The 70,230-nt window shown below is 44.0% G+C and overlaps 3 protein-coding genes across 3 annotated transcripts; all 3 read left to right on the top strand.

Moving 5' to 3' along the window:
* Positions 1–17,067: 17,067 nt before the first annotated feature.
* On the top strand, positions 17,068–21,095 carry LOC125552358 (transcription factor MYB77-like). Its single transcript, XM_048715872.1, has 3 exons — positions 17,068–17,765; positions 17,843–18,024; positions 19,764–21,095. The coding sequence occupies exon 3, from the start codon at positions 20,081–20,083 to the stop codon at positions 20,789–20,791; it is 711 nt and encodes a 236-aa protein (XP_048571829.1). The 5' UTR covers positions 17,068–17,765; positions 17,843–18,024; positions 19,764–20,080; the 3' UTR covers positions 20,792–21,095.
* An 11,003-nt stretch (positions 21,096–32,098) lies between these two features.
* On the top strand, positions 32,099–33,203 carry LOC125554024 (transcription factor MYB44-like). The gene has a single exon (XM_048717652.1). It carries the CDS (start codon positions 32,184–32,186, stop codon positions 32,919–32,921), a length of 738 nt encoding a protein of 245 aa, XP_048573609.1. The 5' UTR covers positions 32,099–32,183; the 3' UTR covers positions 32,922–33,203.
* A 10,566-nt stretch (positions 33,204–43,769) lies between these two features.
* LOC125554023 lies at positions 43,770–44,615 on the top strand. The gene has a single exon (XM_048717651.1). The coding sequence runs from the start codon at positions 43,855–43,857 to the stop codon at positions 44,431–44,433; it is 579 nt and encodes a 192-aa protein (XP_048573608.1). The 5' UTR covers positions 43,770–43,854; the 3' UTR covers positions 44,434–44,615.
* The last annotated feature ends 25,615 nt before the right edge of the window (positions 44,616–70,230 follow it).

Here is a 70,230-nt window from a genome sequence, read left to right as displayed (position 1 = left end):
CCACGCCAAGGAAAGTCCCTTCCGGACCCGGGACAAAGTCTTCAATCTTGTATCTTCATAGTCCAGGAGTCCGGCTGAAGGTATAGTCCGGCCATCCGGACACCCCCTAATCCAGGACTCCCTCACTCACCTTTTCCTTTCTTCATTCCAAAGTACAGACATCAGCCCAAGTAGCCCCCAAGGGCCGGTTTATGATGTTAATCATAAACCGGGACTTTTGTAATATCTTAATCCTTGCATGCTGATCCTTAATATGTCAAGTTCTCAGCAAAAACCTGTACATTATCATTGTATTCTTGTAGTTTTCATCGGTGTAGCCCCCAAGGGCCGGTTTAGCTTTGCGAGGTAAACCGGGTCTTGAATCAATGCGTCAGTTTTGAACAGATGTACATTAGCCCCCAAGTGTTAAGGATAATGTGTGCATTGTACTTGAGACTTGTGAAAGATTTTTTGATAATAGAGCAAATAGGCATTAGCCCCCAAGTACAAAGTGCATAACTTGTTATACGCTTGGTACTTAGAAAATACATATCCCATTGTTTGACATATCTTCGCCTTTACAGGCTGAGTTGAGTAAGAGGGATGCTCAAACCGCTGACCTTCAAGAGAACGTAAAGTCCCAACAAGCAGAAGCTTCCAAAGCCAAAGAGGAGCTGACCAATGCCCTGGTAGCTATGGAGAAGTTGAAAGAGACTTTCAACAAGGAGCGTGCTGACTGGGAAACAGAAAAGGCCGGTTTGACCAGGAAAACTGAGGACGCAGAAGCAACCCTGAAGCCAGTGGTAGACGAACTGACCGGCTTGAAGCAGCAGATTGATGCCATGACATCTGTTGTGTTTGGTAAGTACCTTCTCATGCTGTTTGTCCAATTCATAAGATGTTATCATTGACCGGTTTACTGATATTAAGCTGTGACAGGCACCCGTATTGCTCATCTGGGTTCTGACATGCGGATGAAGCTTAAAGTGGCGTATACCTTAATAGAACAGCTATATTCTGGATCCCAGCATGCCATCTGTACTGCTGCCTATAACAAGCCGGCGCCCTCGTTGATAAAGGAAACCCTTGAGAAGTTGGCCATGCTACCTGCCCGTATTACAGAACTGAAGGAAGCAGCCGCAAGAGCAGGAGCGCTGACCGCACTAATCCGGGCCAAGGCATGGATTCCTGATCTTGAAGCGGCAGATATCATTAAAGGATATCCAAGTGTAAAGGAGGATGGTTCAGACTTCAACAATGATGACCTCCGAAAACTCTCAAAGGAGATGCGGCTAATAGCCAGCAAACTAGCGGAGGACACAAACCTATCTCATTTCCAACCGGTTTACGATGCTGAGGGAAAGAGACAGCCTGCCGTGATCCATGAAGTTGAAGAACTTGTGCCTCCAATCCGTAAGCATACTTACGCTCCTGACATTGACCCCTCCAGCCTTATCCATGAAGAGGTCGTGTTTCAAGCTTTAACCGGAATCGATTGGTCAACGGTTGATTTCCAGCGTCTGGGGAGGGATGAAGAGGATGCGACTACTCAGGATGACCCTCAATCGTCAAGTCATCCCGATGAAGCATCTTAGACCGGCGACCGGTTTACGAACTACAGTCTGCCGCTGCTTGAAAACAATTACTCAATTTGGGCCGTTTTGAAGCTCCTTGTAATAGGATAGCAGAAACACCTTTATCTGTCATGCCATCGAGCATGCTTGTGTTGCTTGATATTTTGAAAACTTATTCCACTTGTGGGATCTATTGATACATAGTCCATGATGATTTGTGTTCCTGCATACAAGAGCTTGAAAGCGCCCTAATGGTTTACCACTGGACGGGTCATGATAACCAAAAATATACATAACTTGGATGAATAACCAAGATTTGCATTAACCAGATAAAATAAATAATATTTGTGACATACATCGTTGGCTGACCAACTGCTTGTATGGTAGAGGTGAAAAAAAACACCAATCCGGAGTGTGGATAACTCCTGGCCCTCTTGCCGGTTCATTATAGAAACCATATTGGGCTAGAAAAGCCGTTGATTTGTTCGTATAATGCTGGTGACATCTAGTCAAAACCAGACCGGAGCAGTATGCTACCGGTTTAAAAAATGATCATGTACTGACACTAAGCGCTGAAAGTCATGCTGGGTTGTAATGAACACCGGTTTATCAGAAAAAATATTTATAAATCCCTTATCATACAAACAGCAAAAACAAAAGAAATATGCAAGGCTTTTCATGGGCTGCCAGGCCCTAAATCGAGGCTTTTCATGGGCTGCCAGGCCGCTGAGTTAAACCATTTTACAAAGACTTTTAAGATGGACCTCAATCTTTAACCAATCACCAGTTTAACTTTGACAAGTTCAGGGTCCATGGGATTGACTTGTCAAATGTTTGATGGGTCATACCAGGTTTACCTGGACGGAGTGGCTTACTTAAAGAGGCAGGATAACCCGGGGTTTTAGGTGAATACACCTGGCTTCCAAGCCTGGCTTGATAGCCTATTACAAGGGTTCAAGCTCATTGTTCGTTGCGAAGCAAGGAGCCCCCAGGTAATATGTGAGCTGTGCTCAGTGGTTACCTATGTTTGAGATGTGCTTAATGCAACAGACTCTCTTTGGCTCCACATAATTTCCTTTTGGCCTAAATCCTATCAAGAGGTGTAGCTATGGTGTGAAGACAACCAAGCCCCCTAGTGATATCCCTTTTTGGTTTTAAACCGATCAAGAGGTGTAGCTATAGTTCGGATACGACCAAGCCCCCTAGTGATTCTCTTTATCTCCGTGTGGCCGTCTAGGCCGGTTTAACAAAACGCCGCTTTGTCAGTAGAAGCTCTTGTAGGCTCACACATGATGTAAAAAGAACGGAGACCCCGGTTTATTCGAGGCTCCAGTTTATTATATAATATATACATTGTCATAAATATGTACATAAGAAGAGCCTGTGGCTCAAGTATAGTAAGGCCGAAGAAGAGCTATATTCCATGGCCGATTGGTCTCCTCCTCTGATTTATGTGAGTCTTTGTGCTCTCGAACATCAATGAGGTAGTATGACCCGTTGTGCAGATTCTTGCTGACCACAAAAGGTCCTTCCCAAGGTGGGGATAACTTGTGCATATCAGTCTGATCCTGGATGAGCTGAAGCACCAGATCGCCTTCTTGAAAAGTTCTGGTCTTAACTCGGCGGTTGTGATAACGTCGGAGATCTTGCTGATAAATCGCCGAACGTGCTGCTGCAAGATCACGCTCTTCATCTAACAGGTCCAGTGAATCTTGACGTGCCTGCTCATTATCAGCTTCAACATAATCTGCCACACAGAGTGAGTCGTGACGGATGTCACTAGGAAGAACCGCTTCTGCTCCATAAACCATGAAGAAAGGCGTGTAACCCGTAGACCTATTAGGTGTGGTATTGATGCTCCAAAACATAGAAGGTAGCTCCTCCACCCAACAACCCGGCGTCCGCTTTAAAGGAACCATAAGCCGGGGTTTAATACCTCTCAAAATTTCTTGATTTGCCCTCTCAGCTTGTCCATTAGACTGGGGGTGAGCCACTGATGCTACATCAAGCCGGATGTGCTCACGTTGGCAAAATTTCTCCATCTCACCCTTTGACAGATTAGTACCGTTGTCAGTGATAATACTATGTGGGAAACCAAACCGGAATATCACCTTTTTGATGAATTGAACCGCCGTGGATGCATCACACTTACTGACCAGCTCTGCTTCCACCCACTTGGTGAACTTGTCAACTGCCACTAATAGGTGGGTCTTTTTGTCCTTGGATCTCTTAAAGGGTCCAACCATATCAAGCCCCCAAGTTGCAAACGGCCAAGTTATTGGAATCATCCTCAACTCCTGAGCCGGAACATGAGCGTGACGTGCAAATTTTTGACAACCATCGCACCTTTTGACTAAATCCTCAGCATCAGCATGAGCTGTTAACCAATAGAAACCGTGACGAAAAGCTTTGGCCACCAAAGATTTTGAATCGACGTGGTGACCACAATTCCCTTCATGGATTTCTCACAAAATCTCACAACCCTCTTGAGGAGAGACACAACGCTGAATTGCCCCTGTGACGCTGTAATGATGTAACTCCCCATTGATTATGGTCATTGACTTGGAACGCCGGATTATCTGCCGGGCCGAGGTTTCATCCTCCGGTAACTCGCCCCGGTTCATGTAAGCCAAGTACAGGATCGTCCAATCCGGCATGACATGCAAAGCTGCCACCAATTGGGCCTCTGGATCAGGAATAGACAACTCCTCCTCTGTTGGTATCTTGACCGACGGATTATGCAGGACGTTGAGGAAGACATTTGGTGGGACCAGTTTACGCTGAGAGCCAAGGCGGCTTAAAGCGTCCGCCGCTTCATTCTTTTGGCGGTCTATATGATCAACTTGGTAGCCCTTGAAATGACCAGCCACTATGTCCACCTCTCGTCGATATGCAGCCATGAGTGGGTCTTTAGAATCCCAAGTGCCAGATACCTGTTGAGCCACCAGATCCGAGTCATCGAAGCACTTAACCCAGCTTAAGTTCATCTCCTTAGCCATCCGAAGACCGTGGAGTAAGGCCTCGTACTTAGCTGCATTGTTAGTACAAGGGAACATTAGGCGGAGGACATAACAAAAAATTTCACCTCGTGGGGAAGTTAAGATGACTCCAGCCCCCGAGCCCTCTAACTGTCTGGATCCATCAAAGTGAATAGTCCAATACGTGTTGTCTGGCTTTTCCTCAGGTGCCTGCAACTCTGTCCAATCATTGATGAAGTCCACGAGTGCTTGGGATTTGATCGCCGTGCGAGGTGTATATTTGAGCCCGTGAGGTCCAAGCTCAATAGCCCACTTGGCAACCCGGCCAGTTGCTTCTCTGTTTTGGATGATATCTCCCAGAGGGGCTGAACTAACCATTGTGATAGGATGACCCTGAAAATGATGTTTGAGCTTCTGGCTTGCCATAAACACCCCATACACCAGCTTCTGCCAATGCGGATACCTCTGCTTTGATTCGATAAGCACCTCACTGATATAATAAACCGATCGTTGAACCGGATACTCCTTTCCAGCCTCCTTGCGCTCCACCATAATAGCCACACTAACAGCCCGGGCATTAGCAGCCACATATAGCAGTAAAGGCTCTTTATCGATTGGAGCCGCAAGGACAGGTGGTTCAGCTAACTGCCTCTTCAAATCCTCAAACGCCTTATCAGCCGCATCACTCCAGACAAAATCATCTGTCTTTTTTAACATCTGATATAAAGGGATAGCCTTCTCCCCAAGACGACTAATGAACCGGCTCAAGGCCGCAATCCGGCCTGCCAAGCGCTGAACATCATTGATACATGTCGGTTTAGCCAAAGAGGTGCTAGTTGTGATCTTCTCTGGATTAGCCTCAATGCCCCTGTTAGACACCAAAAAACCCAAGAGTTTGCCTGCCGGAACACCAAAGACACATTTGTCTGGATTAAGCATCATCTTATAAACCTAGAGATTATCAAAGGTTTCTTTTAAGTCAGCTATCAATGTTTCCTCCTTCCTGGACTTTACCACAATATCATCCACATATGCGTGAACATTGCGCCCAATCTGCTTATGAAGACAATTCTGAACACAACGTTGATAAGTCGCCTGGGCACTCTTGAGCCCAAAGGGCGTGGAGACATAGCAGAAGGCTCCAAAGGGAGTTATAAAAGTTGTTTTCTCCTAGTCCTTAACTGCCATTTTGATCTGATTATAACCAGAATAAGCATCCAGAAAACACAAACGGTCGCAACCCACCGTAGCATCAATAATCTGATCAATACGAGGGAGGGCAAAAGGATCTGTTGGGCAAGCTTTGTTCAAATCTATGTAGTCCACACACATACGCCAAGTGTCGTTTTTCTTAAGAACCAACACCGGATTAGCCAACCACTCAGGGTGGAAAACCTCCACGATAAACCCTGCGGCCAATAGCCAAGCTACCTCCTCACCGATAGCCTTGCGCCTTTTTTCGTTGAAGCGGCGGAGAAACTGTCTGACCGGTTTAAACTTAGGATCTATATTAAGTGTGTGATCAGCGAGTTCCCTCGGGACACCTGGCATGTCAGAAGGCTTCCATGCAAAAATTTCCCGGTTCTCACGGATGAACTCGATGAGCGCGCTTTCCTATTTGGGATCCAAGTTAGCGTTGATGCTGAACTGCTTGGATGAATCGCCAGGAACAAAATCAACCATATTAGTATCTGTGGCCGATTTAAACTTCAACGTCGGGTCGTGCTCTGTAGTTGGCTTTTTCAAGGAAGTCATGTCTGTCGGATCAACCTTGTCCTTATAAAACTTCAACTCCTCTGTGGCACAAACCGATTCAGCGTAAGCCGCATCACCTTCCTCACATTCCAGAGCAATCTTCCTGCTCCCATGCACTGTGATTGTCCCCTTATGACCTGGCATCTTAAGCTGCAGGTAAACATAACACGGCCGTGCCATGAACTTGGCATAAGCCGGTCGCCCAAACAGGGCGTGATATGGACTCTTCATCTTCACCACCTCAAAAGTCAATGTTTCTGACCTTGAATCATGGTCACCTCCAAATGCCACTTCTAGAGATATCTTGCCCACCGGATATGTAGACTTACCGGGCACCACACCATCAAAAAACTGTGTTTGACGGTTTAAGATTCTTATCGGTCAAACCCATACGGTGGAAGGTATCATAGTAGAGAATATTGATACTACTTCCCCCATCCATGAGCACCTTGGTGAACTTATACCCCCAACCTGGGGTGCCACCACTAAGGCCAGATGACCTGGATTATCAACCCGGGGTGGGTGATCCTCTCTACTCCATAAAATGGGTTGCTCAGACCAGCGTAGATACTGAGGTACTGTCGGTTCAACAGAGTTCACGGCCCTCTTGTGAAGCTTTTGATCACGCTTGCACAAGCTAGTGGTGAATACATGATACTGCCCACTATTCAACTGCTTCGGATTGCTCTGATAACCCGACTGCTGCTGTTGATTCCCCTGATGGTTATAACCTCACTGGTTGCCCTGGTTCCCTTGACTGTTATGGCCGGTTTGGTTGCCTTGAAATCCTGAACTAGAGCTACCGGCTCTGTAACCCGGCCCATGAAAACCACCTCCTGAACCGCCGGGCGGGCCATTGTCGTATTGGAACATATTGGAGTTCTTGAAATCTCGCATGATATAGCAATCCTTCCAAAGGTGTGATGCTGGTTTCTCCTTTGATCCATGCTTTGGACAAGGTTGATTTAACAGGCGCTCCAGATTGGGGCCTGATCCTCCGCCCCTCTGGGGCTGTTTGCCCTTATGACGCTGACCGTTATCCTGAGCATTGGTGTTAGCCACAAAATCTAGACTATTGTCAGCTTTGTGCTTACCATTGTTCCCATGACCTGCCGGGTTATGCTTCTGTCCCTTGGTGTTGTCGTTCTTCTTTCCTTTCCCCGGTTTATTCTCCTCTGAGTTAGGGTCTTTGGTATTATCTGAATCAGCATACTTAACCAAAGCGGCCATAAGCGTTGACATATCATTGCAGTGAAGTTTGAGCCTTCCTAACTTCTGTTTGAGCGGCAGAAACCGGCAATTGCCTTCCAATGTTAACACTGCAGTATCTGCATTGATGCGGTCTGACGAGTGCAGAATAGTTGAGAGCCACTTCACCCAATGGGTTGTAGACTCTCCATCCTCTTGAACACAAGCGGCCAGGTCCACAATTGACATAGGCTGCTTACAAGTATCCTTGAAATTCTGGATAAACCGGTGCTTTAATTCGGCCCATGATCTGATAGAGTTGGCCGGCAAGCTCTTTAACCAAGTACGAGCTGTCCCCTCCAACATCATGGTGAAGTATTTAGCACACACCGCTTCGTCCACGTCTAACATATCCATTGCCATCTCATAACTTTCAACCCATGCGTCTGGTTGTAAATCAGCGGTGTAATTGGGCACTTTATGAGGTCCCTTGAAATCCTTGGGCAGTCGTATATTACATAAAGCGAGGGTAAGACACGGTACCCCTAAAGAGTTGAAGACCATGCCGGGCTCCGCTGAAGTGGTAGGGCGAACCGGAGTATGCTGGAGGGCAGCATGCAAAGCTGCTAACTCGGCTTCCCGACGTGCACGACCATGATCCACCACATCCTGCGCATTAGCACCGCCACCCGCCGGATTGTGCCTTCGCGGCGAGTTACGATGACGTACACTGCTTGACACGGCCGGTTCATCCTCCACGTGCCTACTATAGCTTCGACTCGGACGGGGGGTGGAATGAATCCTCTCGCGGCTATGCGAATAAGCTTGCTGCTGGTTTAAAGCTGTTTGAAGGAGCTCTCTGGCCCGTCGTGTCTCAATCGCCGCAGGTGACTCATCATTCGCCTGGAGGGCTGCCAATCGTGAAGCGACGGCTACAATGTTATCCAACGGGTTGGAGTAGTGTCCTGGGGGTGTCGGAACATACTGCGGCTCAACGTTGTTCTGACGTGGCGGGTCCATTGCTCGTGGCTGAACCGGCGCTCTAGTCCCCAGTGCCTCCGTCCGGTTTACCACTGGCTGGTAACTGGTTCCATCTCCTGGTGTGTTGAAGAGATTTCTTGGCTCATAACCCGGTGGGAGGTGCGACCGGTATCTCCTTCTCATGACCTCATCTGAGGCGTTCTGGTCCATCCTAAGCCGGTAGGCCTGAGCTTCCAACTCGGCCCGTTCTGTAGCCATCCTGGCGTTCTCTGCTGACAGGCCCGCTTTAGCCTGAACTATCTGATCCTTCACCTTTGCAATCTCCGCATTGTGCTGATCTCGGGCTGCGGCGTCTACTTCTGCTGCCATCAATGTTGCCAAAGAGTCAAACAAGTCAGACAGTGCTTGAGACGGAGGCGGCGCTGAGCCACCTGCTCCCGCTAGTGTTGCTGTTGCTAAACCGGAAAGCATTGCCGCGGCGGTGGACGAATGATGCGCTAGTTGTGTACCGGCCATGAAGATAGCGACCCGGTTTGGCAGATCGAGGGGGTCCAGAATACTATTGCCATCGGAACCTCCGCTAATCCGGTCGTCCTGCAACTGATACAGCGACTCAGTTTCTCCGGTTGAAGACTCGTCATCAGAATAGACAACGGTTTCTCCATCAGACGCCGATCCGTCCTCATATTCCGCCCCATGGATGGCACCTACGAAGACATGCCTTGCTGTGGGCTGAACCAGGGAAGGGCTTGCACGTTGATCCGTCTCGATGATGTCGGTGCAGGTGTCCGGCTCAGGACCCGGTTTGCCGTTTTTTCCGATGAAGACGTGGATCCCACCAAAGGGGACCCGGTACCCGTATTCGATTGAACCGGCATCGGGACCCCATCCTGTGTCGTCGATGTAGAGCTTGCCGCGACGACTCTTCGTCATCCGGCCCACGGCGTATCCCTTGAGTCCATCAAAGCTGCCCTTCAAGAACTCGAAACCATCGTGCGATAGCCCCACGGTGGGCGCCAACTGTCGTGGGTTTGTCACGGCAGATGTCCTCGTGAAAGGACTTAGTCGTGGAGCCATCGCTACGGGTTAGCTTAAAGGGGTTAAACCGGACAAGGGACACGAGGGACTTTATACTAGTTCGGCCCCTTCGATGAAGGTAAAAGCCTACGTCTAGTTGTGATTGGTATTGCTGGGGTTTCGATGACCAGGGAGCAAATCCGCTTTGCCTAGCTCTCGAGTTGTTGTGTGTTGTCCTCAAACCACGGCCGGGTCGTCCCTTTATATACACAGGCTGACGCCCGCCGGTTTACAGAGTCCCGAGGCCGGATCATAGATGTGTCCGGCTCGGTCTCTATTCCTCTAACCTACAATACAGTTTACATGATAGAGTCGGTTTACATCTACAGGCTTTAACTCGCCTTTGGGACTTGGGCCTTCATAAAGCGCCACCATCTTTATGTCTTCATGGGCTTCTATCTTTATGGAGCTAACCCGGCCATTCTGAGCCGGTTTACCTCCAGTACTCATATCCCCAACAGATATGATCATCATCGTACACTCCCTACACTTTCGGGATTAGTGTTGAACCTAAATAAGTGTTATTTGGTGTTTGCGTTGAGCATGAATATGATTTGATCATGTTTATTGCAATATGGTTATTCATTTAAGTTGGAGAATAATTGTTATTCTGTTTACATGAATAAAACCTTCTATGGTTATGCACCCAATGAAAATGGTTTGTTGAATCTCGATCGTAGTGATACACATATTCATAATATTGAAGCCAAAAGATGCAAAGTTAATAATGATAGTGCAACTTATTTGTGGCATTGTCGTTTAGGTCATATTGGTGAAAAGCGCATGAAGAAAATCCATGCTGATGGGCTTTTGGAATCACTTGATTATGAATCAGTTGATGCTTGCGAACCATGCCTCATGGGCAAAGATGACTAAGACTCCTTTCTCAAGAACAATGGAGCAAGCAACAGATTTGTTGGAAATCATACATACTGATGTATGTGGTCCGATGAATATTGAGGCTCGCGGCAGGTATCATTATTTTTTGATCTTCACAGATGATTTGAGCAGATATGAGTATATCTACTTGATGAAACACAAGTCTGAAACATTGGAAAAGTTCAAAGAATTTCAGAGTGAAGAATCATCGTAACAAAAATAAAAGTTTCTATGATATGATCACAGAAGTAAAATATTTGAGTTACGAGTTTGGCCTTTAGTTAAAACAATGTGAAATAGTTTCACTACTCACGCCACCTGGAACACCACAGTATAATGGTGTGTCCGAACGTCGTAACCATACTTTATTAGATATGGTGCGATCTATGATGTCTCTTACCGATTTACCACTATCGTTTTGGGGTTATGCATTAGAGACAGCTACATTCACGTTAAATAGGGCACCATCTAAATCCGTTGAGATGACACCGTATGAACTATGGTTTGGCAAGAAACCTAATCTGTCGTTTCTTAAAGTTTCAGGTTGCAATGCTTATGTGAAAAAAGTTCCAACCTGATAAGCTCAAACCCAAATCGGAGAAGTGCGTCTTCATAGGATACCCAAAAGAAAATGTTGGGTACACCTTCTATCACAGATCCGAAGACAAGTTATTCATTGCTGAGAATGGATCCTTTCTAAAGAAGGAGTTTCTCTCAAAAGAAGTGAGTGGGAGGAAAGTAGAACTTGATGAAGTAACTGTACCTGCTCCCTTATTGGAAAGTAGTTCATCACAGAAATCTGTTCATGTGACTACTACACCAATTAGTGAGGAAGCTAATGATGATGATCATGTAACTTCAGATCAAGTTACTACCGAACCTCGTAGGTAAACCAAAGTGAGATCCGCACCAGAGTGGTACGGTAATCCTGTTCTGGAGGTCATGTTACTTGACCATGATGAACCTACGAACTATGAGGAAGCGATGATGAGCCCAGATTCCTGCGAAATGGCTTGAGGCCATGAAATCTAAGATGAGATCCATGTATGAGAACAAAGTATGGACTTTGATTGACTTGCCCATTGATCGGCAAGACATTGAGATTAAATGGATCTTCAAGAAGAAGACGGACGCTGATAGTAGTGTTACTATCTACAAAGCTAGAATTGTCGCAAAAGGTTTTCGACAAGTTCAAGGTGTTGACTACGATGAGAGTTTCTCACTCGTATCTATGCTTAAGTCTGTCCGAATCATGTTAGCAATTGCCGCATTTTATGAAATTTGGTAAATGGATAAACAAAATTGCATTATTTTTAAAGAAGAGTTGTATATGATGCAACCAGAAGGTTTTGTCAATCCTAAAGGTGCTAACAAAATATGCAAGCTCCAGCGATCCATCTATGGACTGGTGCAAGCATCTCGGAGTTGGAATATATGCTTTGATAAGTTGATCAAAGCATATAGTTTTATACAGACTTACGATGAAGCCTGTATTTACAAGAAAGTGAGTGAGAGCACTACAACACTTCTGATAAGTACATGTGAACGACATATTGTTGATCGGAGATAATGTAGAATTATTCTGCAAAGCATAAAGGAGTGTTTGAAAGGAGTTTTTCAAAGAAAGACCTCAGTGAAACTGCTTACATATTAAGCATCAAGATCTATAGAGATAGATCAAGACGCTTGATAAGTTTTTCAATGAGTACATACCTTGACAAGATTTTGAAGAAGTTCAAAATGGAACAGTCAAAGAAAGAGTTCTTGCCTGTGTCACAAAGGTGTGAAATTGAGTAAGACTCAAAGCCCGACCACGGCAGAAGATAGAAAGAGAATGAAAGTCATTCCCTATGTCTCAGCCATAGTTTCTATAAAGTATGCCATACTATGTACCAGATCTATTGTATACCCTACACTGAGTTTAGCAAGGGAGTACAATAGTGATCTAGGAGTAGATCACTGGACAGCGGTCAAAATTATCCTTAGTGGAATAAGGATATGTTTCTCGATTATGGAGGTGACAAAAGGTTCGTCGTAAAAGGTTACGTCGATGCAAATTTTGACACTGATCCAGATGACTCTAAAGTCTTAATCTGGATACATTTTGAAAGTGGGAGCAATTAGCTAGAGTAGCTCCGTGCAGAGCATTGTTGACATAGAAATTTGCAAAATACATACGGATCTGAATGTGGCAGACCCGTAGACTAAACTTCTCTCACAAGCAAAACATGATCACACCTTAGTACTCTTTGGGTGTTAATCACATAGCGACGAGAACTAGATTATTGACTCTAGTAAACCCTATGGGTGTTAGTCATATGGAGATGTGAACTAATCACATAAAGATGTGAACTATTGGTGTTAAATCACATGACGATGTGAACTAGATTATTGACTCTAGTGCAAGTGGGAGACTGAAGGAAATATGCTCTAGAGGCAATAATAAAGTTGTTATTTATATTTCCTTATATCATGATAAATGTTTATTATTCATGCTAGAATTGTATTAACCAGAAACATGATACATGTGTGAATACATAGACAAACATAGTGTCACTAGTATGCCTCTACTTGACTAGCTCATTGATCAAAGATGGTTATGTTTCCTAACCATAGACATGAGTTATCATTTGATTAACGGGATCACATCATTAGGAGAATGATGTGATTGACTTGACCCATTCCGTTAGCTTAGCACTTGATCGTTTAGTTTGTTGCTATTGCTTTCTTCATGACTTATACATGTTCTTATGACTATGAGATTATGCAACTCCCGTTTACCGGAGAAACACTTTGTGTGCCACCAAACGTCACAACGTAACTGGGCGATTATAAAGGTGCTCTACAGGTGTCTCCGAAGGTACTTGTTGGATTGGCGTATTTCGAGATTAGGATTTGTCACTCCGATTGTCGGAGAGGTATCTTTGGGCCCACTCGGTAATACACATCACTTAAGCCTTGCAAGCATTGCAACTAATGAGTTAGTTGCGGGATGATGTGTTACGGAACGAGTAAAGAGACTTGCCGGTAACGAGATTGAACTAGGTATTGAGATACCGACGATCGAATCTCGGGCAAGTAACATACCGATGACAAAGGGAACAACGTATGTTGTTATGCGGTCTGACCGATAAAGATCTTCGTAGAATATGTAGGAGCCAATATGGGCATCCAGGTCTCGCTATTGGTTATTGACCATAGAGATGTCTCGGTCATGTCTACATAGTTCTCGAACCTGTAGGGTCCGCAAGCTTAACGTTCGTTGACGATATAGTATTTATGAGTTATGTATGTTGGTAACCGAATGTTGTTCAGAGTCCCGGATGAGATCACGGACATGACGAGGATCTCCGGAATGGTCCGGAGGTAAAGATTCATATATTGGATGATATGGTTAGGCCAAGGGGTCAGGCCCAAGGGGCAATAAGTCGGTGCAAAAGGAGTTTTGCGGAGGCCAGGGGGCCAAACGTCGAAGACCCTGGCGTCTGGCCCTGGGCCAGATGCCGAGGCCCATGGCGTCTGGGCCAGACGCCAAGGATTGTGGCGTTTTGTCCTGGAGTCCGAGTGGGGCTCTTGCCTTTCGGGCAAAATCGACTTTGAGGAGGCTTTTGCTCCAAGTTTCGACACCAGGGCTCAACATATAAATAGAGGGGCAGGGCTAGCACCAAAGACACATCAAGAAACACCAAGCCGTGTGTTGGCTACCCCGTCCCCTCTAGTTTATCCTCGGTCATAGTTTTCGTAGTGCTTAGGTAAGCCCTGCGGAGATTGTTATTCACCAACACCGTCACCACGCCGTCGTGCTGCCGGAACTCATCTACTACTTCGCCCCTCTTGCTGGATCGAGAAGGCGAGAACGTCACCGAGCCGAACGTGTGCAGAACTCGAAAGTGTCGTGCTTTCGGTACTTGGATCGGTCGGATCGTGAAGACGTACAACTACATCAACCGCGTTGATATAACGCTTCCGCTTTCGGTCTACGAGGGTAGGTAGACATACTCTCCCCTCTCGTTGCTATGCATCACCATGATCCTGTGTGTGCGTAGGAACTTTTTTGAAATTACTACGTTACCCAACACTTTTTCTGTCACAGTAAAAATTGGCACAATCTAGGCTTTTTTTCACAACAAAAAGGCCTCTAGGCCCCTGAGGTAGGGTGTTCGGGCTTGGTGATTCTCGTCCCGAACGCATGAGTTCGATCGATGCCTCCCACGGGACCGAACGAATCGTTCGATCTGGGGCTCTCCCATACCGAACGTTCGGTAGTTATCGAGGCCCTTCTAGCCGTTGATTTCGAGCATGGATCTTAAAGCGGTGGAGAGAGCCACGTCAACCAGAGGGACTCGTTCGGTTTAAGAGCATTACTAGTAGAGCCCTCAAACCCTCAAACCCCTAAAAATAACCACTTTTTACAGTTTTCACCGAAAAAACGCCGTAGACTAGAACCTCTAAACCCTCAAACCCGTAAAAAAATTTAGAGGTCCAACCCTCAAACCACTTTGCAATCTGTAGAAGTAGGGGTTGAGGGGAAAATCGCCCCCCAACCCGCACTCCTCCTCCTCGCTCGCTCCTCGCTCGCGCGGGAGCAAACCGCCTCCTCCTCCCGGCCTTCTCCTCCCGCCGCCTCCTGCCGTGCCGGCCATGGAGGGCCGCACCGCCGCCGCGCCCGCCCCGCCCGTCCCGCCCGCCCCCGCCCCCGGCCCCGCCCACCCGACCGTGGCCGACGTGGTGGCGGCGACCCACGTCAGGGCCAAGCGGCGGTGGGCGGGCCTCGCACCTCCTCCTGCCGCCCCGACCACCGTCACCGCCCCGGCCACCGTCACCGCCCCGGCACCTGCCCTCGCCGCCTCCCCGCCGCCCGCCCCGGCCACCAAGAAGAGCCGGCCGAAGGTGGCCTCTCATGGGCCGCGAGGGGCGGCCTCCAAGGTCGCCGGCTCGTCCCCGGCCGTGTCCAAGCCGCGGAAGAAGCTCACGGCGCGGAAGAAGCCCGCGGCGGCCGCCGTCGCCGAACCTCCTCCCGCCGCGCACGAGGTGTTCGAGGAAATGGCAACCCCATCCTCGTTCATGGACCTCCTCCAAAACGCGGAGGTGGACCTCGGAGCTCCGCCTCTAGACCCCTTTAGGGTTGGTGGCGACTTGGAGGAAAAGGAGGAAGATGAGGAGGATGAAGGGGATGACGAGGAGGAGGTGGCCGAGATAGGGGAGGAGGCATTCACCGCCGCTTCCCGCCCACACGTGCGGTCGACAAACTACACCGAGGCGGAAGATGTCCTCTTGGTTCGTGCTTGGGCAGCTGTGGGAATGGATGCAACCACCGGCACCGATCAAATCGGTAAACGGTATTGGCAAAGGATCGAGGACGTCTATTGTAGGATCAAGCCAAAGAATAGTGGGTTCATCCATCGCACTTTCCGGTCGCTTCAAGGCCGGTGGGAGTTGATCAAGCCCGCTTGTTCTCGTTGGAGTGCGGCCATGGACCAAGTGATAGATGCACCACCTAGTGGAACCGTGGAGAGTGACTATGTGAGTACATATTTCTTCACTATTTTGATTATGTGTGTGCACTATGCTATTGGTGGGTTCTTATGTGATTTATGTGTGGTTGATAGGAGACAATTGCCGGCATGAAGTACAAGGAGATGGCCGCTTCCAAGGGCAAGCCATTCCCATTTATGCATGTTTGGTCAATTCTTCAAACCTTTGACAAGTGGAAGTTGAGGGATCAAGAGACCGCATCCAAGAAGTCGGCAATGCTAAGGATGGATGATAGTGAAGATGAGGAGGAGAGGAACTTGGGCAAGCCCGAGGGAACCAAGAAGGGCAAGCTAAGGGTGAAGATGGAAAAAGAGGCGTCAAGCCTAAGGGGGAAGATGGACCACATGATGAAGACAAGAGAGGAATTGACAACGAAGACATTGGAGACGAAACTTCTTATCACCGAGAAGAAGAAAGAGGTCAAGCTTGCACAAGTTGAAGCAAAGCGTGAAGAAGCAAAGCGCAAGGCCGAGTTGGAGGAGAGGATGATCAAGCTCAAAGAGGCAAAGGTATGTAAAGAACTCATGGTGGAAGAGAAAGAGCACATGATGATGTCCAAGAAGGACATGGATGAAGACCAATTGCAATGGTGGAAGGACTACAAGGAGGACATCGCGGAGAGGAAGAGGATGTTCCGTGTTGCGTCCTCTACTTTTCGAGGTGACACTCCGATGAGTAGTTGTGGTGATGGCGGTGTGTACGACTCCACCGGTGCCGATGGAGATGCTTGATGGAGCCCGCTTGTGGTCTAGGAGATGGCGCCGAGGTGCAACTTTTTGGTGATGGTGCCGATGAAAGGAGGAAGATGATGATTTTGTGATGTAAACTATTAAACCATGCATCAACAATTGTCATTTGTAGTTTGTTTGGAAGTTGATTATGTTTTTGTTGTCATAATTTGTGAGATGTCAAATGATAGATTTAAAGGTCGGGGTCGAGGCAAAGACTAGAACCCTCAAATCTAATCCTTAAAACAGTTTAAGGGTTGGGTTTGAAGGTTCTAGTATTTACCCTGTTTTTCAACCTTTAAAAGTGTCAAAAATGGCATTTCTTAACCCTTAAAACTGCTTTAAGGATTTGAGGGTTCGAGGGTTAATAGTAATGCTCTAAAAGGGGCTCGACCCGAACGACACATCCTCACTTATCCGTTCTTCTCTCCCCACTCGCTAATCTCTCCCATCTCACAGATCCTCCTTCTCTCGATCGGAGGAGAGCTGCCACGCCCGCGCACCTCCGGCGAGAATCCGGTGAGCTGAGCCCGCAGCGCCTCCCCCTTGCTTCATCCCGACGCCACGCATCTCCGACCGGATCGAGGTCGACAGCTACCCATGGGCGTCCGAACCCAGGCCCGACGGCGACCAGATCCCCGGTGAGTAGCGCATCACACGCCCAAGCCCCGTGCAGCTCGTCTCCCCGAGCTCGCACCCGAGGAACCTCCATCACCTGCCCCCTTCCGCGCGCTTGCCATCGGCAGTCTCCTCCCTGGCGACCACCATCTCGACGGCGAGAGAGGGAAGGGGGTGGCGCTGCTTGAGGAGGTCTGGAACGGAAGGGGAGGAGCGGAGCCATCGCTGTCGTAGCGCTGCTCAAGGTTGCGTTGCGCGGAAGGGCGAGGAGCGGAGTCATCGCCGAAGCGTCGCAGCTCGATGAGGCGGGGCGCGGAGGTGGAGATCTGTGACAGAGCCTACGCCGACATGTTGATGCTTGGGGGTGCCGGCGCCCCATCTGGCGCCAGTGGGAGATGCTCATGCGCACCAGCAAGTGATCCCGACATCACATGCCGCCGCCGTCGAGGATTCAGTGTCTGCTGCTCCGTGAGGTACAATTCGTCGCACACCTCTCCTTCATTTCTAGCGTGGTTGGAGATTGATATAGCAGACCCATTCTTATCTGCAGTAGTGGAGCAACTACACCGTGCAGGATATACACGACGGCCGGACGTCAAGGCGTGTCTGTTGCTAGAGTAGCTCCGGTCATGTCTCAGAGGGATTGTTGGCAGGCGGTGCTGATACTGAAGATAATTTTTGGGCAAGTTGGACTGATTCATGTGTTATGCTGCTGCAGAAGCTCATAATTCAGTATGTGCCTTGACCCAGCCATATAGCCAGTTCTCATGTGAGTTAATCAGCTAGTGTACTCAGTTACAGGACTACCTCGAATGCAATTCATAAGGGAGTTAAGAACAGGGGGGGGGGGGGGGGGTGTTTTCCATTATGTTTTGTGAATTCTGAGTAGTCCAAACAAAGGTAGGCACAATTAATAATTCTAAGTTGTTATAAAAAAGTTGCCATGTCAAAATGTAGAGAGAAAATAATCTAAGTTAGTTATCAGAAAAGTTACCATGTCAAAAAATTGTAGATAGAGACAATAATTCTAAGTTGTTATAAAAAATTTGCCATGGCAAATTGTTGAGAGAAAAATAATTCTAAGTTGTTACCAGAAAAGTTGTCATGGCAAATTGTAGAGAGACAAATAATTCTAAGTTTTTATCAAAAAGTTGCCATGGCAAATTTGTAGAGTGAAAAAAAATTCTAAGTTAGTTATTAGAAAAGTTGTGATGGCAACTTAAGATGTTAAAAAATATGGTAAAGTTATAGATGTTAAAAACATGGCAAAGTTGCCATGGCAACTTAAGATGTTAAAAACATGGCAAAGTTATAGATGTTCAAAAACATGGCAAACTTGACATGGCAATTTAAGATGTTAAAAAACATGGCAAACTTTGTTCAAGAACATGGCAAACTTCTATAATTAACATGTTCAAAAACATGCAAACTTGCCATGGCAAAGTTATAGATGTTCAAAAATATGGCATATTTGCCATGGCAACTTATGATGTTCAAAAACATGTCAAACTTTTCAGATGTTCAAAAACATGGCAAACTTGCCATGATATTTTAAATTGCTCAAAACCTTATGCAAACTTGCCACGGCAAACTAAAGATGTGGAAATACATGGCAAACTTTTTAAATTAAGTTTGTACAATAACATGGCAAGCATGGCACAAAAATTTAATTAATATGTTCGAAAACATGGCAAACTTGCCATGGCAACTAAAGATGTTTAAAAACATGGCAACCTAATATGCTCAAAATCATGGCAAACTTGCCATGGCAACTAAAATCAGTATTTTGTTTATAGCTATGTTTTTTTTCCAATGGCAACTAAATGCATTTTTTGCCATGGTTCGTTGTGTCTTCTTGCCATGTCCATCCGAAGAATGTTTGTCATGGCCATTACAAATTAGTTTGAGAGCACGACAAGTTTGCTCTTTCAATTTTGTTTTGCCATGGCAGTTTTACCTAAATCGTCGCGGCAAATTTCAACTTTTATTGCCATGGCAATTTACAACAGCGGCAAATTGTTGTGACCAACGGCAATTTATTTAAAACCATGGCAAATTTATTTTCTAGCATGGCAAGTTTATTTTTTTGTTGGACCATGGCAATTTTAATATATTTTTCATCAGCTATTTTTTCTATGAATTTCTAGATTTTTGTCGTATTTTTCATCAGCTATTTTTTCTATGAATTTCTAGATTTCTATTTTTTCTCAGTTTTTTCTGTTTTAGTATTGGGCCTGTTTTCCTTTTGATGCCCGTGCAACAGGCCCATGTTGGCGTTTCTGGACGTGTTCGCGCTGGGAGGTCTCCCACGCCGAACGAGATCGTTCGGTCGTTCCCCCTTGCCATGCCGAACGATTCGTTCGGAATCAGGTCGATAGAAATCTGACGTTCGCTCCTTATCGGGGTTCTACCTACCTACAATTTCCGTGTGCTAAGATACCTCTTAAGAGACAGACTCCTTCCTTTTTTAGGGGGGTGGTTTCCATAAATGTGACGGATTTTCGATCCGACGGAATCAATTCCACTTTCCATATCCTGATCCTGGCCGCTCCCGTCGTAGCTTCCTCGGCTAGGCCAGGACTGCCTTTACTTGCAGCGGACGCGTTTGGACTCCTGCTCGGATCCACTTCGCCCACCGTCCGTCTATATAAGGCGGCACCAAGCGGCGGCCTCCGCACCGCGTTCACCTTCTCCCTTCCGGCCTCTCGCCACCGCCACGCGCCATCAGTTCCATCCCGCAAGAAGCCATCCATCGGAGGCGAGGCGATCCATCCAAGCTTGGGGGGTGATGATGCCGACGTCGTTCTTCCAGGGCAACGACGCCGGCGCCTGCGACGGCGATGGCTCGCCGCACGGGGTCAAGAAGATGTGGACCAAGGAGGAGGACGACCTGCTGCGGGAGCAGGTGCGGCGCTGTGGCGGCCCGCACAACTGGGACTCCATCTGCCGAGGCCTGCCCGGCCGCAACTCCAAGTCGTGCCGCCTCCGCTGGTGCCAGCACCTCGACCCCAGGGTGGAGGCCGTCAAGCCCTTCACCGTCGAGGAGGACATGCTCATCGTCAAGTACCAGGCCGCCTACGGCAACCGCTGGTCCACCATCGCCGAGTTCCTCTCCGGCCGCACCGACAACGCCGTCAAGAACCGCTGGAACTCCGTCCTCCGCAAGCGCCAGGAGCACGCCCCCTCCCAGCAGGGCCAGACGCGCCCGTGGGCTCCTTCCGCCGCCCGGCAGGCCGCGGGCCCCGAGGTCACGCCGCGGTGCCTGCCGCTGTTCCCTGATTCGGCCGAGGAGGTGCCGGAGGCTGACACATCTGCGGCGGCGAGGAAGTGCCTCGACCTGTTCCCTCTGGCGCCTGGGGATATCAGGGCCAACACGGCTGCTGCGGCGCCGCCCGGTGACATGACTTGCGGAGCAGGCGACCCGCTCACCGAGCTGAGGCTCTGGCCGGCGCCGAGGGTGGTGTTCGACGTAATGCCGCTCCAGGCCTACCGGATGTAGATTTGCTTAGACTTGTTGTTCTCTCGTCTTACTTTTTGCTGATCGTGGGGAATTTTCCTAGTGGGATTTGACTTGTAATGGAAGCTCTGTCTGATCGAGAATGTTGTTAGGACTCCATTGGATCTTGGTATCAACAGAGCGCTGGATTTTCTGTAATCGTCTTGCTTGCTGGTTAGGTAATCAAGAAAGTTCTGGACTTAGTGTAATGCTTTGTGCTTCTTGATGATCAAGAAAATTCTGAACGTCTTGTAATTTGCATGACCATTGTAATCAACAAATCAATCTTTAGCAATTTTCTTGTTCACTGGAGATTACTGAACTACCTTGCTTGTTGGTTGTACCTTTTTCTTGCTTGTCGATGCACTTCAGTTACTCCTGATCTGCTTGGATTCAGTACTTGAGTTACTCATGATCTTCCAACAAAAAATCGAAAAGTTGCTCATGATCTTCCAGGGCCAAACGCTGTCAAAACAAAGCAGCATTTTCCAGTTGTTTGCACTGAATCTGAATTCTGAAACAGCTGGGATTCGAACGCTTGTTTCAGTACTCATGGCTATTTATTTATTTTTGCAAAAGAAAATAAATACTAGTGGGTGTTTCTGAATTTGCTTTGCTTGTTGGAAGCATTCACACAGATTATACATTCTTCGTGTACCTTTTTTTTTTTTTGCGTTTTCCGGCACATGGATCAAGAATGTTGTTAGAACTCCATCTCCATTGTTACAGAAGATCTGTGGATCTTGGTATCATCAGAACTCCGGATTTTCTGTAGTCGTATTGCTTGCTGGTTAGGTAATCAAGAAAGTTCTGAACGTAGTCTAATTCTTTGTGCTTCTTGATGATCAAGAAAATTCTGAACGTCTTGTAATTTCCATGACCATTGTAATCAACAATCAATCTTTAGCAATTTCCTTGTTCACTGGAGATTACTGAACTTTCTTGCTTGTTGATTGTTGGAAGTAATCCATAAAGATTTTACGTTCTTTCTAGTACCTTTTCTCGTGCTTGTTACTCCTGATCTCCTTGGAATGGGATTTGACTTGTAATGGAAGCTCTGGCTGATCGAGAATGTTGTTAGGACTCCATTGGATCTTGGTATCAACAGAGCGCTGGATTTTCTGTAATCGTCTTACTTGCTGGTTAGGTAATCAAGAAAGTTCTGAAATTAGTGTAATTCTTTGTGCTTCTTGATGATCAAGAAAATTCTGAACGTCTTGTAATTTGCATGACCATTGTAATCAACAAATCAATGTTTAGCAATTTTCTTGTTCACTGGAGATTACCGAACTTCCTTGCTTGTTGGTTGTTGGAAGTAACCCAGAAAGATTTCTTGCTTGTCGATGTGCTTCAGTTACTCCTGATCTGCTTGGATTCAGTACTTGAGTTACTCATGATCTTCCAACAAAAAATCGAAAAGTTGCTCATGATCTTCCAGGGCCAAACGCTGTCAAAACAAAGCAGCCTTTTCCAGTTGTTTGCACTGAATCTGAATTCTGAAACAGCTGGGATTCGAACGCTTGTTTCAGTACTCATGGCTATTTATTTATTTTTGCAAAAGAAAATAAATACTAGTGGGTGTTTCTGAATTTGCTTTGCTTGTTGGAAGCATTCACACAGATTATACATTCTTCGTGTACCTTTTTTTTTGCGTTTTCCGGCACATGGATCAAGAATGTTGTTAGAACTCCATCTCCATTGTTACAGAAGATCTGTGGATCTTGGTATCATCAGAACTCCGGATTTTCTGTAGTCATATTGCTTGCTGGTTAGGTAATCAAGAAAGTTCTGAACGTAGTCTAATTCTTTGTGCTTCTTGATGATCAAGAAAATTCTGAACGTCTTGTAATTTCCATGACCATTGTAATCAACAATCAATCTTTAGCAATTTTCTTGTTCACTGGAGATTACTGAATTTTCTTGCTTGTTGATTGTTGGAAGTAATCCAGAAAGATTTTACGTTCTTTCTAGTACCTTTTCTCTTGCTTGTTACTCCTGATCTGCTTGGATTCAGTACTTCAGTTACTCATGATCTTCCAACAAGAAATCAAAAAGTTGCTCATGATCTTCTAGGGCCAAACGCTGTCAAAACGAAGCAGCCTTTTTCAGTTGTTTGCACTGAATCTGAATTCTGAAACAGCTGGGATTGGAACGCTTGTTTCACTACTCATGGCTATTTTTTATTTTTGCAAAAGAAAATAAATACTCGTGGGTATTTCCGATTTTGCTTGCTTGTTGGAAGCATTCACTCAGATTATACGTTTTCCGTGTGTACCTTTTTTCTGTTTTTCGGCAGCGGCACATGGATCAACGGGAATCAAATTTGTTTAGAGAAAAAAATGGGAATATACGTCCCTCCTTGAGAAGTTCATTTACTCCCTCTGTTCACTTTTATAAGACGTTGTAGCCATTTCAGACGGCAGTCAAAACAATTCAATGTGTGTTGTCTGGAACGTATTATAAAAATGAACGGAGGGAGTACTTAATTTGAAAATTCGAAACGGATATCCTTGTTTGCATTAAACTCTGAATTCTGAAACACTTCGCCTATGAATCCAATGTTCTTGAGCTCACAATCACTACGAGCTCCACAAAAAGCTTGCATATACTTCCGTGGACGAGGGTTGGCCTGCTTTCTCCTCCATGAACATGATTTCATTTATGTTACCCACCAATAGGCATGGGTAGTCAGAGTGTTACTATAGGTAGCGCATGCGCTCCCATTTCTAGTGTTTCTCCTCCCAACGGAATTCACCATAAGCTCCGGTGAGTCTCCATTCCCTTCCACCCCTTCATCACCTTAACATAAATGTAATAAGGTGTTTTTTTTAAAGATCCAGCTTGGCTGGCTTTGATAGATTTAGAAGAGAGCATATGGGAGACAAAGTTTGATCAAGTGATCAGGGTGAGAGCAAAAAAAGAGGTACAACAGAGGAGGTCCTTCGGCCTCCAGCCCCAAGCTAAACTTTAGGAAGCTATCTCACACCTAAATCCCCAAACGGGGGCTCAATAGTTCTTGCTCCGGCTAGCCGCCAGTGTAATAAGGTGTTGCAAATAATTTCTACACACTAACCTCTCTGCTCCAAAATAGCACTAACCATCCTTCCTCATCACTATCCGAGACAATTTTATATCTCGTACGCAAGTTTCTAGACAAACACTCAGCTGGATAGCCATCAAGGTGTGTCTCCAATAGGAGCAAAACCTTAGGGTTACAACAGTGATGGGCAACCAGGAATGATCGAACTGCCGCAGTGTTACCAAACCATGGCAGCTCAAGAATAGGAGTTTCATCTTTGTCGGCGCACTGCATCCGAGAGAGGCCGCTGATCCTCTCGAAGCTAAACTTGCACGACCCTTCTGTCTTTTCTTATCATTTCGTTTTTTTCTAGTTACTTAGGTCCTAACTAATCTTCATAGCTACCCCGGTTTTGTCACCTTATCCACTGGGACAACATTCAATTGATCCACAGTGTTTTCTTCCTCCTTTCATCTTCTGAACATAATCTTTTCCTCACCCCCTTTTTACCCTCAGACATATATACACTTTTTTACCCTACATAGATGTCGTGTCTGCAAGCTCATTCTCTTCCCTGAGGTCTTATTCTAGGCACAACTGGAATGTAGGCACCAATCCACAAAGTCCCCTCTACCTCTGCGTGGACCAAAGTCAGTACGGCCACGTCCAAAGTCAGCTATGTCACCCCCTCATATATACATGTTGCCCTACCTCTTCCACATGAAAATTGGCCTCTCCATGTGTGTGCATCGGCTTTAAGCCATGCGCCCCACTTCAAGTCTTTGTCCTTGTATTCACACTCCTCATGCATATGCCCCAAAAGGCCAAAAGCGGCACAAAACTTGGGGGTCTTCTCATATTGCACTTGATAATGTTCTCATTTTCCAGAACTAGACACAATAACAAATGTTGGTAAATGGCAGATTGACATCACGCTTAATATTTACCCTAATGAAAGTGCCGAATGCCCCAAAATCCAGATGAACTTGAAGAAAAGTAATTCTAGCATGCACAGGATATCCCATACACGGATCCATCGTTCGTGGTTGCTTTGAGTTTCGTGCTACTTTTTATCTTCTTAGAATTATCATGTTTCGAAGTGTTCATTGAGTTTTCCTTCCTCTTTCAAAGCGTATCTTATATTTCATCGTGTATCAGCAAACTCGATCCATAACAAGTGTATCGTCGTGTTTACTGATGTTCAGAAAACAAGTGCATTTTTCACTGGTAAACAAAGAAAACACGACGATACACATTGAAACAAGAGAAAAACCGAACAAACCATTTTAAAACGTGTTAAATTTTGACAACGACCCAAAAAATAGCACGGATCTTAAATTAACCACGGACGGTGGATCCATGAAAGGGTACGGGGAGATAAACCCCTCTCGGTGAGCTTGTTCCACTTCACCTATCTTCTTTCCTTGCAGCCAACGGCAAAAGAAAACGGAATCAATAAATGCCGAACGTACCGTTTTTTAGATTCTCAGTCCGAACGCCTCCTCTGCCGTTTGATTTTTGGCACGAATCCTAGAGCACCAAAAATCGCCACGTCAGCGAAGAAGCTCGTTCGGCATGAACGACAGCCGTCCCGAACGCCGCCCCACTCCTCTGTCTCTATCCTTTTCTCCTCCTACACTCCTTTCTTCTCCCAGATGCCTGCAACCACGCCCATATGGGGTGGCGAGCTGCTCGTCGTGCACCGCCGCCTGACCGGGCGTCCCTGCTGCCTGCAACCACGCCCGAGCTCCCGTCGATTCGCCTCCAACCCAGGCAGCAGCCGACGCCTTCCTCTCGCCGAGAGCTGGTCGTCCCCGCGCCGCCGTACGCCGGAGCGCTGCGACCGCTCGCCGGTGAATCCATTGCGCTCTTCTCTTTGCTACTTCTCCTCCTTCCTCATCTACATGCCCTGCGGCCAGGGATGTCTCACGCCAATGCTCGGCGCCGGACTCTCCACGCCCGGCGGCTAGGACGACTCTGCTCCGTGCGCGGCGCGCGGCGGGCAGCATCTGCACTAGGGCGCGTTGACCGTCGGCGTTGTGTTGCCAGCGGCCACAGCCGCAGACCATGCCCTCGGTCACGTTCCTACTCTACAGCAGTACCAGCAAGACGAGCAAGCCGGATGCGTCGCCGCCGTGACCACAGCTTGTTCCTCGCAGCGACCGCCGTGACCCGTGACTTCCGCCAGATCAATTAGGAAAGCGTTTTCAAGGTGAGCAATGCTTCATTCCCTATGTCATTCGTTGTCAATGCTTCACAATTCATCCCGTGCCTGAATGCCTGAATTTTACCAACAACTGAAGCATGGACGCCTGAAATTATCAACATATTATTTGTTGTCTCTAAAAATCATGTCAATGATTCACAACACTTACGGTTTCTGTATTCTACAGATTTAATGCAAGCGTTGGCATTGATTCTAGATTCCCTTTTTTGTTTTGTTTTTTCTGAATGTTAAGAACATTCACAGCTTGTGACATGCCCTTTTGTTTGGTTTTTTCCATGTTGTTAACACTGTGGGACCCCTTTTTCAAAGTTACTGCAATTTTTGCCATGATGTTTATATATACTTGCTATGGCAAAAAATTCTGTCCAATTTAGATGTGGGCAGTAGGCCAGTTTTCTTTCTTTTTTGCCGTAGATGATATGTGATAGTAAATGGGGGCAATGGCAAATTTCAGTAAAGTTTTGTTCAAGCCCATGGCAATTTTCTCAAAAAATGTGTTCTTTCATCATGGTAATTTTGCAGACTCTTGTTTCTTTTTGTAGCTGTCACATGGCAAGTGCTTGGAGTTTCCCCCTATGTCTCATGGCAAAGTATTACCATGCTTTTACCCAACACAATGGCAAATTTTAATTGCCATGATCACATGACAATTGAAAAAAATGGCATGTCTCCACCTTTTGCCAAGGCAAATGTAGCTTTCAATGAAGGATGGCAATTTAAGTCCATGGCCGAAAATTGAGGCAGAGATGAGATGGATTTTTTAGTTTGGTCACACTTTGTTGGTGGAGTAGATGCATCGCAGATTCACAATGTATATGGGAAGTAGTTGTTTTGTTCATGGTGTTTTTGATGGGGGTTTTCCTCTGATCTAAACATTTATATGGGAAGTAGTTGTTTTGTTCCCTGGAATGGCTGTCCATTGTTTTTAATTTGTCTATAATGTGATATTGCCATGGCAATTCTTTAACATGTCGTCCTATGGGTAGCTCAAGATCGAGTTTGCCATGCAAAACTTTAATATGTGTTGTTTTTCTGCCATTATTTGCAAACTTAAGATGTATTGACATGGGAAACTTAATTTGAGTCTTTTTTTCCATGGCCACTATACATGCATATTTATAAGCATTCTTCTAGGAAAGTCACACTTTTCTCTAGATAGCATGGCAAGTTTTTTAGGACAAGATAAATTATTTTGTGTCCTAAATTGGCCATGGCAAATTTAGTTCGTAGATCAGGGCAAGTTTTAGCATGGCAATGTTTAAAATGATTTTTCCACGGGAAATTTAGTAGATGTCTGACGGTAAATTCAGTTTAATGCCCATGGCAAGTTTCTTTTTTCAAGACGATGACACTTTTTCAGCATGGCAATTTTTAAAGTGATTTTGCCATGGAAAATTCACTAGATGTCCCACGGCAAATTCAGTTTAATACACATGGCAAGTTTCTTTTTTTTAGACCATGTCAACTTTTCTTTTACCATGGCAATTTTCTAAAGTGATTTTGCCATGGCAAATTCACTAGATGTCCCACGGAAAATTCAATTTAATGCCCATGGCAAGTTTCTTTTTTTTCAAGATGATGCCAACTTTTTTTACCATGGCAATTTTTAAAGTGATTTTTTCATGGCAAATTCACCAGATGTCCCATGACATATTCAGTTTAATTCCCATGGCAAGTTTCTTTTTCAAGATGATGCTATTATGTTTTACCACAGCAAATTCACTAGATGTCCCACGGCAAATTAAGTTTAATGCCCATGGCAAGTTTTTTTTTCAAGACAATGTCAATTTTTATTTTTGGGTTTTTATCATTTATGCCACTAGTTGTGTCCCACTACTCAGTTTTGCCATTAGAAGTTACAACTGCTCAAAAAATGCCATCAATCCGTGAGATGCTTGCTCAAAAATGCCATTAGATATCTCAAAAATGCCGTCGTTCTGTTAGATGTTTGCTCAAAAATGCCATTAGACATTGTTATTTTTACGTCAAACCCGTTGACCATGTTCTATGACAAAAATAAGCCTAGACCCACATGTCAGTTCTCTCTATCTCACAATGATATGTGTGGCCCCACTTGTCAGGAGTAACCAAGCGAATAATTTTACAGGAAAATAAGAACGCTGTTGGGATCAAGTGGGCCCCATACTTTATTGTAGTGAGATAGAGGGAGAGCTGGCATGTTGGTTCATAGGTATTTATGTCATTATAACATGGCAACAGAGATTTGAGATCACAATAATGGTGTTTAGTGCCATTTTTGAGCATGTGTCTAATGAAGCGATGGCATTTTTGAGCAGTTGAAATTTCTAGTGGCAAAACTGAGTAGTGGGACACAACCGGTGGCATAACTGATAAAAACTTTTTTTAAAGTGATTTTGCCATGGCAAATTCCCTAGATGTCCCACGGAAAATTCAGTTTAATGCCCATGGCGAGTTTCTTTTTTCAAGACAATGTCAACATTTTTTCATGGCAATTTTAAACTGATTTTTCCATGGCAAATTCCCTAGATGTCCCACGGAAAATTCAGTTTAATGCCCATGGCGAGTTTCTTTTTTCAACACAATGTCAACATTTTTTCATGGCAATTTTAAACTGATTTTTCCATGGCAAATTCCCTAGATGTCCCATGATAAATTTAGTTTAATGCCCATGGCAAGTTTCTTTTTTCAAGACAATGTCAACTATTTTTCTTACCATGGCAAATTCACTAGATGTCCCACGACAAATTTAGTTTAATGCCTGCGGCAAGATAAGATTCTTTTTTTAGGACGATGCGAGAAAGAATACAATTTTTAAGTAAGGAATCGCATTGTTGCATTCTTATTCATGTATGATTTTTTGGTATTATATTAGATGGGAAATTAGTCCTGTATATTACATGGAAAAATACTTACTGCATATGGTCTTTTGTTAATTTTATATTTTTGTACACATAGTAGGTTTTAGGCATTATCATTTTTGTCCATAGCATTCATTTTTTGCTTGGTTAAAGACAGATGGCAATTTCTGGTTTGCATCACTGGGATTTTTTAGTTCTCAATTTTCTTCTTTTAATGGCAGTTTTTCTCATAATATGGCAACTCTGAGCTTTCTTTTTTCATAGATAATTTTTTTATGGACTGTGCTAACGACCGGACGGTGGGATTTTAGCTATAGGTACGGACGATCGTGCAAAGACACATGCATGCAGGACGAGCGATGATGATTTTGCATGCGCGTGAGCTTGCAGCTGCATTGTTAAATATGCATACATATAAAAACAAAATTATTGATGTCATCAAAGATTTCTTTGAAATTCAAACTTTAAAATGTTTTGTAGCACAAACCATAGCTCGAATTGAAAAGCTGTTTTCACATAAAAGATTTGTCGCGACGAGATCTTCATATCTAGATCCCATGTTGATATATTTCGACGACTTTTTTTCGGGGTCAAAAGTTATCACGTCAATGATACATAAGTTACCATCTTATTTATATAGAAATTACCGGGGCATAAAAGTTGTCCTCGAATTCTCCCCATATGCAAATGAATTAGAATACCAAAAAGTTGATGTCATCCTTGATTCCCCTTTATTTCGAAACTTCAAAAAATTTGTAGCTTAAACCGTTGGTCCGATGAAAAAGGTTCTCGAAGAAAGCATCAAAACTAGATACTATATTGATTTGTTCAGACAACTTTTATTTCGGATCAAAAGTTACCACTTCTGGGCTAAGTAAGGTATCATGCCTGAGCTACATATGTTACCACGTTGTTTACAGATATTACCGGGTATAAATTATCATGGTCTACGATATGTGAGATACCATGCTATTCACATACAAAGTTACCGAGATGATATTTTGTGAACCCCTCCCCCCATGCCAAAGTTATCAAGACCGAGGTACATAAGTAATCAGGTCCGCATATGTGAGTTGCCATGCGCTATTCACACAAAACTTACCGAGGGGATATTTCATCACCCCCCCCTCCATGTCAAAGTTTTCAGGACCGAGGTACATAAGTTATCAGGTCAGCGATATGTGAGTTACCATGCTATTCACACAAAAGTTACCGAGGGGATATTTCATCAACCCCCTCCCCCCCCCCCGTCCCCCATGCCAAAGTTATTAGGACCGAGGTACATAGGTTATCGGGTCTGCGATATGTGAGTTACCATGCTATTCACACAAAAGTTACTGAGGGGATATTTCATCAACCCCCTCTCCCCCTCCCCCCATGCGAAAGTTATTAGGACCGAGGTACATAAGTTATCAGGTATGCGATATGTGAGTTACCATGCTATTCACATAAGGGTAGTGCTAACTTCCGACATAGTTCATATCGTTTCCTTTTTATGTGTGTGTTCACTGTCCACTAATAGTTAGTTTAATTAGCAGCTAACCGCATGCATGCATAAAAAAATGATGATGTCAGCCTAGATTCTTTTCAAAACTGAAAATTTAAAATGTTTTGTAGCTCAAACTATCCATGGGATTAAGAAACTGTCTTCACATAAAGATTCAACGCGACGAGACCTTTGAAACTAGATCACATGCTGATATGTTTTGATGATTTTTTTTCAGGTCAATACCAGGTATGTACTATGTAAATTATCACGTCTATGACACATAAGTTATCAAGCCGTTCCTCGGGCGTAGAACGTGCGACGCTGCATGGGTGACGTGGGGACCCAGAGACCCTGATTTTCTCGCATGCGGGACGTGCAGAAGGAGTAGTTTACTCGCTCGATCGTGACCATGAGATGCCGATCGGCCGGATACCGAATCGTTCAGATCTATTAGCAAATTTCCAGTCGACTGTAAAATAGCTTTCTCGAGGTGATGAGGGGCATAAATTACCATGCTATTTACATAGTAGTTATCATAAGATGTTTTCAACAATTTTTCCTTGGGTCAATGGTATCATGGTGATGCACATAAGTTATCAGGTCAACGGGGCTTATGTTATCATGTTATTTACACAGAAGTTATTGAGGGGTATTTTTTTAATCTTTTTAACAACTTTTTTGCTCGATCAAAGTTACTGCGGTGTTTTTGTGTAAAATATCAGGTGCATGGTGTATATGCTATTTACATAGAATTTACCAGGGTTTTGTTTTTAAGAATTTTTTTGCCGGATCCATAATTTTTTCAATCTGAAGACAAAATGAGCTTAGTTCACACAAACAATCTACTTAGTTTGAGATGGTTAATGGACATCAACTTAGTTAGGTAGGGACCCCAGGTACGAATCATATGCACCATGCTATTTACCCGACGTTCCTTTCTTTGTTATTTTTTGGCTGGATATGTGAAGGTACAAAAGAAAAGAAAACTAGATTTGTCGTCAAAGCCGAGCCAGCCCAAGTGGTTTTTAAGTTCATAACTAACCTATAGGGGTATGAGGTTCGACTCCAAGCTCTCCATCTTTCTTGCGAGAAATTGAACCAGATCGAGGGACCCAAAAAAGGAAACTTGTGCGAGGGATTGATGGCCGGAAAAAAAGAAAACTACCTCGCGGGGAATGATGGCCAAAAAAAGGAAACTCCCGCGCCGAAAAATAAGGAAACTCCCTCGCGGGAATGGTGGCCGGAAAAAAGGAAACTGCCTCCTAGACATGCGTGGGTAGCCAAAAAAAAGGTGCGAGATGAAACTTGCGCGGGACGTTGATGCAGATCCAACGGTGAATGAACCGTTCGGATCTGTTGCAAACTGCCAGTCGGCAGGAATTTAGCATTCTCGTTTTTTTATTCGTAGTACAAACTGGGCCGTACTAGGCTTTATTTTCTTTGTTTTAGTCATAATAAGGACGACCCAGTACGGAAGCTATGCTGGGTGGGGGAGGGCGTTCGGGCTGGGAGTCCTCTCATCCCGAACGAATTTGTTCGTTCGCTGCCCACCCCGTCATCACCGAACAAATTGTTCGATCTGGCGAGCCACGAGGCCGTACGTTCGGCCGTTATCGACGTCCAAAGAATAAGAAAAAACGCAGTTTGGACTCCTGCTCGGACTCGGTTTAACCACGTCCATCTACAGTATATAAGTAGTCACGCGGCCGCGGCCTCCACACAACCGCGTCCACCTTCTCTTCCGGCCTCTCGCCACCGCACGCACGCAACATCTCCATCTCGCAACAAACCATCAACCGGAGGCGATTCAAGCTAGCGGGATGGTGATGCCGCCGTCGTCCTTCCCGGCCACGTCAGGCTCCGACGCCGGCGCCTGCGACGACGGCTTGCCGCACGCGGCCAAGAAGATGTGGACCAAGAGAGAGGACGACCTGCTGCGGGAGCAGGTCCGTCGGTGCGGCGGCCCGCACAACTGGGACTCCATCTGCCGAGCTCTGCCCGGCCGCAACTCCAAGTCGTGCCGCCTCCGCTGGTGCCAGCACCTCGACCCCAGGGTGGAGGCCGTCAAGCCCTTCACCGTCGAGGAGGACATGCTCATTGTCAAGTACCAGGCCGCCTACGGCAACCGCTGGTCCACCATCGCCGAGTTCCTCTCCGGCCGCACCGACAACGCCATCAAGAACCGCTGGAACTCCGTCCTCCACAAGCGCGCGCCCACCCTGCAGGGACCCCCGCGCCCGTTGGCTCCTTCTGCCGACCGAAAGGCCGCCAGCCCCGAGGTCACGCCGGGGTGCCTGCCGTTGTTTCCTCTGGCGAGCGGGGATGTCAGGATGTCCTCTCGTTCGACGGAGGTCGTGCCGGAGGCTGAGACATGTGCGGCGGCGAGGGAGTGCCTCGAGCTGTTCCCTCTGGTGCCCGGGGATATCAGGGGCGATGCCGGCACTGCGGCGCCGAGTGACATGTCCTGCGGAGCAGGCGACCCGCTGACCGAGCTGAGGATCTGGCCGGCGGCGAGGGTGGTGTTCGACGTAATGCCGCTGCAGGCCTACCGGATGTAGATTCATTCTGGTCTTCTTGCCTTGACTTGGTTGTTCTTTCATCTTAGTTTTTGTTGATCGTGGGGAATTTCGTAGTGGGATTTGACTTGTGATGGTAGAGTTGTGCATGATGGGGTGATCAAGAAAGTTTGCACGCCATTGTAACGGGAGAGCTGTGGATCTTGGTATCAAGAGAACTCCGAATTTTCTGTAATCGTCTTGCTTGTTAGTTCGGCAAGCAAGAAAGTCTGAAGTTAGTGTAATTCTGAACTTGTAATTTCCTTGCCCATTGGTAATCAACAACTCAACCTTTAGTATTTTTCTTGTTCAGATCGAGTTTTCTTGTTTGTTGGCAGCAATCAAGGAAGATTTTACGTTCTTGGAAACTTTATTGCGTTTTTTGGTGCCTTGTTCGATCGGAATCAAGATTTGACCTCCGTGAGAAGTTCATTACGTTTTTTCATGTTCAGTACTTCACTTAAACACTTCTATATAATTACCTTGCCCTCAATTCATCACTGCACAGTCCTAATTACCTTGCTTCTGTTTGATATACTTTCGGTCTGTTGAAGAAACCTTGTTTTGTTTGCATTGAAATTCTAAATTCTGAAACAGTTGGGTTGGAACTCTTCTTTCATATATAAACCCGGTAGAAGATTCTTACTAGACTACTTCAGAGCATCTACAACCACGATGTCCTAATTTAACCCTCTGTATATGAAGCCAAGAAAATAAGTCAAAGATAGAAGAACCCAGACTTCAAATAAAAAAAATTGGAAACTCGAAAAGGATTCTTCTGATTCTCAATGATTGAGGGGTAAGTGGATTGATACCAAGAAAGATTTCTTCTTATTATAAGACGTGATTTGATCTGCATATGTTTGGTAAATAAGCAATCTTCTCCTTTAATCATATCATAAATGGAAAGTGTTCAATTAAAATATGAAAACGTCCGCGGACGCACCCCTAACAGTGCTTGGTCACCCCTCATTTGGCGCATCAGAGCCGCCCCCTAAATATCCGAAACCCCAAATCCATGCAACCTTGCAACGTGATTAAAATAGCACATAGATAAATTGAACATAACATAGATCAGATATTGCATGTTTGCCATAGCATGCGAAGCTCACAAAAGATTAGCAAGTTCAACAGGACACAACATAGCAAATTCAAAAAGTTCATCATATGATATACTCCCTCGGTCTTAAAATAACTGTCTCAATTTTGTACTAACTTTAGTACAAAGTTGTACTAATGTTGAGGCACTTATTTTGGGACAGAGGGAGTATAAGATAGAGAGAGGGGGCGCCGGGCTTCACCACTTCCTCGCCAATCCCTTCCCCTTGCGGTCTCCGGAGCGGCGGTAGTACTCCGCGGTATAGGCGTCGGTGGTTGGAGGGGTGTCGTCCTCGTCGGTAGTGGTGCTGATGTTGTTGGAGGAGGATAAAGATGAGCAGAGGAGCCTGGCCAGACGCCCGGCGGTGCGGCCTCCTCCTTGGCGAGGCGCCGAGCCTTCGCCTGGTTGACCGCCCTCTGTCGGGCTAGCCGCTTGGACTTTTCGATGCCGAGCTGCAATACCTTGGCAGCAGATGATGTCATAGAGGAGGTCGTCTTCGGAGTCGGCAGGCGGAAGCGGCTCGGTCGCGGATCTGCACGACCCGTGGTCGAACATGCTAGATCCGGCATGCGTACCTTCTACCTCGCGTGGCGAGCAACCCGCGCCTCCGAATGATGAAGTCATGGCCATTGACTCGGCTATGCAGGAACGTGAACTAGCGTTGTCGGGAGGAGCAGGGCTGGAGGTGCTAGGTGTCGTTGGTCATCACGCCGCCTGACCGAGGATGACGTGAACGACGATGGCGGGCGCGGGCAGACACATAGTTGCAAGTGCCCCGATGGGCCACTAGGGAGGCTGTGAGGAATGTCAAGGGCGAGCTAGTCGATGGGGTCGGTCTCATTGTCGGATCCGCTGCCGTAGTTGGCCTTGGTGACACTGGTAGGGAAAGGGACGGGGAGGGGAGGAGACAGGCAGTGGAGCAGAGCAGTCAAGAGTGTGGACTATGGACTGGGTTTGGTCTGGGGTGGTGTATATGTGTGGTCGGACTGGGCCAGTCTGGGCCATGTGGTGGGCGCGTCCAGTCCGGCCCCTCCATATCCACCCCACCTATGGGCTGTGTTTGGTGGGTGTCGAACAACCCAGACGTTTGGGCAGGCTATGAGGGGTTCGGTTGGGTGACTTTTTTCGGTTCGGGTAGTGTCCGAGTTGTCCGCACAGATGTTTAGGGACGAATTGAGAGGTCCGGTTATAGATGCTTTAAATGTCCGGGTCGTCCGGCACCCCCAAACCCAATCCATATATGGGGCGAATATGGTGCAGTCCGGACGCTGCCTCCACGTCGAACCGTCCTAGGCCGGCCCAGTTCAACCCGACATATACCCCACCCAAACCAAACCCTAGTCCACAATCCGCACTCTTGATCGCTCCGCTACCCGTCCCGCCCCCTCTCCAAAACATTCCCCTCCCAGCGCAACCATGGCCAACTCGAGCAGCGGATCGAAAAACAAGTTAGAACCGTTGACTAGGAGGCATTCCTTAAGGAGGAATCCAACTCCGCTCCCGATGACAAGTAGTTCGCCCTCCGCCGGTAGCGGATGGATAGGGGCGGGAGCTCGAGCTTCGCGGCCTCCCCGATGGCCATCAACACCATCGAGTAATGCTTCGCCTTGAGTCGTTATCACCGTTGTAGGAGCTTGGCCGCATGAGTCACAGCTCGCCTTCGTCTGTGCGCGCTACCGCTCATCGTTGGGCGCATTGCGCGTAGCCTTCCATATGTAGCATCCTGGTGCACTCATCACAATACAACTCATCGATGTTGGTAGCATCGATCATATCACCGGCGAGGCCGCTCGCAGCACTCACCGTTGCCGGTTGCACTTTTGGTCGAAGGCGCCCATAGCATCTCACGATGCCGTTTCGAACATCTCACGAAGTCGGTCCCATCATCTCACGACGCTGTTCTTGCAAAAAAGCATGGCACAACATCTCACGAAGAAAGCACCTCGCGAGGTCGATACCAACATCTAGGCCACCGCTTCCAACATCACGTAGATCACAACCGACACAGCACTAGGCTCCTGCCGGTTTCAGCACCCCTGCCGGGTGTGGTCACCGTCGGAAGCTCGTGTGTTCGTAGGTTCCAGCAGCCCGTCGTCATTGTTCCAGCATCTGGCCACCACTGTTGCAAAACACCGCCGGGCGTGGTCACTGCCGGAAACTCATGTGTTCACGGGTAACAACCATTGGCGAAGACAGTGTGTAGGAACGGTGGCTGTGGCCCACCCAGAATATTGAGAATTGTTTTTTTATTGTATACTAATTTATTTTCCAAGGCCAACTGGCCAGTTGAGTAGGTCTTTTTATTTCCCAGTCTCGGGGCACCCCTATATCTCGCCTTCAGTGAGTTCAGCTTCCGACTCGGTGAAGGGGGAGCAAGATGGCCCGGTCCATGTGTGCGGTAGGCCACGATCTCTTTTTTGTTGTTTTTCGTTCTCGTTTTTTGCTTTATTTTTATAGTTTTCTCTATATTTTAAAATACTCTCTCTCTCTCTCTCTCTCTCTCTCTCTCTATATATATATATATATATAGAAAAATGGTTGTGTACTCCTGGGAGTATGTACTCTCGCTCCTCATATACCACATAGATGAATTTTTTATAACTTATTATTATTTTTAATATATTTCATTAATAATTACTAGATACCCTAAAATAAATTTCATGAAAAAAAATCATGTGTGCCTCATATTTTCAAAGGTTTACGTATATACTGATTTGTTTGTACGTGAAAAAGGTATATTGCAAAAAGTAGGTCGTAAATGATATTTTTTTTCAACAAAACTTGTATTGAGGTATCTTAGAATATTTAATGAAGTATATTGAAAATGATAATGGGTATAATCAATGCATATACGAGGTATATTGAAGATGGGAGTACATACTCCCAAGAGTATAGAAAATATATATAACAAAATACACTCTACAAATACATTTGAAAAATGTTCAACAAGTATTTAGAAAATGTTGAACAAGCGTCCGGAAAAATGTTGAATGTGTATAGAAAAATTGTTGATAATGTATTAAAAATGGATGAATTTTTTTATCATGTATATAAAAATGTTAATCAAGCATTTGAAAAAAAATATTGACCATGTATTAAAAATGATGAAAAAATTTGATCATGTCGATAAAAATGTTAATAAAGCATTTGAAAAAATGTTGAACAATTATTAAAAATGTTAATAAGTTGGAAAATGTCAAATGTGTATAGAATTTTTTTGACAATGTATTAATAAAATGATGAATTTTTTTGATCATGTATATAAAAATGTTAATCAAGCATATAAAAAAATGTTGAACAAGTGTTTGAAAAATATTAAATGTGTAAAGAAAAATTGTTGACCTTGTATTAAAAAATATTAATATTTTTATTTGAAAAATCTTAATCAAGCATTTAAAAATGATAGAAAAATGTTGACCATGTATTAAAAAAATTATTAATCTTGTATATGAAAAATGTAATAAAATGTGTATAGAAAAAGGTTGACCATGTATTACAGAAATGTTTAATTTGTGTTGGAAAAATGTTAGACGTGTATTAGAAAAATATTGTTGGCATGTACAAAAAATGTAAAATAATAACCAAAAGAACAAAGAAACCCGAAAAAAGAAGTAAAATAAACAAAAGAAACATGAAAATGAACCCCAAAAAAGAAACAAAGTGCAATAAAGAATGAAAAAAATGAAGAAGAAAAAAAAGGAAAAAAAGAGAGGCTCCAACAACCTCAAGCAAGATGCATCCCTATAACTTACCACGCGAGGGACCTAGGCGGAGTGGCTTGCAACACCCGTGATCTTCCTGGAGATCCAGGGATCGATCCCTGCTTCTCCCATTGAGAGAGAGATGGAGGGAGGGAGGGAGGGAGGGAGAAAGAGAGGCTCTTGCATGGTCGGACACTACATGTTGCCTCCCAGTTCTGGCATCGTTGTTTGCCATTGAGCCCTAGCTAGCCCCTAGCATCGCCACTCACATCCTACCTCCACTCCCCCACTAACCTCGCCATCATGAAGACACGAGAGAGCCTTGATTCTTGGAAGCCATTGTCTCAGCGATCCCGATCCCGCCCAGTCACCATCACCGGCGGTAGGCAAGCTACCCTTCTGGCTGGACACCTCTCTAGGATCCAGCTGCATCTCCCTCACGGTCTCACCCACCTTGGACTTGGCGCCAGCTTCCCCAAACTCTGGTTTAGCAAATCTACAAGGTGAGCTTCTAACCTTCCTACAAAATTGACCCATCTTGTTCCCGCTTCCCCGAAAATTAGGTATACATGCCCAGTACAGTGTATATGCTAAATTACTGGCTTATGCTATGCTCAACAATTGATTCTTATTTATTTACTTTAGTTGTCCTTGGTTTTTTGTAATTGTAGAACGGATTAGAGAGAGACTATTTGTGTTGAACTGATTCTATATGTTGCTGAAAATGATGATGAAATTACTGAACATAACATGAAGAGGAATGGTGAAATTATGGACCTTTTTCCAAAACATGGAGACAAAGCGGGAAGGTTGCAACTGAACACCACACCGAAGATATTGGAAATGCACACTGCCCTAATTCCCCACCTCCAATCTATTATGGTATAGACATGGATACAGATATTGAGATCGATGCTGAAATTGAAGAGATAATGCCTTCCATCACCACACCAGCCAAGTGCATATGTCCTTTCTGGCGATCCAGGGAAAAGAAATCCTACTTTAGGTGTGATTTTAATGATCAAGATAATGTTTGAGGAAGATATATTGCAAAAACTACATGTCAACCATATGAACATGCTTTTGAAGTCAGGAAAATCTATGGTAGAATTCGACACTTCAGTTTTGTTTGGTTTGCAAGGTACAGATAGCTAGAATATAGTGTCTCAAAGGAAGCACCTTATTGCTTTATGTGTTATGTGTTCAAATGGAAAACTAATGTGGGGCCTAGTGGTGATGCCTTTGTCAAAAATGGTTGAGAATTTGGAACAAACTTGATGCACTAGAAAAACATGTGGGCGGCATTGGTAGCATTCATACCAAGCTCAAGAGAAGTACAATTTATTTGTGACACCTCAAACGTCAGTTAATAATATCATTGTGAAGGTGTCTAAACAGGATCTACCTATTTACAAGGCGAGGCTAACTTATTCACCTAGATGCTTGAGGTTTCTTTTGAACCAAGGATTGGCATTTCCTGGACATGATGGGAGTGAAGAATCCTGCAACAGGGGAAAATTTCTTGAACTTCTAAAATGGCTTTCATAAAATGATGCACAAGTTAATAAGATTGTTTTACACAATGCTCTTGGAAATTGCATCTTAACTAGTCCAACAATACAAAAAGAAATTATTGAATGTTGTGAAGTGCAAACTAGAAAATATATTATTGAAGATCTTGGTGATGACCACTATGCAATCCTAGCCGATGAGTGTAGTGATGTATCTTACAAAGAGCAACTTGCTATTTTCATATGTTATGTTAATAAAGTTCGAAAGGGATGTTAGAGGTTTCTTGGAGTTGTTCGTCTTGCCAACACAACTTCATTGTCACTTAAATCTACAATTGAATACTGCTCATAATTTGAATCTTAATCAAATTTGTGGGCGAGGATATGATGGGGCTAGCAACATGGAAGGGAAGATTAAAGGGTTAAACATTGATCATGAAAGAGTCACCCTCTGCTTATTACATTCATTGCTTTGCACCTCAACTTGAATTGGTTCTTATTGTCGTGGCAAAGGGAAATGTACCATGTGGGGGTGGTTTTTCTATCATGTTTCTTACATGCTCAATATTATTGGAGTTTCTTCAAGCGTCATGACATGCTTTGAGATGTCAGAGCTCAAAAGGTTTTGGAAGTACTTGAAATGTGTGAAAGTGAAAGTGGAAGTGGGTTAAATCAAGAGATGTGATTAGCTAGACCCCGTGATACTCCATGAAGTTCTCATTTTAGAACCATTTTGCACATTATTAGCATGTACCCCACAATTCTTGGAGTACTTGATACCATTGGAAAAGATCCTTCACAAAGGGGTGAGTGGACAACAATACGTGGAGTGACTTTTGCCTTGGAGTCATTTGACTTTGTTTTCAATCTTCACTTAATGCTTTTTTATTCTTGGCTACACCAATGAGTTGTCTCAATCATTGCAAAAGAGAGACAAAGATATTGTTAATGCAATGACACTTGTTAGTTTGGCAAATAGTAGAATGAGACATATGAGGTCTCATGGATGGGAATAATTTCTTACAAAGGTGACATTGTTTTGCAACAAACATGGCACTAAAGTTCCTCTACCCGAGAATATTTATGTTTGTCAAAGAAGATCGTGTCGATGTTATGAAGTGCAACAAATAATGATCGTTATAGGAGAGAAGTATATCTTGGTATCTTTTATCAAATCATTCAAGAGCTGGACAATTGGTTTGATGAGGTTAATATGTATTTGCTTATTTGCATGTCTGCTTTGAATCATGTCAATTCTTTGCTTCTTATGATGCACTCAAGGTAATAAAACTTGTTGAATTCTACCCCAAGGACATATAAAACATGAATTTAGTAAGGCTTGAATTCCAACTTGTTACTTTTATTGATGATATGAGACAAGATGATAGGTTCAGATCTGCTCATAATATTGGTGAGCTTTGTATTGTGCATGTTGAAAAAATGTTCTTTATGATTTGGTTTGCTTGCTTATCGAATTGGTATTGATCTTACCGGTGGCAACGACAAGTGTTGAAACAGTATTTTCGGCAATGAATCTAGTGAAAAATAACTTGAGAAATAGTATGGGTGATGATCTCATCAACTATTGCTGAGTGACATTAATTGAGCGAGATGTGTTCTTGAAAGTAAGTGAGGATGACATAGTTGAAGCTCTCATGACAAAGGAGCGTCTTAGAGTTACTTAGTGTTGTAGTTTTCTACTTATGTGTATCTTTCATGTAAGACTATTTGTATTTGCAATGTTGAAAATTTGGAATATTTTGTGAACTATAATGTTGTCTGACTTGATTGAGTTATTTGTATTATTATTTTGGCCAACTATTGTATGACACTTGGATTAGGTAGAAAAAATAGGTGTGCACACCCTCCATTTATTTCCTGGCTCTGTCACTGGTTACAACATCCTGTCGTCGCAGTTCCAGCATCGACTGCCCTAGTTGCAGTACTGCAGGGCATGGGACCTGCCATCGCAGTACCCCGGTGTCGGTGTCAAAACCGCCAGACCTCGGGGCATGGGTCCCGAGCTGTGGATCTCAGATGGATATTAACAGGAACAAAGAGATGGTGTTTTACCCAGGTTCGGGCCCTCTTGATGGAGGTAAAACCCTACGTCCTGCTCTTGTTTGGATTAATGGAGATGTATCAAGTACAGAGTTGATCTACCTCGAGATCGTAAGATGTGGTCTAACTTTAGAGCTAGGTGAATGATATTGCGTTGATGTCCCCTCTATGGGCTAAACCCTACGGCTTATATACACGCCAGGCAGGGTATCCAGGGTCACAAGGTCGGTATCGAGTAGCAAGGCGACATGAGAAATCTTGGAGTATACGTCAACTCTTCGGTGGAGGTAGTCTTGATCATGCCTCCTGCATACGGCCTCCGGAGTCCATCTTGATCACGAATGAGGACCCATCGGCCCAACCCGAGGAGCATGGGCCGACTAGGTTAGCACCGCCTAATCCAGGACACCATCACCCGGCAACAGTCGTGGCGCTCCAGTGGCGTCGGTTGAAGCACCCATCGGGCACGGTCGCAGCAACGGGAGGAGGGGGCTTGGGTCGAGCGCGTTGTGGACCGAAGATGTGTTGGCGGTAGTCTCCGGCGAGGTGTGGTGCGAGGTGAGGAATGGGAGGACATCGGGAGGTGGTGGGCGGACAACAGGTGACCACAGGGGTGAGCGCAACTACCTCCCCGCAGCGGAGTGCGAGGGAGATTTTGCTGCGGGGTAGACGACTGCCGTCTCCGGTGAGGTCTGGTGCGAGGTAGGGAGCGGGAGGAGGTGGAAGATGGGAGGTGAGCACACGCCGCGTGAATGGATAAGCATGAGAAGAATGACGGGCGGTGGGTGAGTGGGTGGACACGTGTGCATGCTATGTGGTGCGTCCAATCTCGCCCGATCTCACGACACCCACGTGACTGGCGCGAGATTAGAACGGTGTGCCGTTCTAGGATGTTTCCCTTCTAACAAACGGTGAATGTTAACTCTATATTCTATTCTACTACCTAACATATATTGTACGTGTCAAGCGTAGAAAAACAATAAAATAACTTCAAATGCCAGTTTTTAACATATCAAAATTTAACGGCAAAGATAATACATTGTTAAAACTTTCTCTTTTACTTTTGGGGTTTTAATGGTGTTATAATGTATTTCCTTGCTTGTAGAATTGTAAATATATACTAGCTAGCCCTGTAGAATCGTTCATAGCAACTTGCCCTATGTATGAAAGTTACACACTATGCTTACAACCAGGATTATATTATATAGAGAGGACTACCTTCATAATCTCCATTACTGCAAACACGCCAACATTCTCAAGCATGAGAATGGTTATCGTAGCTTCCATCATGTACATTTGCCTCGTCGTCCACGTCGTTCTCTTAGCCACCACAGCGGTCGCGAGGAACACCACGCCCTTTCCCACGTCCGGTGTCACCAACGCCACGGCGGTGGCCAACAGCAACACCGTAAACGGCGTCGAGTCCCCTGCAGCGACGGCGGCGCTCAACAGCTCGGATCAGTACTCGGATCAGTACATCTGCTACCTCTGCCATCAGCGTAACACCCTGATGATCAAGTGGTGTCCCCTCTACAAGGACGACTGCCACCTCGCATGCCTGTCGTCCACGTCCCCTACCCGCCACCCCCAGCTGTACCCTGCCGCCGACGTCGAAGGTAGGAAGGGCACGCTGGGAACCGGCCCTGTCGGCTCGAACGCCGACGACTGCTACGTCATGAAGCTGTACCCGGATGGCAGGTGGGTCATAACCGTGGCGGTCAGCTGCAAGGCGGTGGCGGGCTGCTACCTCGTGTGCAGCCATGGAGACGCGGCGCTTGGGAGCAGAGCCGACGACACCACCCCGGCCTTGGCCAGGGGGTCGCCGTTGCCCGGCGCCTCCGAATTCCATCGGTGCGGCGATCAGTTCCCGGCGGCAGGCAACGGCGTCTAAGGCTCTAAGCCACGGCCATATGATTCGGTTTAGATGGTTTCTACCGGCTTAAGCAAGATTTAACCATCCCAGTTTCTCGCGGGACAGACAAGAAAAATTCTTCCATCTCAGTCTAATTAATCACGAGTCCGTGGTTTGTTTTCGATCGCCTCTCCTCGTTTTGTGGCAGAAAGCAACTCGGCGATTCGGTGATTTGTTTTTCCGGATATGGCTGTGGCACGCACTGTTCAAGTTCAACAGCATCCATTGCCTTCTGAGCTAAGATGAGTAGGCGACCATGCATGAATTCGGGCCGGTTTACTGCTTGGAATTTTCTCACAGGTCTCCTGGTCGGTCGATTCAGTTCCACGCGTTGTATTCCAGCCAATTTCGCCAAGCTGTAACCACAACACCATTTTCCCGAGATGAGAGTACTTACTGATCCAAAATGCTTTAATCATCTGCTGTCTCTTACTGGGAGAAGCACACGCAGCCAAATTCTTGGGCTGCTGGGCACTTTTTCTTTCTCCTTTTCTTCTTTCCCGCAGCAAGATTTGTCGAGCATACGTGCACATGCATCTGTATCTGTATGACCGTGTCCAGATAAAGCGAAGAACGAACTCCGGCTCGATCACATCACTCCCAGCAGTTGCAGCAACGCAAGCACCACCTCTCGCTCTCGGTCTTGCACGCGATGCCCCTCTCGGCGGTATCCGTCCTCCGCGCCGCCTCCCTCGCCGTCCTGCTGCTCGCGGCCATGGCCACGGGCGGCGACGGCAGCACGACGGGTGACTCGTCCGTGGCCCAGTCCATCGACGACACGGAGATGTACCTCTGCTACCTCTGCACCGGGCGCAACCCGATGCTGATCAGGTACTGCCCCATCTACTGGGACTGGTGCCACCTCCTGTGCTACGACCCCGACGTCGCCGCCGGGCCCGATGCGTCCGTGCGGCCGGCGGCAGCGGCAGCCACGGCCCCGCGCGAGACGTACGCCCAGCTGGGGTGCTACGTCATGAAGCTGTACCGGAACGGCACCTACACCATCGTCAGCCGCCACGACTGCTCAAAAATGGCCAGTTGCCGCCTCTCCTGCGGCGGCGGCGACGTCGTAGTCGCCGACGGGAAACCCTTGGGCGCGGCGCCGCTGCCGGTTACAGCGTCGGCGCCCCAGGGAATGCAGCTGCCGCCGTCGTCGCACGTCGCCGAGTTCCAGCGGTGCGGCGATCAGGCAATGGGCCTGCCTCTGAGCGCCGTCCCCGGACGCGTCTAGCAGCTAGCGGCGCCGGTCGACTTTGGGAGGATGCGCGCGTGTCGGCGTGCAAACATGCGTGCGCCCTTGCAAGCCAAATGTTGACAAAGATATGATCGATCGGTTGTGTATAGAGTTGTTAAAATAAGAAATGAATAAAAAGGCCCGTATCGTTTGAAAAAAAGTTTGGGTCGATTTGTGCAAGCCGTTGGATCAGAAAGGAACGGCCGGATGTATTTCTTCTTCCTTGAACTGTTTTCTTCTTCCCCTCGACAAACAACATGATTGCTTCTAACACCGTCTTGTCCCCGCCTCCGGCAAGCCTCCTATCCTCACCTCCAGCGAGGTCACATCTGAACCCTCACATGCGATGTTGAATCGCCTCTCGAGTTTGGGCGTTTTCCAATCCAAGAGGGAGTCAAAAGGATACGGCCGCCACTCGCACATGTCAAAACCTCCAACTCGCCTTTGTCGACAACACCCCTCCTTGTCACCGGCCCTGGCTCAGTCTTGGCTTGGCCTTGCACTACTGAAATTTTCAAATTAGGCACTCGGCAAAGCATTTGTCGAGTCCCACATCGGTGAACACGACTCGGTTGGCCGGCTGTTGGCAAAAGTGACTTTGTCGAGTTTTTTTTCACAGGCACTCGACAAACACATACAAAAATCGTTGCCAAGTACCGTGTATAGGGAACTCGATAAACGAAAAGTGCAAACAGAGCGGCGCATTAATGGTAGTGTCACATGGCAACACATCTTTGTCGAGTTCTTTTTTGGATGCACTCCGCAATGCAACAATAAACGAGGGTGTGGCACATGGTGCAACCTTTGCCAGTTCCTTCCCAGGCGAAACTCGACAATACCTTGACGGATGAGGGAGTGCCACATAGCATAACCTTTGTCGAGTGTTGCTTGTAAGGTGTTCATCAAACGCTTACTCTAGGAGTCATCAGCAACTGCCATGTGGCAGTCTTTGTCGAGTTTCTATCTGAAGGAACTCAACAAATTTTTCCAGGAGTTAGCATACGTCAAGTGGCATCCTTTGCCAAGTGTCGCTCTGGAGGAACTCAGAAAATCTTGCCAAGAGTTACCAGTGTGCGCCTTTGCCGAGTGTAACACTCGGCAAAGCTCTGGTTAGCAGTTTTTCTTCTTCTATATTTTTGCAATCAGCCCTACAATAGCACATATATATAGCAAGCAGAGTATCACATATCACACTCATATCACATGTTACATAGGCATATCAAACATCATAAAGCGCAATTCATATCACATCATATATACCTAGGCACATATCACATACATCATTTCACATCATATAGAAATTCGCAACTACAGCGGTAATTCCCATATGCCGTAGCAAATCACACATAGCATCATTCTCATCACAAGTCCATTACTAATTACAGCCACCTCTCGGTGGCGCAGAAGATTAACACTATGGACACATGCTCTAGGGTTGTGGAGAAGGAGGAGGAAGTGTACAGTTCAAAACCTCGATACATTGTCGAAGCATCTCCAATTATTTTTGTTAGCATTGTAGCAAAAAATGTTATCAGATAATTTTTTGGCTATCTATTATAGGAAAGAACTAACCTATAATTGCTCCCAAAGGTTCCTGTTCACCTCCTCCTGTGCCACCTATGCAGCCCTTTTTTTCTCTGCTCGTGCCACCCTTTGTGGCACTTCCTTGTTGCAGCTTGATAATCCCCAAGTGCAGGGAATTGTCATAGCACTTTCAAATGATGGAGGTGGTAAGTATAGAGTGTCGAACCCACAAGGAGTTGAAGGTAGGACTGGTATTCTCTCATGTCCTATCTGCCACTGATACAACCCTATGTAAGTCAAGCGTTTGCTTTACCTAGAAAATAAAACTAGAAATACTTTACAGGTGTCAAAACTAGTTTTGCAAGATAATAAAGAACTTGGAAATAGAAGTTAGGTGTTGTTTAAATAAAAGTGCAATAAAATAAAGATAGCAAGTGTGAAAAGGCGGTGGTAGGATTTGCGGAATTGTCCCTAAGCAATTAGCTAAGTTACTAGAATGATTATCATAATTGCCGTTTTATATATGTGGGGGTGGCTCTGCTAACATACTATTCGTACTTGGAATCATACGTTCTTATGATTGGAACTATTAGCAAGCATCCGGAAATACTAACACTTTCATCAATAAGGTAAAGACGCAACCATAGCATTAAGAATTTAAGATATATTGGCACCCCTTCAATCTCATATGCATTAATTTCTATGGTGTGGCGAGGTTTCAATAGCTCATGCCACCGTATGCATAGTCTTATCAGCATAACACTAACTCTAAGGTATGATCCACGTGTACGCTCATATGATGAGCACCAAAGGACAATAACATAACCACATACAACTCAAACCAATCATAGTAATTCATGAATTAACCCAAATGACAAAAATAATCTACTCGGACGTAATAGGGATGAAACAAATCATTGGATAATAATTTATATCATCAAAAACCATGTTCAAGTAGGGGATTACAGAGGTTTGCGGGAGACTGGACCATTGTATAGAGAGGAAGGTGATAGATATGTTGATGACGACGTTGGAGATAATGACGGCGATGATGGCTTCCACGATGACACTCCGAGGCCACCAAAAGAGAGGAGGAGAGAGCCCCCTCCTTCTTCTTATTCCTTGGCCTTCTCCCTAGATGGGAGAAACTTTCCTCCTCTAGTCGATGATGTCTTTGGCCTCCCGAGGGTGAGAGCCTCCCCCGAGATTGGATCTTGGAACTTTCTATTTGTCTCTCTATGCTGAAATCTGGGAGGTTTTGATACGTCCATTTTGCATCATGTTTTCCTACTGTTATTTATAATGTTTTTATCATTATAACACTTTGTGATGCAATTATAATGCCTTTTATCTCTTAATTTGCATGAAGAGGGAGATTGCTAGGAGCTCGAATCTTGGACCTAGAAAAGCTACATCAGAGATACCTATTCTGCAGAACTACAAATGACCTGAAATTTCACACAGAACTTTTACGAAATATATAAAAAAATACTGAAGCAAAGAAGTACCAGAGGGGGCCCACTAGTTTCCCACTCCCCTAGGCGCACCCTAATGCCTTGTGGGGCCCATAGCTGGCCTTTGGCCCCCATCTTCAGCTATATGAAGGGTTTTGACCTAGAAAAATTCAAGAGAGGACTTTCGGGACGAAGCGCCACCGTCTCGAGGTGGAACCAGGGCAGGAGCACTTTAGCTCTTTGGCAGAGCGATTCTACCGGGGACACCTCCCTCCGGGAGGGGGAAATCGAAGCCATCAACATCACAACAACCCTCTCATCGTGGGAGGATTAATCTTCATCAACATCTTCACCAGCACCATCTCATCTCAAACCCTAGTTCATCTCTTGTATTCGATCTTTGTCTCAAAACCTTAGATTGGTATATGTGGGTTGCTAGTAGTGTTGATTACATCTCGTAGTTGATGCTAGTTGGTTTATTTGGTGTAAGATTATATGTTCAGGTATTTGATGATATTCAATACCCCTCTAATCTTGAAATATGATTTGTGAGTAGTTACATTTGTTCTTCAGGACATGGGAGAATTCTTATTATAAGTAATCATGTGAATTTGGTATTCGTTTGATATTTTGATGATATGTATGTTGTTGCTTCCTTTAGTGGTGTCATGTGAACGTGCACTATATGACACTTCACCATACTTGGGACTAAGGGAAGGCGTTGTGGAGTAATAAGTAGATGTGTTGCTAGGGTGACAGAAGCTTAAACCCGAGTTTATGTGTTATTCCATAAGGGGCTGATTTGGATCCATATGTGTCATGCTATGGTTAGATTTATCTTAATTCTTCTTTCGTAGTTGTGGATACTTGCGAGAGGGGTTAATCATAAGTGGGAGGCTTGTTCAAGTAAGAACAACACCCAAGAACCGGTCCACCCACATATCAAATTATCAAAGTAGTGAACATGAATCAAATAAACATGATGAAAGTAACTAGATGGTAATTCCCATGTGTCCTCGAGAACACTTTGTTTATTATAAGAGACCGTTCTGGCTTGTCCTTTACTACAAAAAAGATTGGGCCGGCCACCTTGCTACACCTTTGTTACATTTCTACTTGTTGCTAGTTACAAATTACCATGCTATCAAACTATCTGTTACCGATAATTTCAGTGCTTGCAGAGAATACCTTGCTGAAAACCGTTTGTCATTTCCTTCTGCTCCTCATTGGGCTCGACACTCTTACTTATCAAAAGGACTATGATTGATCCCATATACTTCTAGGTCATCAAGACTCTTTTATGGCGCCGTTGCCAGGGAGTGAAGCGCCTTTGGTAAGTGGAATTTGGCAAGGAAACATTTATATTATGTGATAAAATTTACTGTTACTTGTCGCTATGGAAAGTAATCCTTTGAGGGGTTTGTTCGGGGTATCTTCACCTCGACAGGAAGCAATAAGAGTTGACCCTCAACCTACTAAACCTACTGAAAATATTTATTATGAGATTCCTTAGGGTACGTTAGAGAAACTACTAGCTAATCCTTATGCAGGAGATGGAACCGTACATCCTGATATGCACTTGATCTATGTGGAAGAAATGTGTGGATTGTTTAAGCTTGCAGGTTTATCTGAGGATGGAGTTAAGAAGAAGGTATTCCCTTTATCTTTTGAGGGAAATACATTTACATGGTATAGGCTATTGGATGATATTGGAACATGGGATTGGAACCAGTTGAAATTGGAATTTCATTAGAAGTTTTATCCTATCCATCTGGTTTTTCGTGATCGAAATTATATATATATATAATTTTTGGCCTCGTGAAGAATAAAGTATCGCTCAAGCTTGGGAGAGGCTTAAGTACATGATGTACACATGCCCCAATCATGATCTCTCTAGAGAAATTATTATACAAAAAATTTATGTCCGGCTTTCTCTTGATGATCAATCCATGCTTGATTTTTCTTCTACTGGTTCCTTTATGAAGAAAATTATTGAATTCAAATGGGGCCTTCTAGAAAGAATTAAACGAAACTCTGAATATTGGGAACTCGACAAAGGTAACGAGTCGGGTATAAAACTTGAATTTGATTGTGTTAAATCTTTTATGGAAACTGATGCTTTTCATAAGTTTAGTCCTAAATATGGACTTGACTCTGAGATAGTAGCTTCCTTTTGTGAACCATTTGCTACTCATGTTGATCTCCCTAATGAGAAGTGGTTTAAATATCATCCACCTATTAAAAGAAGGTAGAGAAACCTATCATAGTTAAAGATGAAACTATTATTCATAATGTTGATCGAGTTGTGCCTACTGCTTATATTGAGAAACCTCCTTTTCCTGCTAGGATTAAGGAACATGCTAAAGTTTCAACTGTGGCTAACAAAATTTATATTAGAATAGCTAAAACCTCTGAAAAAATAAGTGCGGAATCTAATATTGCTATGGTTAAAGATCTCATGGTTGATAATATTGAAGGGCATGTTATTTACTTCTGTGATGAAGCAACTACGATTGCTAAGCCTGATACTAAAGATAAGAATAAACCTGTTGTTGGCTTGCCTGTTGTTTCTGTTAAAATACGAGATCATTGTTATCATGGCTTATGTGATTTGGGTGCTAGTGTGAGTGCTATTCCTTTTACTCTGTATCAAGAGATTATGAATGACATTGCACCTGCTGAGATAGAGGACATTGATGTTACTATTAAACTTGCAAATAGAGATACTATTTCACCACTTGGGATTGTTAGAGATGTTGAAGTCTTGTCTGCTAAGTTCAAGTACCCTACTGATTTTCTAGTTCTTCTTTCCCCACAAGATGATTTTGTCCCATTATATTTGGTAGACCTTTCAAGAATATAGTTAATGCTAAGATTGATTGCAATAGCAAAACAGTCAGTGTTAATTTTGGTGATGTATCTCATGAGTTAATTTTCTCTAAATTTCATAGACAACCACATGATAAAGAATTACCTAGTAAGGATGAAATTATTGGTCTTACTTCTATTGTTGTACCTCCTACTGATCCATTAGAACAATATCTGCTAGAGATATTGCTTAATCAAGCACCTATCCTTAAACATAATTTGCTTGTTGGAACTCTTGGAGGTCCTCCACCTAAGGGTGATCCTGTTTTTCAGTTAAAGATATTACCTGATACATTGAAATATGCTTATCTTGATGAAAAGAAGATATATCATGTTATTATCAATGCTAACCTTTCAGAGCATGAAGAAAAGAGGTTACTTAAAACTCTGAGGAAGCACCTTGCTGCTATAGTATATACTCTTGATGATATTAAGGGCATTAGTCCCACTCTATGTCAGCACAAGATTAATATGGAGCATGATGCTAAGATAGTCGTTAATCATCAACGACGATTGAATCCTAAAATGAAGGATGTGGTAAGACCTGAAATATTAAAGCTTCTGGAAGCAGGTATAACTTATCCCATAGCTGATAGTAGATGGGTAAGCCATGTAAATTGTGTTCCTAAGAAAGGAGGTATAGCCATTTTTCCTAATGATAAAAATGAGCTAATCTCACAAAGAACTGTAACTGGTAATAGGATGGCAGGAAATTAAATAAAGCTACTAGAAAAGATCATTACCCCTTGCCTTTTATTGATCAAATGTTAGAAAGATTAACTAAGCATACACACTTCTGTTTCCTTGATGGATACTCTGGTTTCTCTCCAATACCTATGTCAAAAGAAGATCAAGAGAAAACTACTTTTACTTGTCCTTTTGGAACTCATGCTTATAGACGTATGCCTTTTCGTTTATGTAATTAATGCAGCTTGAACTACGTCGGTATTTACCCAAAGAGGAAGGGATGATGCAACACAACTATGGTAGGTATTTCCCACAGTGATGAGACCAAGGTTATCGAACCAGTAGGAGAACCACGCAACACTACGTGAATGGCACCTGCACACAAAGAACAAATACTTGAAACCCGACGTAAAAGAGGGGTTGTCAATCCCTCCCATGTAAAAGATAGGTAAAATTTGTAGTAGATTGGATAAATAGATCTCGTGGGAACGCGAGATAAAACAAATAACAATAAATTGCAGCAAGGTATTTTGGGTTTCTGGATTAATAGATCTGAAAATAAAAGCAAATAAAAATAGATCTCAAAGGCAAATATGATAAAGAAGAGACCCGGGGGCCGTAGATTTCACTAGTGGCTTCTCTCGAGAAAAATAGCATACGGTGGGTACAAATTACTGTTGGGCAATTGATAGAAATTCAAATAATCATGATGATATCCAGGCAATGATAATTATATAGGCATCACGTCCAAGATTAGTAGACCGACTCCTGCCTGCATCTACTACTATTACTCCACACATCGACCGCTATCTAGCATGCATCTAGTGTATTAAGTTCATGGACAAATGGAGTAATGCAATAAGAATGATGACATGATGTAGACAAGATCTAATGATATATGAATAAACCTCATCTTCTTATCCTTAATAGCAACGATACATACGTGTCGTTTCCTCTTCTGTCACTTGGATCAAGCACCGTAAGATTGAACCCATCACAAAGCACCTCTTCCCATGGAAAAAAAATCGATGGTCGGCCTAACTAAACCAAAGATTCGAAGAAGAAATACGAGGATATAATTAATCATGCATATAAGAGATCAAAAGAGTCAAATAACTTCCATGGATAAAAACATAAATCTGATCATAAACTCATAGTTCATTGGATCCCAACAAACAGACCGCAAAAAGAGTTACATCAAATAGATCTCCAAGAGACCATTGTAATTAGAATCAAAAGAGAGAGAGGAATCCATCTAGCTACTAACTACGGACCCATAGGTCTACAGTGAACTACTCACACATCATCGGAGAGGCACCAATGAGGATGATGAACCCCTCCGTGATAGTGTCTAGATTGGATCTGTGGTTTCTGGAACTTGCTGCAGCTGGAATTGTTTTTCGTCGACTCCCCTAGGGTTTCTGGAATATTGGGGTATTTATAGAGCAAAGAGGCAGTGCGGGAGGCCACCGAGGTGGGCACAACCCACCAGGGTGCGCCTGGGCCCCCAGGCGCGCCCATGTGGGTTGTGCCCCCCCTCGGGGCACCCCTCTGGTACTTCTTTGACCCATCCCGTGTCTTCAGGCCCAAAAAAATTCTCCAAATGTTTCGTTGCGTTTGGACTCCGTTTGGTATTGATTTTTTGTGAAGTAAAAACAAGCAAAAAACAGCAACTAGCACTGGATACTATGTCAAAAGGTTAGTCCCAAAAATGATATAAAGTTTCTATAAAATGATTGTAAAACATCCAAGAATGACAATATAATAGCATGTAACAAGCAAAAATTATAGATACGTTGGAGACGTATCAGCATCCCCAAGCTTAATTTCTGCTCATCATCGAGTAGGTAAATTATAAAGACAGAATTTTTTATGTGGACTGCTTCCTAACATGTTCATCACATATTCTTTTCTTTGTAGGATGGACATTTGGACTTTTATATGATTCAAAGGAATAGTCTAGTTTTGACATGAAAATTTTAATACTCAAGCATATCAACAAGCAAACATGTCTTTCAAAATAGTAACACTAAAGCAAGTTATCCCTAGCCCATTATGCTCAATCATTGATCCATTCATGAAACACACTCGCATATTAGCTACACCCAATGCTCAAGTACGATCATAGTGCCCCTTAGTTGGTGCTTTATAAGAGAAGATGGAGACCCAAGTAAAAATAAAAATTGCATAAAGTAAAAGAAAGGTCCTTCACAGAGGGAAGTAGGGATTTGTAGAGGTGCCAGAGCTCAAAGCGAAAAAGATAGAGATAAAATATTTTGGGTGGCATGCTTTTCCTGACAACAAAAATGATCGAGTAGTTCCCAATACTTTCCATGCTAGATATATCATAGGCGGTTTCCAAACAAAAAATAAAGTTTATTCCTTTTTCCACCATACTTTCACATTCCAAGACTAACCGAATCCACGGGTGCCGTCCATGCCAACACTTTGAAAGGAATTTATTATTTAACAACATAAAGTAAATTCATTTTTCATTTCGGGACTGGGTATCCCTAATACCTTTGCCATACTCTCGTGAAATGACAAGTGAAAAAACACTCATCTTGAGAATAACACATGTAGCATGGAAAAATATCAGCCACCCCCTACCGTTTCATGAGCGGTACAAGCACACAAAAGAGAAATTTATTTTGAAGATTAGATATGGCACATACAAATTTGCATAGACGGCAAAAGAATACCGCATATAGGTAGGTATAGTGGACTCATGTGGCAGAACTGGTTTAAGGATTTTGGATGCACAAGTAGTGATCATACTTAGTGCAAATGAAGGCTAGCAAAAGATTGAGAAGCATCCAACCAAGAAACGAAAAACCTCATAAGCGAGCATTAAACATAACTAACACCGAATAATGCATCATAAGTAGGATATAATTTCATTGCATAACTATTTACTTTCGTGCTTGCATAGGGAATCACAAACCTTAACATCAATATTCTTACTAAAGCATAATTACTTATCAACATGACTCATATATTATATCATCATATCACAAAACTATTACAAGGAATCAAGTTTATTTTGTCCAATGATCTTTCATGAAAGTTTTTATTATATCCTTCTTGAATATCTATCACTTTGGGACTAATTTCATATGTTGCTTTTGATAGCTCAAACAAATCTAAGTCAAGAACATGAGCATAAAAAAATTCTTCTCTCAAAACAATTTAAGTGAAGCATGAGATAATTTCTTAAAAAATATACTAAAGCACACCGTGCTCAAAAAGATACAAGTGAAGCACTAGAGCAATTCCATAGCTCAAAAAGATTTAAGTGAAGCATAGAGAGCAATTCTTAACAAATCATAGCATAATTTTGGCTCTCTCAAATAGGTGTATCCAGCAAGGATACTTGACTTAAAAAAAAAGAAAAAAAAAGCAAAGGCTCATATCATACAAGACGCTCCAAACAAAACTCATGATATGTGACGAATAAAAATATAGCTCCAAGTAAAATACCGATGGTCATTAGAAGAAAGAGGGGATGCCACTCGGGCATCCCCAAGGTTAGTTGCTCGCTTCTCTTTTAGATAATGGCTTGGGATGCCATGGACATCCCCAATCTTAGGCTCTTCTTACTCCTTATTCCTTCATCCATCGTGATATCACCCAAAATGTAACATCCCAAATTTTCAATTTGGAATGTTATACATTAGATCATCATGCATATCATATTTTATTTTGCTTTTGGTTTTGATCCAAGAAAATCCTAAGCAACTCAAGGACCCACGGAGAGAGTTGGAGATTTTGTTATTTACATATTTGAGTTTTCTCAAATTATGTAAACAGGATCATTTGATTTTATTTATTTTACCATCAATTATTTCTATTACAAAAATATGAGAGAGGGAATAAAATGACTTTCCCAAAATATAGAAATATTGAGGATTTAATAAAAAAATCAAATAAGATTTATTTCGGAGTTTTTCGGTATTTTTATTTGAATTTTAGGAAAAATGCACGTTTTTCAAAGTTGTAGTTTGGGCCCAGAAAAATGTTCACTTTTTCGGGGCTTGATTTTAGAAACCCAGGAAAATTTATTTCGCGATTTTTGGAGTCCGTTTAGTATTTCTTTTTATTTTTCTTCCGAGCGGAATTATTAAAAAAAAACGCGGAACCGACTTTGGGCCATACTCGGCCAGGACACCGCCGGCCGAGGCTTTATAAGCCGCCGCCCCGGCCCGAGAGAGAGATCCCAGCCGCCAGCCCCGAAACCCTAACCCTAGCCAGCCGCCCCAGCGGCGGCCGCCGCCGCTGCCGCCTGCCGCCGCCGCCGCCTCGCCGCCGACTCGCCGGAGCAGCACGCCGCCCGAGGTTCGCCGCCGCCTTGTTTTCCGTGCGGTTTTTTTTTAAAAAAATTCTGTTCGTCGTTTTTCTTTTTCGTCGGATTTTTTGCGGTTATTTTCTGATCGCGATATCTGATCCGATTTTCGTTTTAGTATAACTTTTCGCTCGTTTATCGGAATCAGGCGATTCAAGCGCCTGGAGTTTCGTCTCGAAACCCTCTTTCCGAATAATCAACTTAAACAAGTTTTTGCTACTTTAAAATTTGCCCTAGATCCAGATTACTAGAACGAAGTTGTTTCTTTCGCCGTTTGATTTCTTTTGCTTCGTTCGATTTGATTCTATTTGCAAACCAGGGTTCTTAAGTTGAACTTTCTGGTTAGATCTTCTATTTGAGTTTTACCTGTGCATTAGATGAGTACTTATTGTATGCTTGTTTGTTTGTCTGCGATAGAATACCCGGAGTGCGCCGCCTGTTACGTTGAATCCCTAGGTTTCGCGGATCATCAGCAAGGCAAGTAACACTTTGATCATACCTTTTCTACAACCCAGTTTTATTGCATTAGATCAATCCTCACACATTGCATGATTAGGATCTAATTAAATTGTGGGATGGGAAGTAGATGAGGTAGTACCTATTACCTGTTTATTATCAAACCTTTGGGAGTTACTTCTACGTTTGCTTATTATGCCATGCTATGCTAGTAGACGTGGATTGGGTGAGTGAAATCCATGACAGATGTGAGATTAATAATTAATGGTTTATCTAAGGTGGCAACTTAAACACACATCTGGGTGGATTGAGGCACCTGGGGTTTCCAGGACTTGCCTGTTTTTCTTTTGGACCGCCACTCAGGCTCAAAGGGATCATGAGATTTTTCATACTAGAAACTTCCGTGTGCAGCCACAAGACATTATGGGCTCTGGCATAGTTGACTAAGTTGTGCGAACTCTTACAGTGGTAGACTAGCAGATGTAGGTGATGTAGGTGGTACGGTCTACCCGATCGTAAGGTGCTAGCGCTTCTGAAAGACTATGTCTCGGTCATCCGTCTTCTCAAACACCCTGTAGTGCGAGAAACCAAACGGAGGCGATTGAGTCTTGTGGGGAAAAGTGTGCGCAAACCTCTGCAGAGTGTAATAAACTAATCATGGTTAGCCGTGTCCCCGGTTATGGACAATCTTGAGTATCTAGTACCTGGATTATCATGTGAATCTCAACATGTTACTCTAAAGTTAAATTTGTTGGGTTTAAGATGTTATTTAATTGGGATTGAGAATGCTGTCAACAATTCTCAATGTTTAACAACCACCATGATAGTAATTAAATTTATTCCTTTGAAGTAGGGAAAAATTGGCTTTACGCAAAAACTGTAACCATAGAGCTTTCCACCAGCCAAATATGCATATAGTATAGTGTTGCATTCCATTACTCTCTATGTGTTACCTTGCCAGCATATTCCATGTGCTGACCCGTTTTCGGGCTGCAACGTTAATGTTGCAGACTTTTCAGACGATGATTAAGGAGTTTAGGTCGTGGTTCTATACTCAGTGATGCCGTTGGAGTTGATGGACTCACTTATCTTCCAAGCCTTCCGCTGTTATCGTTATTAGATGGCCTTAAGCCATATTTATTGTAAATAAGTTCTCTTTTGAGACACTCGATGTAAGAAGTGTGTGATTGCTACTCTGCTATAAATCCTCCGAGTACTGTGTGGTGTCAGCATTACTGATCCAGGGATGACACCGGAGCACAGAGATCAGACTGTTTGAGGTCTGGTCGCTACAGAGATGGTATCAGAGCACACACTGACTGTAGGACACGATCACTAAGCTAAAGACCTAGATCACTACTCACTCTCTTCTCTTCTGACTTCTCATCTTTTCTACTCTTTAGGATGACGGATGCAAGGAACAAGTTCACACAACCAGATGAAGATACACCCTTTGGACGCCACTTGAAGGAAGTCACTAGATACCTGAACATAGGAGTACCAAGCTTCACGGGAATCTACAATGCCACTTTACCTGAAGAAGAGCACTGGATGATTCAAGTTCAAGTTCCAGGAAGGACGTTCATGCCAGTCACTGAGCCCATAGAGTTTTCTTTTGATGCACCAACTTGGAGTCTAGGAAAGAGTATGGCAGCTCACATCGCCATGGGACGCATTGGCGAAGTCTACCACAAGGATCTCAAGGATACTATCTACCAGATTTGTGGGCGCCGAGACGAACACTGGGAGATGATTAGCACCAGGAAAGATAGATCAATAGCAGCTTTGATCCAGGAGTTAAACCAGCACATTCGACGACAGGAGAATCAGATGTGCGCCGACATGATAGATCTGAAGAAGGCTAAGACTAGAATCAAGGAACTGGAGGAAGAACTCAAGGCTACACGTGAAGATTATGAAGAAGAAATTGAAGTATTGGTGGATAAGAATGCCGACCTAACTATGAAGATAGTAGTATTTATGGGAGGCCCGAACCCAGTAGATGAAGACGAAGAACCTAAGGAGATTAGCCCGGAAGACTACATCATCATTGACGGCACCGACTCGGAACAAGATAGTAGCGATGATGACTATGTTGATGAAGCAAGAGCAGATATCATGGAGTCTACAACCGTAGAATATTTCTAGTAGACCACCTCATCAGTAGTAGTAGTCCACCATGTAAATATAGTAGTCTGAGCACTTTGCGATAGTTAGATCGATTGTATGCCTTTGTTTGATTGATTGAAGTGAATTGTGTGCTTTTGCCTCATGTGCATATGAGTAGTGCTTTCCCTTTAGACCCCCTCTATTCTTATATCTCGTCTTTTCTAAAACCCTCAGATGCCTCCGAGACGTGACCCCGAATTTGCCTTTCCGCCGGAGCTCACTCAGTTGATCCAGCAGCAGAACACCTTGATGCAGTTGCTAGTTTAGAATCAGAATCAGGGGAACAACAACAACACCCCACCACCACCACCTGTTGACCACTTAGCCCGTTTTCTTAGGCTAAATCCGCCGGTGTTTTCCAGTAGCACCGAGCGCTCCGCAAGATAGCTAGGGAGTTGACCACAGCAGGATGCACCGATGTGGAGAAGGTTAAGTTTGCCGCACATCAGTTAGAAGGACCCGCAGCATCCTGGTGGGAGAATTTCACAGCCACCTTCCCAGTCGACACTGTCACATGGGACCAGTTTCAGCAGGCTTTTCGTACTGCCCGTGTTTCAGCAGGAGCAATGGCCATGAAGAAGCTTGAGTTTCGTAACTTGCGCCAAGGAGGACGGAAAATTGGCCAGTATGTGGAGAAGAAGGATGGATCGTTAAGAATGGTTGTTGATTATCGAGGATTGAATGAAGTAACAATCAAGAACAAGTACCCGCTACCAATGATCAATGATCTGTTTGATTGGTTGCAAGGAGCTAAAGTGTTTTCCAAGATCGATTTGCGATCAGGATACCACCAGTTGAAGATTCGAGAGCAGGACATACCTAAGACATCATTCACCACAAGATATGGACTATATGAGTATACCGTTATGTCATTTGGACTGACTAACGCGCCTGCCTATTTTATGAACATGATGAACAAAGTGTTTATGGAGTTTTTGGATAAGTTCGTCATAGTGTTCATTGATGATATCCTGGTTTATTCGAAGAATGAAGAGGAGCATAAGGAGCATTTGCGTTTGGTACTTGGAAAGCTCAGAGAACGTCAATTATATGCCAAGTTCAGCAAATGTGAGTTTTGGTTGAAGGAAGTAGGATTCCTCGGACATGTTATATCCGGAGAAGGTATAGCAGTAGATCCCGCTAAAGTTGAAACCGTGACCAAGTGGGAAGCACCAACAACAGTTGGAGAGATCCGGAGTTTTCTTGGACTCGTAGGATACTACCGGAGATTTATTGAGAATTTCTCAAAGATTGCAAAGCCTATGACGGAGTTGTTGAAGAAGGATACTAAGTTCAAATGGACTGAGGAGTGTGAGGCTAGTTTCCAGGAGTTGAAGAAACGCTTGGTTACCTCACCAGTGTTGATTTTGCCAGATCAAACCAAGGATTATGAGGTGTATTGCGACGCTTCACGTCGAGGACTTGGAGCAGTGCTTATGCAGGAAGGGAGAGTTGTTTCGTATGCCTCAAGACAACTGAAGCCCCATGAATTGAATTATGCCACGCATGATTTGGAGTTAGCAGCCGTAGTGCATGCATTGAAGACATGGAGACATTTCCTCATTGGAAATCATTGTGAGGTGTACACGGATCACAAGAGTTTGAAGTACATTTTCACGCAGAAGGAGTTGAACCTCAGACAAAGGAGATGGTTGGAGCTTATCAAAGATTATGATATGAAATTGCATTATCATCTCGGGAAGGATAATGTAGTAGCTGATGCATTAAGCCGCAAGAGCCATATCAATACGTTAATGATGGGAGAAATACCCAAGGAGTTAGCAGAAAATCTTCGTGAACTATGTTTGGAAATAGTTCCGAGAGGCTATGTAGCAGCGTTGGAAATTCAGTCAACTTTGATGGATAGAATCAGAGAGGCTCAGAAAACTGACAAGGAGATTGCTTCTATAAAAGAGAAAATGAGCCAAGGAAAAGCTAATGGATTTCATGAGGATGAGCACGACACCCTATGGTTTGAAGACCGTGTTTATGTACCCAATGACCCGGAGATTAGAAAGTTGATTCTGCAAGAGGCACATGATTCACCGTATTCGATTCACCCAGGAAATACCAAGATGTATTTGGATTTGAAGGATATTTTCTGGTGGACCGGAATAAAGAAGGATATTGCGGAGTATGTAGCAGTTTGTGACGTATGTCAGAGAGTAAAGGCAGAGCATCAGAAGCCAGCAGGATTGTTGCAGCCATTGCCGATACCCGAATGGAAGTGGGATAAGCTAGGCATGGATTTTATCACGGGATTACCAAGGACTCGTTCAGGCTATGCCTCGATTTGGGTCGTAGTTGATCGATTGACGAAGGTAGCTCATTTCATCCCAGTAAAGACCACCTACACCAGTGCTAAGTTGGCGAAGATATACATGACCAGGATCGTATGTTTGCATGGAGTTCCGAGGAGTATCGTATCAGATAGAGGAACCCAGTTTACCTCAAAGTTCTGGAAGCAGTTGCATGAGACTTTGGGTACTAGGCTAGAATTTAGTACAGCTTTTCATCCGCAGACAGATGGACAGACCGAGAGAGTCAATCAGATTTTGGAGGATATGCTGAGAGCTTGTGCGCTAGATTATGGATCTAGTTGGGACGATAATTTGCCATATGCAGAGTTCTCTTACAATAATAGCTATCAGACTAGTTTGAAGATGGCCCCTTTCGAAGCTCTGTACAGAAGGAGGTGCAGGACACCGTTGTCATGGGACGAAGTTGGAGACCGCCAGTTGTTTGGACCAGATTTGATTAAGGAGTCTGAACAGAAGGTGAAGTTGATTCGCGATAGGCTCAAGGTAGCCCAGTCCAGGCAGAAGAGCTACGCAGATTCTAAATGCAAAGAGATAGTTTACGAAGTCGGAGATAGAGCTTATCTTCGAGTATCCCCACTTCGAGGGATTAAGCGCTTTGGAGTTAAGGGAAAGTTAGCACCACGATTTATAGGGCCATATCGAGTTTTGGAGCGTATGGGAGAAGTGGCCTACAAGTTGGATTTGCCAGAAGGATTGACAGGAGTTCATGATGTGTTCCACGTTTCTCAGTTGAAGAAGTGTCACGCGGAGATAGCTGACATACCTTTGAGAGACACAGTGCCATTAGAAGCAATTCAGTTGGATAACAATTTGACCTATGAGGAAAAACCAGTCAAGATTCTTGAGTTTGCCAGCTGAGTTACTCGTAGCAAGGTTATCAAGTTTTGCAAAGTTCAGTGGAGCCACCACACGGAGGATGAAGCCACCTGGGAGCGAGAGGAAGATTTGCTCAAGAACCACCCTCACCTATTTTCTAGCCAACCCGAATCTCGAGGGCGAGATTCATCTTAAGGGGGGTAGGTTTGTAACATCCCAAATTTTCAATTTGGAATGTTATACATTAGATCATCATGCATATCATATTTTATTTTGCTTTTGGTTTTGATCCAAGAAAATCCTAAGCAACTCAAGGACCCACGGAGAGAGTTGGAGATTTTGTTATTTACATATTTGAGTTTTCTCAAATTATGTAAACAGGATCATTTGATTTTATTTATTTTACCATCAATTATTTCTATTACAAAAATATGAGAGAGGGAATAAAATGACTTTCCCAAAATATAGAAATATTGAGGATTTAAAAAAAAATCAAATAAGATTTATTTCGGAGTTTTTCGGTATTTTTATTTGAATTTTAGGAAAAATGCATGTTTTTCAAAGTTGTAGTTTGGGCCCAGAAAAATGTTCACTTTTTCGGGCTTGATTTTAGAAACCCAGGAAAATTTATTTCACGATTTTTGGAGTCCGTTTAGTATTTCTTTTTATTTTTCTTCCGAGCGGAATTATTTAAAAAAAACGCGGAACCGACTTTGGGCCGTACTCGGCCAGGACACCGCCGGCCGAGGCTTTATAAGCCGCCGCCCCGGCCCGAGAGAGAGAGAGCCCAGCCGCCATCCCCGAAACCCTAACCCTAGCCAGCCGCCCCAGCCGCCGCCGCCCGCTGCCGCCTCGCCGCCGACTCGCTGGAGCAGCGCGCCGCCCGTGGTTCGCCGCCGCCTTGTTTTCCGTGCCGTTTTTTTTAAAAAAAATTCTGTTCGTCGTTTTTCTTTTTCGTCGGATTTTTCCCGGTTATTTTCTGATCGCGATTTCTGATCCGATTTTCGTTTTAGTATAACTTTTCGCTCGTTTATCGGAATCAGGCGATTCAAGCGCCTGGAGTTTCGTCTCGAAACCCTCTTTCTGAATAATCAACTTAAACAAGTTTTTGCTACTTTAAAATTTGCCCTAGATCTAGATTACTAGAACGAAGTTGTTTCTTTCGCCGTTTGATTTCTTTTGCTTCGTTCGATTTGATTCTTTTTGCAAACCAGGGTTCTTAAGTTGAACTTTCTGGTTAGATCTTCTATTTGAGTTTTATCTGTGCATTAGATGAGTACTTATTGTATGCTTGTTTGTTTGTCTGCGATAGAATACCCGGAGTGCGCCGCCTGTTACGTTGAATCCCTAGGTTTCGCGGATCATCAGCAAGGCAAGTAACACTTTGATCATACCTTTTCTACAACCCAGTTTTATTGCATTAGATCAATCCTCACACATTGCATGATTAGGATCTAATTAAATTGTGGGATGGGAAGTAGATGAGGTAGTACCTATTACCTGTTTATTATCAAACCTTTGGGAGTTACTTCTACGTTTGCTTATTATGCCATGCTATGCTAGTAGACGTGGATTGGGTGAGTGAAATCCATGACAGATGTGAGATTGATAATTAATGGTTTATCTAAGGTGGCAACTTAAACACACATCTGGGTGGATTGAGGCACCTGGGGTTTCCAGGACTTGTCTGTTTTTCTTTTGGACCGCCACCCAGGCTCAAAGGGATCATGAGATTTTTCATACTAGAAACTTCCGTGTGCAGCCACAAGCCATTATGGGCTCTGGCATAGTTGACTAAGTTGTGCGAACTCTTACAGTGGTAGACTAGCAGATGTAGGGGATGTAGGTGGTACGGTCTACCCGATCGTAAGGTGCTAGCGCTTCTGAAAGACTATGTCTCGGTCATCCGTCTTCTCAAACACCCTGTAGTGCGAGAAACCAAATGGAGGCGATCGAGTCTTGTGGGGAAAAGTGCCGCAAACCTCTGCAGAGTGTAATAAACTAATCATGGTTAGCCGTGTCCCCGGTTATGGACATCTTGAGTATCTAGTACCTGGATTATCATGTGAATCTCAACATGTTACTCTAAAATTAATTTTGTTGGGTTTAATGATGTTATTAATTGGGATTGAGAATGCTGTCAACCATTCTCAATGTTTAACAACCACCATGATAGTAATTAAATTTATTCCTTTGAAGTAGGGAAAAATTGGCTTTACGCAAAAACTGTAACCATAGAGCTTTCCACCAGCCAAATATGCATATAGTATAGCTGTTGCATTCCATTACTCTCTATGTGTTACCTTGCCAGCATATTCCATGTGCTGACCCGTTTTCGGGCTGCAACGTTAATGTTGCAGACTTTTCAGACGACGATTAAGGAGTTTTAGGTCGTGGTTCTATACTCAGTGATGCCGTTGGAGTTGATGGACTCACTTATCTTCCAAGCCTTCCGCTGTTATCGTTATTAGATGGCCTTAAGCCATATTTATTGTAATAAGTTCTCTTTTGAGACACTCGATGTAAGAAGTGTGTGATTGCTACTCTGCTATAAATCCTCTGAGTACTGTGTGGTGTCAGCATTACTGATCCAGGGATGACACCGGAGCACAGAGATCAGACTGTTTGAGGTCTGGTCGCTACACAAAACTTGAAAACTTCAATTACACAAAACTCAACAAAACCTTCATGAGATCTTTTAGTATAACAAAGCAAATCACTACTATAAGTACTGTTGCAAACCCATTCATATTATATTTTTGCATTATATCTACTGTATTACAACTTTTCTATAGCTTATACTCTCCAATACAAACAATAGATTCATCGAAATAAGCACACAACGCAAAGAAAACAGAATCTGTCAAAAACAGAACAGTCTGTAGTAATCTGAAAACTTTTGATACTTCTGTAACTCCAAAAATTCTGAAAAATGAGGACAACGTGGGAAATTTGTATATCAATATTGTTTAAAAAAATCGGGATTTTATTGCACTTCTGTTAAAAATGAAAAAAATCTGGACGCAAAAGTTTCTGTTTTCAACAAGATCAAATCAACTATCACCCAACATGGTCCCAAAGGCTTTGCTTGGCACAAACACTAACTAAAACATAAAAACACAATCATAACAGTAGCATAATTGTGCAAACACTCAAAAACAGAAATAAGAAAGACAAAAATAAATTTTATTCATTGGGTTGCCTCCCAACAAGCGCTATCGTTTTATGCCCTTAGCTAGGCATAATGCAAAGATCTAAGTATTGACATCTTTAGTTTCATTTTTCTTAGAGGTGTTTTTGCCGGGAGGTTTTGAAAAGACAACACAAAACACCTTATCCATAGATACTTTAGCACTATCAAGTTTCTTATCATCATATCCCTTTTGATTTCCGGCAACAATCCAAGAGTAGTGTTGATTAACATCATTGAAAACTTGCTGGATTATATCTAAAACAGGGACTTCTTTTTTAAGATTCTCATCAAAGATTTGATTATCCCCAAGAAAATGTATTAGCACACAATCACTGTTATAAAGAATCTCATCTATCACCGGGTTTTTCACGATTCATACCATAGCAATCAAAAATTTCCCTAGCTTCTCGTATTATGTAATCAAATTCATTCATAAGAACAAGGGTGGCCAACTTTTTAGCTTTGGGATTCTTTATAATGGGTAGCTCAAAAAAATCTTAGCATGGTAGGATGGGTACACAAATTTATTTTCAATTTTCAAAACTAGTGTTGAAATAGCTTCTGCATAAGATTTAGTCCTTTTAAGTATAGGAACATCGTCAAGACTTAAATTTCCAACACAATTGAAAAATTCTTGGATATGTTCTTTTCCTATATCATTCCCTTGCCCCAGAACAAAAGTTTTAACATCCAAATTGCCAGATTGTCCAATTTTAGAAGTTAGGCCATCATCTATTTGTGCCATACCAAAGTCACTCATGGTGACAAATCCAAGCAAACAAGAATTCCAACAAGAAACGCGAACTAAAAGAGGGCGAATAAAACGGTAAATTTTTGTGAAGAGGCAAATGGAAAATAATGTAAATTACAAGGAGTTCAGATTTTTGATTAGGAACCTGGTAGATGTTTATGATGACTCCCCAGTAACGGTGCCAGAAATTCCTTTTGATGCGGCTTGAACTACGTCAGTATTTCCCCAAAAAGGAAGGGATGATGCAGCATAGCTACGGTAGGTATTTCCCTTAGTGATGAGACCAAGGTTATCGAACCAGTAGGAGAACCAGGAAACACTACGTGAACGACACCTGCACACAAAGAACAAATACTTGCAACCCGATGTAAAAGAGGGGTTGTCAATCCCTCCCGGATAAAAGATAGGTAAAATTTGTAGTAGATTGGATAACTAGATATCACAGGAACGCGAGATAAAATAAATAACAATAAATTGCAGGAAGGTATTTTTGGGTTTTCCGATTAATAGATCTGAAAATAAAAGCAAATAAAAATAGATCTCGAAGGAAAATATGATAAAGAAGAGACCCGGGGCCGTAGATTTCACTAGTGGCTTCTCTCGAGAAAAATAGCATACGACGGGTAAACAAATTACTGTTGGGCAATTGATAGAACTTCAAATAATCATGACGATATCCAGGAAATGATCATTATATAGGCATCACGTCCAAGATTAGTAGACTGACTCCAGCCTGCATCTACTACTAATACTCCACACATCGACCGCTATCTAGCATGCATCTAGTGTATTAAGTTCATGGAGAAACGGAGTAATGCAATAAGAACGATGACATGATGTAGACTAGATCTACTCATATATGAATTGACCCCATCTCGTCATCCTTAATAGCAATGATACATACGTGTCGTTTCCCCTCCTGTCACTGGGATCGAGCACCATAAGATCGAGCCCATCACAAAGCACCTCTTCCCATGGCAAGAAAAATCGATCTAGTCATCCTAACTAAACCAAAGATTCGAAGTAGAAATACGAGGCTATAAGTAATCATGCATATAAGAGATCAAAAGACTCAAATAACTTTCATGGATAAAAACATAGATCTTATCATAAACTCAAAGTTCATCGGATCCCAACAAACACACCGCAAAAAGAGTTACATCAAATAGATCTCCAAGAGACCATTGTATTGACAATCAAAAGAGAGAGAGAGAGGAAGCCATCTAGCTACTTACTATGGACCCGTAGGTCTACAATGAACTACTCACGCATCATCAGAGAGGCACCAATGAGGATGATGAACCCCTCCATGATGGTGTCTAGATTGGATCTGTGGTTTCTGGAACTTGCGGCGGCTGGAATTGTTTTTTGTCGACTCCCCTAGGGTTTTTGGAATATTGGGGTATTTATAGATCAAAGAGGCGGTGCGGGAGGCCACCGAGGTGGGCACAACCCACCAGGGCGCGCCTAGACCCCCGGGCATGCCCAGGTGGTTTGTGACCCTCTCGGGGCACCCCTCTGGTACTTCTTTGGCCCATCGCATGTCTTCTGGCCTAGAAAAATCCTCCAAAAAGTTTCACTGCGTTGGGACTCCATTTGGTATTGAATTTCCGCGAAGTAAAAAACAAGCAAAAAAACAACAACTGGAACTGGGCACTATGTCAATAGGTTAGTCCCAAAAATGACATAAAGTTGCTATAAAATAATTGTAAAACATCCAAGAATAATAATATAATAGCATGGAACAATCAAAAATATAGATACGTTGGAGATGTATCAGTAATGCACCTGCTATCTTTCAAAGATGTATGACTATTCTATTCTCTAATTTTTGTGAAAAGATTTTTGAGGTATTCATGAATGATTTTTTCGTTTACGGGACTTCTTTTGATGATTGCTTAAGCAACCTTGATTGAGTTTTGCAGAGATGTGAAGAAACTAATCTTGTCTTGAAATGGGAGAAGTGTCACTTTATGGATAACGAAGGTATAGTACTTGGGCATAAAATTTCTAACGAGGCATTGAAGTACACAAAGATAAAGTTGATGCAATTGAGGAAATGCCATGTCCTAAAGATATTAAAGGTATAAGAAGCTTCCTTGGTCATGCTGGTTTTCATAGGAGATTCATTAAAGACTTCTCTAAAATTTCTAGGCCTCTTACTAATATTATGCAATAAGATGTTCATTTGTTTTTGTTGATGATAGTGTAGAAGTCTTTGAAATACTTAAGAAAGCCTTAATCTCTACACCCATTGTTCAACCACCTAATTGGAACTTACCATTTGAAATTATGTGTGATGCTAGTGATTATGTTGTTGGTGTTGTTCTAGGACAAAGAGTTGATAAGAAACTGAATGTTATCCATTATGCTAGTAAAACTCTAGACAATTCTCAAAGAAATTATGCCACTACTAAGAAAGAATTTTTAGCAGTTGTGTTTGCATGTGATAAATTCAGATCTTATATTGTTGATTCTAAAGTAATTGTTTACACTGATCATGTTGCTACTAAATATCTTATGGAAAAATGCTAAACCTTGGTTGATTAGGTGGGTCCTTTTTATACAAGAATTTGACTTGCATATTATTGATAAAAAGGGAGCTGAGAATCCCGTAGCTGATTTATAGAGTGGAAAATGTTCTTGATGACCCACTACCTATTGATGATAGTTTTCATGATGAACAATTAGCTGTTATAAACGCTTCTCGCAATACTCCTTGGTATGTGTGGACTATGATAATGACCTAGTTGCTAAATATATACCATCTAGTTTCACATACCAACAAAAGAAAAGGTTCTTCTTTGATTTAAGACATTACTTTTGGGATGACCCACATCTATATAAAGGAGTAGATGGTGTCATTAGATGTTGTGTACCTGAGCATGAACAGGAACAAATCCTACAGAAGTGTCACTCCGAGGCATACGGAGGATACCATGCTGGAGACATAACTGCATATAAGGTACTACAGTCTGGTTTTTATTGGCCTACCCTATTAGAAGTATAACTATGTTGAAGTTTTAGAGATAGGATTGGTTTAAACCATGTATGCCTTACCATCTACTCCAAGTCTCTTCCTCATATTGTACTCTATATATACCCTACGAGGGTCAGATCAATATAACACAACAACACAATATATATTCATCCATACGATAATTTTCCACATGGTATCAGAGCGGTTAGTCTCGCGATGCCGATCCTAGGTTCCTTTACCACTTCCGCAATGCGCCACCCCTAGAGAGATTAATCTTCTCTCCCCGGGGGCGCGGCACCTGATCAATCAAAGATTAGATCGGTTCTAGAGTTTAGATTAGATCAAAATTCATAGATTTCCAATTTTCGGAATCCTTGGCCCATCCAATAGATCGATTCTTTTAGCCAGCAAATAAACCCAACTCAACCCTCAAATTCTGGCGAATATCATTGCAAGATTCATCCAACCCATATTGCGGTGACGGCGCCACGGCGAGGTCACCATGCAGCTGATTCCAGTCATGAGCCCGAGGCAGCGGACACCTTGTGCGCGCAGCTCCCAGCGGTCCAATCTACGCCAACAGCAAGCCCCGAACCGCATGGCACGCTTAGTAGCAGCCACCGTCGGATCCAATCGGAACTCTTCCCAGTGCAGTATGCATCCAGACCGGCCTCCTACGCATCTACTAGAAGCAGTACAGTGCACCATCTACATTGACATGCAGGTATACTTAACAGCATGCGACCATGCAGCTCCTCACAGCCGCCGAACACGGCAATGCCCACGCGTCATACACGACACTCAGGAACATGTGCAGATCGATCGCATGTATACGCCCGATCCCACCAGCCCCATCATGCATGCATGCATGCATGTATACATGGAGATCAGGATGGTTATGTGCATGCACACAGCCAGTGGCAGACTACTTCTGTGTGTGCGACTTCATCAATATGGCTGACCACCACGACAACCTAGCTGCACATTGGCATCTTCAGATGAGCCGGCTCATAGTCTGGGACACCGGGATGGCCCACAAGTCTTCTTCTTCGAGGCACGCGCACGCACACGGTCTCCACCAAGCCGACTCCACCGATCAGACGACCACTCGTGCGCCGCCATGCCGTCTACACCGAGTGATCTGCATCAATATTTGTCGACCCGAGCCGAACGACATCGAGCTGTATGACTACCCCAGGCTACGAGCTAACATACTTTTTCAGCACGACGCAATGTCGATACTTCGTCGTCGCGGAGGGACGCCTTCAAGCGACGGATCATCATCGACAACGTCATCGCCGATACTTCATAACCAAGGTCTTCATCAACATGCTCTTCACCAACATCTTCGTCAACACACCGCCTCGTCCACAAGATGGACACCTAGCATCCACTCACAGACTTTTCTGCAAGACGCGACCTCGACGACAGCAATGACCGCATCATGGCGACGACATCGACCATGTCATCCACGACGGCACGACTGCATCTGTTGGAAATATGCCCTAGAGGCAATAATAAAATAGTTATTATTATATTTCCTTGTTCATGATAATTGTCTATTGCTCATGCTATAATTTTATTAACCAGAAACCATAATACATGTGTGAATACATAGACCATAATATGTCCCTAGTAAGCCTCTAGTTGACTAGCTCGTTGATCAATTGATGGTTCTCGTTTCCTAACCATGGACATTGGATGTCCTTGATAACGGGATCACATCATTAGGAGAATGATGTGATGGATGAGACCCAATCCTAAGTGTCGTGGTTTTGTCACGGCAGATGTCCTCGTGAAAGGACTTAGTCGTGGAGCCATCGCTATGGGTTAGCTTAAGGGGGTTTAAAGCGGACAAAGGATGCGAGAGTTTTATACTGGTTCGGCCCCTTACGATGAAGGTAAAAGCCTACTCCAGTTGTGATGGAATTGCTAGGGTTTCGATGACCAGGGAGTGAATCCGCTTTGTCTGGCTCTTGAGTTGTTGTGTGTTGTCCCTAAACCGCTGCCGGGTCGCCCCTTTATATACATAGGTTGACGCCCGCCGGTTTACAGAGTCCCGAGGCCGGATCATAAACGTGCCCGGCTCGGTCTCTACTCCTATCTTATCATACAAGTATACATTAATATCGGTTTATGTCTACAGGCCTTAACCCGCCTTTGGGCCCTGGGCCTTCATGAAGCGCCATCGTTCATGTCTTCATGGCCTTCAGATAAGGTAATCATCATGGGG

Source organism: Triticum urartu, chromosome 4 (genome assembly GCF_003073215.2).
Source record: "Triticum urartu cultivar G1812 chromosome 4, Tu2.1, whole genome shotgun sequence".
Classification (NCBI taxonomy): Eukaryota; Viridiplantae; Streptophyta; class Magnoliopsida; order Poales; family Poaceae; genus Triticum; species Triticum urartu.
The sequence above is the reverse complement of the archived record's forward strand: the minus strand, read 5'-3'. Positions and strand labels throughout refer to the sequence as shown.

Coding starts and splice junctions, on each gene's coding strand:
- LOC125552358 (XM_048715872.1), top strand. CDS start 20,081: ATGATGCCGACGTCGTTCTTCCAGGGCAACGACGCCGGCGCCTGCGAC.
- LOC125554024 (XM_048717652.1), top strand. CDS start 32,184: ATGGTGATGCCGCCGTCGTCCTTCCCGGCCACGTCAGGCTCCGACGCC.
- LOC125554023 (XM_048717651.1), top strand. CDS start 43,855: ATGCCCCTCTCGGCGGTATCCGTCCTCCGCGCCGCCTCCCTCGCCGTC.